Source organism: Pipistrellus kuhlii, unplaced genomic scaffold (assembly GCF_014108245.1).
Source record: "Pipistrellus kuhlii isolate mPipKuh1 unplaced genomic scaffold, mPipKuh1.p scaffold_m20_p_3, whole genome shotgun sequence".
Taxonomy (NCBI): Eukaryota; Metazoa; Chordata; class Mammalia; order Chiroptera; family Vespertilionidae; genus Pipistrellus; species Pipistrellus kuhlii.
Genome location: NW_023425529.1, coordinates 165047433 through 165118953, shown reverse-complemented (window position 1 = coordinate 165118953; position 71521 = coordinate 165047433). Strand labels below are relative to the sequence as shown.

Below are 71521 nucleotides of genomic sequence, written 5' to 3'. Positions count from 1 at the left end.
TCTCTTCTTCTGTAAGTTCACTATTGGTATATAGAAATGCAAAAGATTTCTTGGCATTACTTTTGTATCCTGATACATTGCTGAATTTATTTATTAAGTCTAATAATTTTTTGATGGAGTCTTTAGGGTTTTCTATGTACAGTATCATGTCATCTGCAAATAATGACAGTTTTACATCTTCTTTTCTAATTTGAATACCTTTTATTTCTTCTTTTTGTCTTATTGCTGTGGCTAGAACTTCTAGAACTATGTCGAACAGAAGGGGTGAAAGAGGGCATCCCCTGTCTCATTTCTGTTCTTAGGTGAAATGGTTTTATATTTTTGCCCATTGAGTATGATGTTGGCCGTAGGTTTCTCATATAAGGCTTTTATTATGTTGAGGTATGAATTAAGGTGACCAGACATCCCGCTTTTGGTGGGACAGTTCCGATTTTTAACAATTTGTCCCGCGTCCCGCGGCGTTTTAAAAAAGTCCAAAAGATTTTGCCTCGCCATACCAGTAGACAGCAGCTGCGTGTTGCTGCAGGATGCCCAGGACCAAACCAGAGACGGTCAGATCTGCATCACTACCATTTGTCTACCAACCAGATCTGAAATATCATGGCTTACTTGTACACATAAGGAACTCTTTGACATTAAAATTGGGACTCAAAAGAACTGTTGGCCCAGAAAGGAACTCACTATAGACTGATTCATTTGCCTCTCAGCATAACCATTATGGCTTGTCTCAGTTTCGGTTCTTACAAGGGTATTTCTTGGATCACATGATCTCATACATCTAGAGGAAATAATTAGCAACATAAACTGATAAGCAAGGGCAGACCCAGAGAAAGAGAAGCAGCGATCAGACTCTCAAACCTCAGAGGGAAAGTAGGGGAGGGTGGGGGTGAGGGGAAGAGATCAACCAAAGGACTCGTGTACATGCATATGGGCCTAGCCAGTGGCCATGGACAACAAGGGGGTGGGGGCATATGTGGGAAGGGGTTAGGGATGGGAATGGAGGGATGAGGACAATTATGTGATACCATAATCAATTAAAAAAAATTTAAAGTCCAAAAGATTTAAAAGAATCTTTTCAAAAATCAGAACTTTTTTAAAACACCATGGGATGCAGGACAAATTGTTAAAAATTGGAACTGTCCTGCCAAAAGCGGGGCATCTGGTCACCTTATATCCCTCTATTCTCATTTTACTGAAAGTTTTTATCAAGAAAGGGTGCTGGATTTTGTCAAATGCTTTTTCTGCATCAATTGATATGATTGTGTGATTTTTATCTCTCAATTTGTTTATGTGATGTATCACATTTATTGATTTGTGGATATGGTACTATTCTTGCAGGATAAATCCTACTTGGTCATGGTGTATGATCTTTGTGATGCTCTACTGGAGCCGATTTGCTAGAATTTTGTTGAGAATTTTGGCATCTATGTTCATGAGGGATATTGGCCTGTAATTCTCTTTCATTGTGTTGTCTTTATCTGGTCTTTATAAAATGAGCTTGGAAGTGTTTCCTCCTCTTGAATTTTTTGAAATAATCTGAGGAGGATAGGTTTTAGTTCTTTGAATGTTGATAAAACTCCCCTGTGAAGCCATCTGGCCTCAGGCTTTTGTTCACTAGCTTTTTGATGCCTGCTTGAATTTCTTCCATAGTTATCTATTGAGATTTTTAGAATCTTTCTGATTGAGTTTTGGAAGGTTGTATTTTTCTAGGAATATGTCCATTTCCTCCAGGTTGTCTAGTTTGTTGGAATATAGCTGTTCATAGTATTTTTTAACAATCCTTTGTATTTCGGTGGGGTCTGTTGTCATTTTGCCTCTTTCATTTCTGATTTTATTTGAGTCCTCTCTCTCTTTGCTTCTTGGTGAGCCTGGCTAGGGGTTCATTAATCTTATTTATCTTTTCAAAGAAACAGCTCTTGCTTTCATTATCTTTTGTATTTGGCGGGGAGAGGGGTTGTTATTGTTGTTGTTTTGGTCTCTATGTCATTTATTTATGCTCTGATCTTTATTATCTCCTTCCTTCTGCTGACTCTAGGCTTTTCTTGTTGCTCTCTTTCTAATTCTTTAAGTTGTAGAGTTAGATGATTTACTACCATTTTTTCTTGTTTTTTAAGGTAAGCCTGTAGAGCTATAAACTTCCCTCTCAGACTGCTTTAATTGTGTCCCAAATATTTTGTATTGTTGTGTTTTCATTGTCATTCATTTCCAGGATGTTTTTAATTTCTTATTTGATCTCTTTGGTAACCCAATCATTGTTTAATAGCATGCTATCCAGCTTCCAAGTGTTTGAATTGTTTTTATTGTAGTTTATTTCTAATACTATGCCATTGTGTTATACATATAAAACATGTGAATATATCAATAGTTTATGGGAAAGAGATGGGACTCCTGAGGTTCAGACAAAGCAGGTTGCTGCTGGGCCTCTCCTGGGTCCACACGGGTGGTCTTTCCTATAGACCAATGGCAGGGCTTCAGTCCAGATCTGCCTCACCACCCATGAGCGTCCACCATGGGGAGGGGTCCAAAATGTCAGCGCTGCTCCTACAGACACCTTAGAGCTGCATCCCTGCTCCTCCTAGTGGAACTCCCACACAGATATGCAGATATGGCACATGCTATCTGTGGTCCCCATGGACAGGGAACTGATGAGGTGTCTGACCTCAGATGGACCTCAGCAAACCCTGTGAGGTTCAAATACGTGTCATTGACAGAATGGAGCCTGTTCCAGGAAGAATGGCAGGGATAAGCTAGGAGGGTGCTACCAAAACTCTCTGACATGAAAAACTACTGTAGGTGTTTTTTCTTTCTTTCTTTCTTTCTTTCTTTCTTTCTTTCTTTCTTTCTTTCTTTCTTTCTTTTTTTCTTCCTTCCTTCCTTCCTTCCTTCCTTCCTTTCTTCTTTCTGATCTGTCACAAAACTACTGTATTTTGTAAAATACAATGAAAGCAAATTATTAGAAAAATATTGAATAAAAGCAAAGCATGCAACAAGCTCAAAACTTGTGTTATTAGATTTGACTGACAAAATTACTCCATTGCAATTTCTGCACTTATTTCATTTTGTATCAGTGGTAGCCAGTCTGTAGATCATGTCTGAGGAGCACGAGCTGGGGTCAATTAGTGGCAGCCACTGCACTTTCAAAGTAGCCAGTGGTTAAAACCCACAGGCATTTAAGACCCAGGCTGTGGTCCCTGCTGGTCTTCTGGAAGCAAGTTCTGATTCAGTTGGTTTCCCAAACATCCACCTTCAGTGGGTCCCAGCACCAGCTCTGAATTCCCTAGGCGCTCCTGCCATTCCCTTGGCCTGGGATGCCCTCTCCCTGACTCGGCATATCCAGGCCTAACCTTTCTCTGAGACCCAACTGCAGTGCCAGCTGCCCCACTCTTTGATCATCCTGGAAGTATGATGATTCCCAAGAGGTCTCCCACCTGCAATCTTCCCGGGACCTCTCAGGAGCCATCATACGTCTCCTCTTGCACACCTCACTCCCTGCCTGGTGGTCACTGATGCCTGTGTTTTACCTTCCATGTGATATTCTAAAGTACTTGGGGCGGGTTTATTATATTTCCATTTGTTCTTTGCAGCCTTCATAACAACTGGCACATGCTGCCCAGTAAAGCTGACTTTTCTCAATGCTGAAAAACAGCAGAACCCACTCCCTGAGTCTGCATAGAGCAGGCTGGGCAGAGGTAAACAGCTATTTGTCTGCTCTTCCTAACTCAGGTGCCAGGAAGGTGAAGGCCCTGATGGACCAGGGAAATCCCAAGCGCAGGAAGGGAAAATGGTTGGTTGCTAAGTGGTCCCTTTTGAAGGGCTCTGTGTCACTCCTTCTTGTCTCTGTCAGGCAGGACAGTTCCCTTCAACCCTTGTACTGCCCAGTGATCCAGAGAGAAAGAAGAAGGGAGGAAGAGAGGGAAGGAGGAAAGGAGGGAAGGAGGGAGGGAGGGAGGGAGGGGGGGAAAGAGAGAGAGAGAGAGAGAGAGAGAGAGAGAGAGAGAGAGAGAGAGAGAGAGAGAGAGAGAGAGAGAGAGAAATGAGGAGCTTGCCTGCTGGTGTTGGAAAATCTTGCCACTGCAAGAGTGCTGATCACTTTGGATTGGGTGTAGCTGTTTTCCCCTCATGCTCCTCAGTGTGGTGAGCTTAAGGGGGTGGAAAAAACACTCTATGAGGGTTTTTTTCCATTTAAGGGGCCTAAGCTGCAGAAGTAATTCAGAAATGAGGGTCTGCTGCTCACAGAGCTTCCAACTCACATCTTCCTGAACTTTGGAAAACCTCTTCTGTCCCAGAAATGCCCAGGATAAAAGGGACAGTATTTATAATCATGGTAAATAGACAAAACAAAATTTACCATCTTAACTATTTTTAAGTGCACAGCTGTGCAACCGATCTCTCGTTCTTTTTTCGTCTTCCAACCTTGAAACTATAACCTTTAAGCATTTCTCCACTCCCCCTGCTTGAGCTCCTGGCAGCCACCACTCTACTTTATGTCTCTATAAATTTGACTACTCTAGGTACCTCCTATAATCATACCATGTTTATCTTTTTGTTACTGGCTTATTTCACTTTGTATAATGTCCTCAGGTTTCATCCATGTTGTAACATGTGACAGGATTTCCTTCTTTTTTTAAGGCTGAGTAGCGTTCTATTTTATGAATAGACTATGCTTTGTTTATCTACTCATCTAGCTTTTGTTTATTGTTGGGGGGAAAATGCTAGGAACATGGGTGTGCAAACAGCTCTTTGAGATCTTGCCTTCACTTTTTTTTTTTTTTTTTTTTTTTGGTTTTTTAGTATATACTTAGAAGTGGACTTGCTGGATCAGATGGAAATTCTATTTTTAATTTCTGAGGAACTATCATATTATTTCCCATACCAGCTGTACTATTTTACATTCCCACCAATAGTGCACAGGGCTTTCAATTTCTCCACATCTTTGCCAGCGATTACTGCTTTCTGGGGGTCTTTTTTGGTGGGTGTTGTTTTGTTTCAGGGGGTATTTTTACAGGAGCCAACCTAATGGGTGTAAGGTGGTATCTCACTGTAGTTTTGATTTGTATTTCCCTTATGATGACTGATGTTGAGCATCTTTTCATGTGCTTCATGGCCATTGCTGTATCTTCTTTGGATTAATGTCTATTCAAGTCCTTTGCCCACTTTCTAATAGGGTTGTTCGTTTCTGGGTGGGTTTTTGTGGGGGGTTTTTTTCAGTTGTAGGGGCTCTTTATACATTCTGGATATGAATCCCTTATCAAATACATGATTTGTAAATTCCACTTCATGTGTTGCCTTTCAGCTCTGTTGATTGCATTCTTTGATGCACAGAAGTTTTTCATTTTGATGTGGTCTAATTTATCTTTTTTTTTTTTCTTATGGTTCCTGAAAGGAACAGTATTTTAAGCCAATGTCAGTACTATGGTCCTTCTCCAAATACCATTAAGTGATAGTTAAAACTCCATACCAGTGAATACAATGTGCATCCCAGTATCACAGACCAGCCCTGGGAACAGGCATGGGACAGCTTAAACAAACCCTTTCTTTCTGTTGCTTTCTGTGTCCAAGTTTATGTATGAGGTTATCAGAAATCCTTTCTTTGCAGGCCCATGTTAAATTTAGGATTTTTTGTTAGTCCTCACCCAAGGATATCTTTTCCATTGATTTTTAGAGAGACTGAAAGGCAGGGAGGGAAGGGGAGAGAGAAACATTGATGTGAGGACACATTGATTGGTTGCCTCCCATATACTCCTTGACCAGGACGGGAGAAGGAACCTGCAACCTAGGTAATGCCCTTGACCGGTAATTGAACTTAAGATTCTTTGGTGCACAGGCCGATGCTCTAACCATTGAGCACACCAGCCAGGGCAGGATTTTATTTTTAGCTTCATTGTTCTGTTGGTGCTGGTTGGGTTTTGTTTTGATGCTGGTGGTGTTTTTTTCCCCCAGCCTTCTGAGTATGTTTTTTTCAAGTCCTACCCAAGGAAACTTGAAGAGTTAAGAACCACATAAAAGAACCAAAATGAACCGCTTATTTAGGAGAAAATGTCCCAGATTTTTCTGGCCAGCTCAGATCTTTACTACTTGTACCAGAAGGGATCATTCTAAAAAGTCAATAAATGGTCCCGAGGGGAGTGAGCCAAATGCAGACATTTAACTATTCAGAAAGATAAGACTTGAAAGCATCTGATGAGAAAGCACTCAGCATTCGGGTCCTGGCTCTGGGCTTTATGAGCCCTTGTTCTGATCCACTGTCAGTTGCTGGGTCCTCTGCCAGACAAACACTGGAAAACCAGCTTTTCCCTAATTTTGCTGCTATGTCAGCAGCTGTGAAGTCAGACCAACATTTAACACATTTGAATCTGATGGCACGAATTCACCATTTTCCTCTCATTATGGAAAAAAAAAAAAAAAAAAAAAAAAAGATTGTTTCATTGATCAACCCAACAGTACCAATAGGAGGTGAGGAAGGGGCATCCTGGCAGGGACAGCCAAGCTACAGGAATGCTGCCCAACCTCTTCACCCTTCAGAGTAACTTTCCTTTCCCCCAGAGGGCCTTCCAGAGGCTCTGGTAGGCAAGACTTTGAAGTCCAACTGTTCCCACCCTCCCCTTTCTGAACACCAGTTACTCAGGTACAAGCCCTGTGCAAGGCACAATGCTGAGGGCAATGGCAGTGGTGACGGGGCGACACATGGAACTGGCAGTACACAGGTATAATATTAGCATGAGGTATTCTTTTTTTTTTAATGTGCCTATTCTTTTATTTAAATATAGTTTTGTTGATTTCAGAGAGAGGAAGGGAGAGGGGGAGAGAGATAGAAACATTAATGATGAGAGAGAATCCATTGACTGGCTGCCTCCTGCATGCCCCCCATAGGGGATCGAGCCTACATCCTGGGCATATGCCCTTCACCAGAATTGAACCTGCAACCCTTCAGTCCACAGGCCAATGATCTATCCACTTAGCCAAACAGCTAGGGCTAACATAAGGTATTCTAATGTATGATGTATCTCACAGTGTCTACAAACAGGCTGAAGTGATTAAAGCATCCCAGAAACAAGAGTGACCCACACAAGACAGACTTGGCACCACACAATTTAACATTTTAACATCCCACTGTACATCACATATGGTGGGTGCTTGCAGAAGAGGGGCCTGATTTTGGAGCCTAATTACACACACAGATAATGACACAAACTCCAGCGCACACACACCAATACCAACATGCTGACCTTGATGTACACCCACACCCTGGAAAGAGATGTGCTCGTGGCATACAAGTCCAGGGATACATTTTTTTTTTTAAGTTTCTCTCCTGAAAGAAATAAGAAATGGGCAAAAGCCCAGAGCTTCCTAAAAATGTTTGGTGGCCCATAAAGGCACTTATGACTGAATTTATAGTATGTCATCATCCTTTTGCCTGATTCCAAACAGGTTTTACATGCAGCCCCTAAGAAAATGCATGCACCCCAAGTTCCTGGAAAGGCTGATTTTTTGAAAGAGTAACAGTGTCCATGGGAGGCAGTCCCTGGAACTTCGGGTGAAGGCAACATGGGGTGTTTATCCCAGAATTCCAAGAGCTCTCCGTAGACACACGTTTATTCCTGTAAACAGACGATGGTCTTTCTTTTTATGTCCTCTGGCTCATTTTCAGCACAGGTCAAGTTCAAATGCTTTGTGCTGCCTGGAAAGTGACTGGGCCGTGAGGAAGTCCAGGTGGTTCTGATTAGGTCTAGAAGCACATGACTCTGTCCAATATAGAGCCCAATTGATTCCAAAGGTCTGTGCTCTCGTCCTCTCGGTCCAAGTTTTATTCCTGACGGAATGCAACTCCCCAGTTCAAAGGCAAAAATCATTGACTTCTTTTTCTTCCCAACTACCCTCCTCACAAACAGGCCCTAAGAAAGAAGAAGAAGAAGAAGAAGAAGAAGAAGAAGAAGAAGAAGAAGAAGAAGAAGAAGAAGAAGAAGAAGAAGAAGGAGAAAGGCTGGCTCCGGATAGAGGCCCTGGAGGACTGTTTGGACATCACTCACCCTTTGTAAATCAACATTTTTAGTGAGCTGAGTGCACATGAATCAGAAACACAAGGGTCACATTTCCTCTGGAATACTTGGACTGGGGATGCGAAATGCACTCCGTGTTCAGCCTAATCTGAAATCAGGAGGCAGGCCAGGCCTTTGTCAAGTCTCCCTTGTCCTGATACTTGGCCCAGCCACCAGGAACCCCAGCTGGTCAGGCCGGAGCTGCGGCTCACAGCCCCGGATTCCTGCGGCTGGCTCCCGACAGCCCAGCCGCCCCGAGGGCCCGCCTGCGAGGGGAACCTGCACCGGGCCCCCTAATCGATACCAACCGTGCCAGAGGCACGGTGAGGGGCCTTCCCTGGCAGGCAGAGTATGAGGCAATAATGAGATAATGAGAACAATGAGAGGGTCTGACATGGAAAGTTCAGTAGGAAACAAGCAATTACATGAGAGCAAACATGCCCCACGCCACTCACAATCATCTGAACACAGAACAGCGATTGTGAAGACGGAGAGTAGCCAGGGCTGACCCCGAGAGAGACATCTGCACTTTGGCCAAAGAGTCCTCCTGGGGCGGAGCTCTGACCCTCCCTGGACACGCAGGTGACCTTGTGTGCACGCACGCACGCACACACACGCGTGTCTGTGCCTTGTGAGACACATGCATTTCATTTGACTTGATGGAAAGCTGGATCCCTTTCCCCAGCAGTTGAAACCACTTCTCCTGAACAAACACATTTCCATCCACTAGGCGGGGAGGAAACAGTGAGTCAGAAGGGAGGAGAGGATTTTCTCTGGACCTGCTGAAGGTTCGGTGTGAGGCTTGCTGGGAAGCGTCCAGACTAGGAGAGAACAGTCCCCAGCGGCCTTCGGTGCTCTCCAGCTCAGTTGCAGGTGTGCTAGGAGGCACATTGTGTGGGACACACCAGCTGTTCTGTCCCACCGTCAAGGTGCACAGCATGGTCAGGCCAGTTCTGAGGGTTTGAAAGGGGAGCTCTTTCTTGCCAGCTCATGGGTAGAAATACATGCTAGTCTGGGTTCTGGTGCATATCTACGCAGTGCCTCCCTCGACTCCACACCGAAATGCCTGCATCATCAGTCCAGGCAAGTTCTCATGTCACAGGAGCTGGCAGTCCTGGCACTGCAATGAGGAGGCAACTGGAGAGAATTGTGAGAGGACGCAGAGCTTACACGAGCTGGCTGGCAAGTCTGGGGCAGAGATAGGAAGGATTCATGCTGACATTCATTGCAGTTTACAGGCTGGTGCTCATTTTTCCTCCAGCCGTCCACAAGCTGCCTCCTCCTCCTCCTTCCTCTCCTCTACATCCTCTCTTCTTCTCCCTCTCCTCTGCGGGGGCCCAGGGGCCTGGCCCAGGCCTGGCCCAAGTCAGGACCAGCTTTGCCATGCTGGAGGGATATCCTGCTGCTGGAAGTCACTGCTTCACTGGCCAAGGCCAGCGGCCAAGTTCAAGTTCCAGATGGCCCGAGCTGCCAGCCTTGAGAGGTCGTGCTGACCCCAGAGGAATCCAGTTAATTCTGAGGAACCCACCCCGGCTGTCCCGGGACCACATTGTGAAATAGGCACTTGGGTTTCGGCCCGTTATGCCTTTATTCCTTCAGATTATGGGCTTCCTCTTCTAGGCAAAGAGTCAAAATTGCCATGATCTGCAGGAACTCTCCAGAGAACTAGACAGCGAAAGGAGAAACGGAGGCCCTGAAACCACCTCCCACCACCAGCCCATCCACAGGGCCAAACAGTGACAGGCAATTCTGGTGAAAATTAGTAAACAGTGCCACAGAGATGGGATCATGTCCCACACATTTCAACAGCAAATCCTTGTCCTTTTTTTTTCTTTTCTTTTCTTTTAAACCTAATGTGAGGTTCTGGGTTTCAACTGCTTTTTTTCAAGTCTTAACATCTATGAAACCTCAAAGAAGAGCTGGCCCAGGACCCCACCTGGCTAGCCAAGGAACAGGCCTCCTGAGTGTGCATAGTCTGAGAGCCCAGGACGCAGGCACACCCAGGAAGGGAAGTAAGAACCAGTAGGAACCTTTTCTTGGAGCTCACAGATGCCCACAGCAGAGCCACGCTGAGCCCCACGGACAGAACCTGAGAATTCCGAATCCTTCACCCCGGCTCCTGCCCACAAATTCTGGCATCCAGGTGATAGGCAAGTCATCCTAATTAAAACCACGTGGTGGGCTTTCAGCCGTGGAAAATTGCTGGGTCCTTTCTCCTTCCTCCCACCTCCTCTTTCTCTCCTCTTAAGCACACACGTGCAACTTTCCCTCCCTTTATTTAAGCAAACAACTCCCTCCATGATTAAGCACAGCCCCTGCTTATCTAAATAGTCCACAGATGTATAAAGACACGGGAGCTTTCTGCTCCTAGTTGGAGCCGATTCTGGTACCCATCTTCCCCAAGCCTACAAAAGGCAGCCTTCCCCACCTTCGCTGACAGAAATTCCTGACGCCTGTTCCCCTGCTAAATCAGCCTTGCTTGGCAGGCTGTCCTCAATTTATCAAAGAGGTGGGATTTCCCCTCCAAATACTTCGGCTCCCCACCCCCCTTGTCTTGGCCTCTCCCATAACCTGAGCTTGAAACTGCCCAGATGTGAACAAATGGAACATGAAAAGTCCCAATTCTCTTGTCAAAAGTCTGATATTGCTTTAGCGGTCGAGGTAAAAACCACCAGTAGGTTAACACCAAGGATCAGTTGGTGGTCCAGGACAGGGGGCTGGAGGGAGTTTGGTAAAGGGCACAGACCTGATTCTAAAGGGAAGAGATCTGTGAGTTTCCAACATAAATGGAGGGAAAAGAACCAGCCCTTCTGGCAGTGAACAAAAGTGATATCAAATGGGTGGGTTGAGACAATGAACCGAGCTTTGGGTTTCTAACCAGGACTCTTCTGTAATGGGCAGTTAGAGACACATGAGCAGAGCAACAACCAATGCAGACGCTCACCAATACCGAAAGCCCCGGGTGCCAAGCAAGGGGCAAAACTGGGACAATAAGGATGTTGCTTCCAGGGTGAGCCCCATCCTTAGCTTAAAGCTGGTTATGCGGTTTAAGGTTTCCTTACCTTTCATGCTGCTGGTCATTCAGTTTGGACTTCCTAACCTTTTCGTCCCTAAAGATAATATCTAGGCCTCAGTTGTATTTCAGCTCCAGGCCCAGAAAAGCAACAAAACCAAACAAGTGATGCAGTGGCTACCTCAGGACCAGCCGCACTGACTAATAATCCCGTGCCCTGACTCTAACCAATCAGCGAGACCACAACCCTGAAAGAACACACCTGGAGAGCTAATGAATAGTCTATTGCACATGTGTCAAACACAAGGCCCGCGTGCCAAATCCGTCCCACCAGGCCTTGCAATGTGGCCCGCACCGCGCTGTCATCACTGCACTCCGCTGTGTTTCCATCACAATGACAGTTTATGACTGTTCAGTAAACCATTCGGCCCGCGATTTAGGCTGGATTTTAGATTTTGGCCCCTTCTCTGATTGAGTTCGACACCCCTAGTCTATTGAGAACCTCCCCCAAGAGTCCCACCTGCAGGAGAGAGATAAATACCCTCAAAGCAAAGGATCCAGCGCACGTTGTCCCCACTGGGGAGCACACTGGGCCATTTCCTTTCCCCATTTTTCCCCTCTGAGGGTCCCAGAGAGACTTGTAACCAGGGGAGCAATGGGCAGCGGCAGCTTGTCCCAGGCTAACCCACTGACCCTGATCCCAAGGCCCTCTTCCTCTGACCTCCTAGTGAGCCAAAGCAGCCCAGCCTAGGCTCTCATGTTGCTTCTCTGTGCTAAGCCCTTTCTTGTTTTACTCTCCTCAGCTTGTTGGCCAATAAGTTCTTGCTTGTTTTGCTGCACTTTGTCTCTTAATTGAAATATTGCCTTCAAGAAGAACCAAGGTCTTATCTCTCCAGCAACCCTTCCACAGTTTGGTTTTCTTTCCAACCCAAAACATGGTTAATATTTTTATTCCTTAGGAGATGGGCCCTATGTGGGCATTCCAAAAAATGGCTTTATTATAACAGGAGGGAGCAAAGACACTACTGAGCCTTGGCAGCCCTTCTTGCTTGCCCCTTAGAGCCTGTTACTCAGTGTGCTCTTCAAATGTACCCGATGAGGTCAGCCTCTCCCCACAGCAAGAGCCCATCCAAAATGCAGAACTCCAGCCTGGCTGGCATGGCTCAGTGGTTGAGCATCGACCTTTGAACCAAGAGGTCACAGTTCAATTCCTGATCAGGGCACATGCCAAGGTTGTGGGCTCTATCCCCAGTGGGGGTCGTGCAGGAGGCAGCCAATCAATTATTTTTTTCTCATCATTAATGTTTCTCTCTCTCTCTCCCTCTCCCTTCTTCTCTGAAATCAATTTAAAATAGATATATATATATATATATATATATATATATATATATATATATATATATATTTTTTTTTTTTTTTTTTTTTTTTTTTTTAAGGAAGAAATCCAGAACTCCAGCCCCACCTCAGGCCTATGGAGCGGAATCTGCATTGTACCCAGGTCTCCAGAGGACTCACGTGCATATTAAACTTTTTGAACACTCATTGGAGAACTAGATGTACCCAGTGATAAAGGAGTTAGGCTCAATCTCTCCCTCCTGAATCTGACTTCTATTAACTGATACTTAGTAAGAGTAGCTCAGAACACTTCAGAAAGGGCTGCACTAATATGAAGTGTATGGATAGAGAAAAAGAAAATGCCCTCCAAAAATCTGTCATCTCCAGCCACTTATGTCCTACTTGCATGTTTTACAAAGTAAGACCCAGTGGAGTTCAGGCACCTGGATAACCTAGAGTGCTAGTTCTAAGTGCAGAGTCCAGGGCCCCATGGCACACCTAGATAGAATCCAAACATCTGGAGGGTGGGAGCCAGAAATTGCATGTTAGCAAGTTCCCCTCAATGATACTAAGATTTAAGAATGATTCTCCCTACGTCCTTTGATTACTATTGGATGATGGATACTGATTTCCCTTTCTCGGGAACAAACATAAAATGTTGGCACCTCTGGATTCATGATAGGGTGGTGGCATTAGAAGAGAGACCAGCCTAAGTTGGATAACATAGTGATTGGCCCTTCACCTCTTTTTGCCCCTAAGTAGGTGAGCACCAGTGTGATTCCTTGAAGAGAGGTAGTGCTATAGAGATTGAAGGCAAGGTTATTGTTTGGGTGGGACCAGCATCTTAGACATAAGGTTCCAGCACCCCTTGCACACCCCAAACTCCTGGGCAACTTCACTCTTTTGCTGATTTATTTTACAAAAATGCAAACGGCATTGGGAAACCATGGGCCATCCACACCCAGCCTACAAGACCTTTTTCTTCTTATTAATCACAGGGGAACTGAAAGGAAATGCTAGTATTTGCCTTGGCTGGGTTAGCGTATCACTAGTTCACCAGTCAGGTACACTAGATGAGAAAATCTTTCCATACTGGAGTGCAACGTCAGTGGAATTTTTACAATCCCCAGACCCATGCCTAGAAAATGGCGTCTCTGTGTTTAGGTGTGGTTTTGTGTGATGGAGCATTTGCTCACTTGTAGGTAAAACTGCCAGCAGCCTGAGGTTTGGAAATGCCTTGTTCATCAGGGATGACATCAACTGAAGCTGTCACTGTAATTGCTTACAGAGTAAGAAGTTGCACTGAACAACTCCTTAGGCAAGAAGCATATAACTTAATGGGAAACAGCCTGGGCCTGGTCAGGGCCACACTGTGCGTCCAAAGGGGAAGTTCAGTGCTAAGTCAAGCATTGTCCCCACAAACTAGCCCTTGGGAGTCCTGGGTTCTAATTCCAGCAACACCCAAACTCTTACCATGTCTCATTTTAGCTTCTCCATCTGTACATTAAAATGGTCCCTCTAAGGTCTCAGTGTCTGAGGGGCAAGAGCATCTGAAACCAGAAAAGAACTCAGGCAGGGTTGAAAAATACATTCTTGTAGAGCAAGTATTTGACCTTCTCTCTGATCTGAAACACACACAACCAGGAGAAACACACCTGGGAGTCATTCATGGGAGCAGATGGTAAACGGGAGGTGGGGGTGAGGGCGGCCTGTGGTGCCCCCAGGAGCTTCTCCAGCCCACCCACACCCAGCTACTCCTTGCAAGTCATGACACTGAGGTCAGAAAACATCACTAAGAAAATCAGGAGTGGGGTAAGAATGCCATGGGAGAGGATGAGTGCTGTACTATCGGGGGGAAAAAGTCACAGCTCACATGATCATTGATAATTGAGTGATTTTAGTCAAGTGAATATTGATACATGGCAGGAAAAGCATGAAAATAAAATGAACACATACGGGAATTACTATTAACACAAGTGATAACATCAAAACATCTGGTAAAAATGCAGTTTAAAAAAACACAACACAAATTAAATGGAATGTAAAACATTTTCACAGTATTCAAAGCTTTTATAAAAGATTTAGACTCTAAAAGAGGAGTGCTACGGGAAGGAACTAGAGGAAACAAATTTCATCTGTGTCCTATGTATCTGCAGGTGACAGGTCGGGATGGCCAGTACCTTATGCTGTGGGCGTGACCGAAGGTGTGCTTCTCAACAGATCGTCTGATACCACCACATCTGTACAGTTACAACAGGGCAGCTAGTTACCAGGAGTCTGAGGAGAAACACAGCCTCTGGGTTTGGGAAAAGGGGTTTCTGTAATTTATAGATGCAAATGAAACCGAGCTCTGATTGGATTCCACCTTGTTGCTAATTCAGTGTCCTACTGGATATTGTAAAAGTAAAACGTTCCTGGAATTCTCACCTCCCTTCCTATCTTCTAAGATAATTACTAATGTTTCCCAAAGATTGAGCTGAGTACTGCCAATGACCTCACAGGATTCTATCAAGAATGATTATCTGAATCTTGTACAAACAGGACTTTTGCACTGGCAATAATTGCCAAATCACACACACTCCTCTTTTGGGAACCGATGACCAAGCCAATGAGTCTGCACATTGGCTTTGTTATGGCCTTTCTTGAGCAAATCAAAGGTTTAGGATAATACGGATTTGGGCCTACAGCCCTTTTACGTCCTGAAATCAGTGTTGTACAGAGGTGGGGGCGGTCTCAAATCCACAGTAAACCTCAAAGTCCTAGGACACTGTGGTTGGGGTGAATCCAGCTGCAATTCATATTTCCAATTTACTTTGGACTTTTTCTAAAAATGTCACCTTCTACCTGAGAATTCCCATTTAAAGGGTTGCACAGCATGGCCACCTATTTTTCTCCCATAATCTCCCTGCTGTAACTGCAAATACCCCACACAGACCCCTCACCCAAGGCCGCTGCCTTGGAATGAGGGTCCTTTTGCACTATGCTGTCGAAACGAGCAGACACAACAGATACATATGTTCCGTGAACTCTTGAGCTAATCAACCAAACCTAAGACCCAGATCCAAACACTCATGAAATTGTGCTGAATTTCAGTTGACAATAGGAAAGTAGAATATTTCTAATTAACTAATACACACACACACACACACACACACACACATTTTTCAAAACTATTCAAAATTACAGGCAAATCATTTAAGATTCCCCCAATACTTTACGATTAAAGTTTGGAGAAAACCAAAAAAAAAAGGTATTAAAATGATGGGATCCCTAATTGTGAGAGGTTAATGACATCAGGATAACCCTCAGGTAGGTAACGAGGTTGGCAGGCAGATTTTTCATTCGGAGTCTTCGGACGTTAACAGCATGTCCCACTGTTTCTGTGTTGGGCCAGGATGGCGTGGGCAACACTGGCCGGCCTCTCTGCAGCACCACATTGGGGTAACCACTCGCCCAGAGGGACAATTGCTCAGGTCCTCGAGGTGTTACAGAGAATCAAGAATCAGGCTCGGGGAAGAAATTAGCATTGATTGTTTAGAACTGCTTCCTATACACTGAACCAGAGGAATGACATTGCTTAAGTGAACAGGTTTACGCACATTGTTTATTAAACAGAAGGTTTTGAGAAATGCCTAGGGATGTCAGAAAAAAACTGCAGAGGTAGGTTGCCTTTGAAATTCTCTCCTTGAGTGAGGAGACACTTGTGGCTTAACTTTCCCTCTGCAGAAATAAAAATAAAAATTGTTAATGCAGGAGCACAGGCAGCCTGGCCGTTCTGAATGTCTTTGACCTGTTGAAAGGAATCCATTTCTTCACAGGAAAGAAAGGGACGGGAAGCACTGTGAGTTTTGAAGAGCGTTGTGTCGGGGCCGGAGCAATCCAGGACTGGCTATCCACCAGCTACATCCACCTCCCGCCCAAAATGCCGAGCGATAGCACCGCTCCACCAGAAAGCTGCCTCAGATGCATAAGAGACCCTGGTCTTAGCACTCCTTTCAAATGCTCAGTGTAGACTTAAAAAAAAAAAAAAAAAAAAAAAATCTTTGAAAAGCAACTGGGTTTTTTCAGTTGTCCTTCTTTAAGAAAATGTGAAATGAACAGATGACATTAGAACACTAATCTCTTCACCCAATTACAGTTCACCAGGACTAACCATTTGCTAGACTGTTCTAAATTTTTCTTTTCTTCTCTTATCTATGCTTTTTAAAAACCACTAGCCAAGGCCTCTGGGTCTGAATATAGTCATCTCTCTCAGGCATGGGCTGGGTGCCACGGTGTTTCCCTTCCTCACACAAAGACCAGCCCGTGCTGCCCTCCCCGTGTGTGGGGGTTCGATCCTGACGGAGGCGATGTCAGCTGTCACTCCCATGGCATCTGAGACTGGCCGATTCGTAGCAAAAGGCAATCCCCGGGGAAGCAGGGCAGACATGGCTCCGTTTGTTTTCACTGCTACACACTGTGCTGTGCTTTTCTTCCCTGCACCTCCTGCTCCCTGGAACGATCTGAAGTTATAAGTGTGGTGGGTGTCTGTGTCTGCCTAAAGCAGACAGGAAATTACCCTGGAACCAAAAGCAACATGTCTTCCCAGGAGTTAGAATTTCCTAGTTCCAAAGGAATCGATCAGCTCATCGACCCACAAGCAATTTGTAATGACACAAAGGAAGTCATGGGCCTTAGTGCTTGCTGCTGTCTCTTACGTTTTGCCTAATCCCTTTTTTGGTGTGGAACATTTTTTATGTTTTTTTAGTGAGTGTGTCTCTGGTGGACTGTGTCTCTGGTTGAATGGTTTTGCACCTCCTTCTACTCAGTGACATGCGGCTCCAGACTGGAGATCAGACAAGACTTCCTAATCTAACAGGGTTTCCCTACCTGGGTGTGCGGCTTTAAATACTGGCTATACTGGGGCTGGAGGGGGGTGTGGAGGGGAGAGGAGGGATGCTGCAAGAGGAAAGCCAATGGGATTACAACGTCCTCTACCCACAGAAGCAGTGAGTTTCGGCGTTGTCTGCTCAGTCCCACCCCTCACCCCAACCAGGGGCTCCCGCCCCAACCCGCCCTGCCCATGAGCGTCACTTAAAGACCGACTGGAAAGTGGGACACTCGTGGTTTTTCATCTTCTTCATGAAGTTTTTGAATTCCTTGTTTTTCTTGTCCCACTTGTGGATGGCCGTCAGCAGGTACTGGCTCTTCACCTTGCGGCCCATGATGAGGAAGTGGGGGCTCAGGTTGTCCAGCTGGTGGCAGGGGCAGTCGGCCCCGTTCTTCAGGTACAGGACAAGCTTCTTCAGCTCCTTCTTCTTGATGGGCCCCAACTTCAGGGGCTTCTTCTTCTTGGGGATGATCTTTTTGTCACCGTTCTCTTTCTTGACTTCTTTTATTTTCATCCTCAGTGCTAGGGTGGGTGAGGGCAGGGAGGGGAGGGAAAGAAAGGGGAGAGAGAATGTTAGAACACAGCTTTTCATGTAAACAATAACCCAAACCTATGGCTGAAGAGGAGGGTGGAATGAAAGGCAAACAGCAGGCAAAAGGAGACAGTTTTATAAAAAAGTACCAATGGCTCAGTTAACAGATTCTGTCCCCCTGGTTTTGTGGTGCCTACCAGTTGCTGCAAGGTGCTAGGAGTCTCAAATACAATTTCAAAACCAAAACACATTTCTCTTTCTTAAAACTCAGTGACTCAGAATATCACACAATGCTTTGAGAGAGGGAAGGGATCGTATAATCAAATATAATCCATATAATCTAATGCTTTAGACTCCGGAGTTAAAGAGAAACCCTGAGGGTTGTGTTGTTTTTATGTTATTGGTTTAGTTTTTTTGTGTGTTTTTTTAACATCCAAGGGTCATAAAATTCCTCGAATGTTATGTCCTCTGAGTAAGACAAACAGAATCTATGTGTGTAGATTTTCCAACAAGGGAAAGTGCTTCAAACTGTTATGCTCAAGTGCATTAGACATCAATGTCCAACTGCAGCATTGGGGAAATCAGGGCCCCCACCACAGCCTTTTAAGAAGTTTTGACAGCAGGTACCACTGAGGTTTTGTCAATCACTGATCAACTTCCAGCGGCTGCCACGAATGTTCATTCAATCTATTGAGTAGACCCACACGGAACCAAACTTCCTGGTAGATTAGAGCAAGTCCTGATAGATAAATCGAAGTCTAATCGAGTACATGGGCTGCTTCTGTTCTCAGCACATCCCTCTGCAGGAAGGGAAAGTCCATCAACTTGGCCTTCTCTCTTCTTTGTCATTATAGACCCCGAGTTAACATTATTTTAATGCTAACGTGTGGACCAGATACTTTAGTGATGGCTACAAAGGGTATCTGGATGAAGATAAATCAGTGTGACGGCATTCTCTAAGCGGTCAGTGTGGTAACACAGCATGTCTGTTACAGTCCACTCCGCTCTGAGGCCAGCCAGCCCCGGTATTCCCAAAAGAGTTGGAAATCATTTTCTAGATGCTAGTCACCAGACTATTTGTACATCCTCTGAATTCTTCTGAGTTCAAAATTACTCAGCCCCCTCTTTTTAATAACACAAAGCTCCCACCCACCAGCCATGAGGAATGACTTGAATCTGAACTAAGTAACAAGAGCTAACAATTATAAAAGCATAGGGCATGCCTACAAATGTGCTGAGCCTTTCCATGCATTCCCTCAATTAAACCTAACAACTCTATAAGGAAGGTGCCATTATTTCCCCCAACTAACAGATGAGGGGGAAAAATGAGGCACAGGGGTTACCTTGCTCAAAGTCACTAATCCTAAATTGAAACTCGTGTCTGAATATGCACTTTTAATCACTGTGCTGCCTGCCCAGGCTGACTCTCTGATTGCAAAATTCTTTTTTTTTTTAAATATTTTTTATTGACTTTTTTTTTTTACAGAAAGGAAGAGAGAAGGATATAGAGTTAGAAACATCGATGAGAGAGAAACATCAATCAGCTGCCTCCTGCACACCTCCTACTGGGGATGTGCCCACAACCAAGGTACATGTCCTTGACTGGAATCGAACCTGGGACCAACCCTTCAGTCCACAGGCCGATGCTCTATCCACTGAGCCAAACCAGTTAGGGCTCAAAATTCTTCATAATGAACCTGAAACTTAGAGAACTGATGAAATGGACTAAGAAAATAAGGAGAAGGAACTCAAACTCCTTTCCCAGTTTCACCCACATTTCAAAATGACCTACTTAAGAAATGGTAAGAGTTCCTCCCGGTTGAAAGAGACTGTTGTGGCAAAGGAAACACTGCATTCGTGGCGGCTTTATAAAGTTAATATTTAGTTGATTAAAAAGCATACCCTTGGCCTAACCCAAGAATAAGGAGGAGAGAAGAAAATGTCCTAGGGACAAGCTTTAATGAATGAGTCAAAGTCATGGCCCCACTGCTTTCTTTCCCTTACAAAAGGATTCCAGACCTTGCAGCCTGCTTAGCCCCATGGAATAGCCTAGACTGGGTGTCGCTTATGAAATGCCTCACTTCGGAGGGTGGCAGAAGGTTCAGGATCTGGGCACCCGGCAGCAGAATGCTCTCTCGCTGAGGATCAGCACTGACCTCCCAGGCTGGTCCAGGCTTCCCCACACACATGGGAGGAAGTTCCTTCCTTTAGCTCTCCCCGCAGCCTGAACCAGCCAGGCCCAGTGCCACCGACTAAGCGTGGCTCCCACCCCCACTGTGAACAGTGTAGTGGGACCAGCAGGGGGGAGCGGCAGAAACACCCACCCCACCCCCAGAACCTCCCTTCAGACATGCTCAAATAGGCACCCACCTGGATAAGCTTCCCTTGTAGGCTTCCAGCCCTCGTACCTGGGGCTCACGTGAGAAAAGACCTCGACTGTTCTAGTCTGTGGCTTGCTAAATAAGAAATGTTCTGCCGAAACCGGTTTGGCTCAGTGGATAGAGCATCGGCCTGCGGACTGAAACGTCCCAGGTTCTATTCCGGTCAAGGGCATATACCTTAGTTGCGGGCACATCCCCAGTAGCGGGTGTGCAGGAGGCAGCTGGTCGATGTTTCTCCCTCATTGATGTTTCTAGCTCTCTATCCCTCTCTCTTCCTCTCTGTAAAAAATCAATAAAATATTTAAGAAAGAAAGAAAGGGAGGGAGGGAGGGAAGGAGGGAGGGAGGGAAGGAGGAAGAAAGAGAGGAAAGGAAAGGAAAGGAAAGGAAAGGAAAGGAAAGGAAAGGAAAGGAAAGGAAAGGAAAGGAAAGGAAAGGAAAGGAAAGGAAAGGAAAGGAAAGGAAAGGAAAGGAAAGAAAGGACAGGAAGGAGAAAGGAAGGAAAGGAAAGGAAAGGAAAGGAAAGGAAAGGAAAGGAAGAAAGAAAGGAAGAAAGAAAGAAAGAAAGAAAGAAAGAAAGAAAGAAAGAAAGAAAGAAAGAAAATGTTCTCAGCGGGGTTGAGTGAGGAACCAGCCCGAGGAGACTCACTACTCAGGCCCCAACAGAGTAAATGGGATAGGAGAAACCACACAAAAAGGCAGCAAAGAACACTGCAGGAAGGCAAGGCAGTCAGAACAATTCTCCTTTCACAAGACCCTCCAAAAGGTAGCCCCACGTGTGAGATGAGTCTCCAGCTACTTCCCAATGTCGAAGGCTGGAAACCAAGCATTGCCCTCTGAGTGAGTGAGCAATTCCATCCCCAGGAGAGGTGGGGGCACGCCCCTCTGGCAATGCAGGTGCCTTCTTTTTTCTACAGGGACATGAGCCACCCTTTCTTAAGTTCTCACCCTATGGCGCTCTGTGAGCACAGGACAGGTGCTATCGGTGAGGCTCCCGGCTTAGTGCTCACAGCATCCATGTGTAGAATCTGCATTATTATTTCCTACAGTCAGGGAGAGGACTCCAGTTAAGTAATAAAACACGCGGCCCCCACTGATGAGAGAGAGAGAGACTCAGAAGTAGAATCCAGCCTAACCCCAAAGACCTCCGCTCTTTCCTACTATACCGTGACTGGGTTTCAAATGACATTGCTTCGGTGGAAATTATCTCACTCTTTTGACTGTATTGCCTTTAATCACGACTCAAATCAAAAATTAATGGTCCTTTGCCATGACCGTGTAAAGGAATTCAGTTTACATAAGTGGGGGGAAGGCACGGGGAGAGGGGAAATCAGAGGATGGAAATCTGTTCTGCATTAGGCTCTTTCTTCCCTGCCATTTGGCTCACTTTCCTTTTTTGAGGTGGGGAAAGTAGGGAAGGAGGAGGCACATCTGGCCAGAAATTACTAACATCTTTCCATCTTTCCAGGGTTTATTTTAGGGATGCAGATTACTAGCAATGTTTGGATAGGCGATTAGCCGTCCGCGGTTGATTTCCCTGTGCCTGTGGTTACGTGGGCAACCCCCCACCATGCCTCATCAGGGGCTGCGGGGACAGGGGTGGATGCTGGCCCAGGAGCCGTTTGGGACCGATCCCGTCTTCCTCCCCGCCCAGGCCCCCAATGCTGACAGTGCTTGGCCCCCCGGGAGCTACGCCCCTGGACTGTGTCCTCAGTTTGCAATGCACCTGGTGGTGGCAAGCAGGGAGGAGGCGGCCCAGGAGGCAGCAGCTGGTGTGATGGAGTCTTGGGTGCTGGGTTTTAACTGTGTGACCACAAAAATTTGTTTTCAGTCTTTCTGAGTGTCTGTTCTCCATCTACAAAGCGTGGAGTGAAGTCTGCAGGCCTAGCAGCACTACCATCCGGAGGCACCATGCTGGGAATACTGGGGGGAGGGGGGAGAAAGGAGTAGTAGCCAGCAAAGCTCATCTCCAGCATCCCCACACTGCTTTCTTCTCTGCCCTCCGGGTGAGCCCACTCACCTGGGGAAGAATGCTACAAAGGTCTCAGGCCCTTGACCTCAGCTACCTGCAACAGCTGGACTCCAAACTAAAACAAAATGAAACACTTCTCTGGCATTTTGTTGTTGTTTATTTGTAGCAACAACTTAGCATCTTTCAAGAGTAAACTATGACTCCACCTTTCAGCTCACCAGTCACTGCGAGCAAGAATCCAGACACCTAGAAACTGAGAAAACCCCAAATTTAAGGCTACCATTAGGGGCTTCCTCAGAAATGTTAAAATAAATAATTTTTTCTATTCAGGTAGGCTATTAAAGCTTCATTCCACTTCAGTCACCCAAGCCATGTTTTTTCTCCCCCAAATCACACTTCCTTGGTATGCTTCCCATGAGGCTTGGCCATATTTCTGAGGCTGAAGTAAGAGTAGGAAACTCATTACACTCTAGGCAAACCCACCTTCAAAACCATCTCTTCCTCCTGATCTGCTTATACCAAGGGTGCCCCTATTCTTCCAACTACCTAGACAGGGCACTTGGATATAGGGCAACTTTTAGCCAAGGGTTAGCTAGTCCTTTACACAACAAATGAGGTGGAATTACTGCCAAAATATAAGGAAAATCTGATGGGAAAGGTGGGGGTGGGCTGTTAGGAATCAGATCTGTGACTCATCTGGTTGCAGACAGTAGTTACAGTGAGGAGTAAAGGACAGAAAAGAGATCGGGGGAACTCCTGAAAACACCTTCTCAGGAAGAGAGGAAGAAGGGTTATTACAAAAGTCACCGCAGGCAGATGGGAAACCAGGCAGCCCGGTGTCTCAGAAAGCACCAGGGGAAGGTGTTTTGAAGGGAGAAAGGGCTCCTTGACCCAAAGGCTGCAGAGTTAAAGAACGAGTGTGAGACTCCATCCCGCGCCTTGGCAATCAGGCTGTCCCTGAGGGCCTGTGGGAGACCAGAATCCCAAGGGGCGAGGGTGAATTCCAGAGAGCTAAGCACCAGTGGGAAGTGGAAAGGGAAGGTATGCTGCACTGACAACCACCACGCTTCTGGAATGTTTGTGTGGATTTACCACTGGCCACTGCTAGCCAAACACATCAGACCGAGCACACGCAATCATTTCCACTCCTCTCCGAAGTCAGTTTAAAATTATAGTGAAAAAAAAGTTATAAACACATGGAGGAAAACGATAAAGGAAGCAAGAACATATCACCATTTAGTGTAATAGAAAGCAAATGGATGGTGGAACCTGGCTTAACAGGGAGAGGGAACACTGAAACCTCACTGCCAGTCAAGGAACAAGTCGATCCTCACTGCAGGACCCAGAAACCCTTAGGAATCGGGGCCACTGGGTGCTTCTGCACCCCATTACAGAGGCTGTGTTAAACAGGGGAACTGGTAAAAAGTCTGTATAAGGACACTCAGATCTATGAATCTGGGCCATAAAGCCAGGTGACTGGCCTTCACTGGCAGCAGCCAAGAGCTTGTTTCTTGCCAGAAAGTCTGAACCAGAACAGTGGCCGTGGCTACACCAGACAGGAGGACAGGGTAGTGAGATGCTGCATGGGGAGTAGTGAGACTCTCAGGTCTTAGAACATTATATTTATATCCCCCAGTCAGGGAACTGAAGGGTTTCCATCTAAAAAAGCTAGAAGCCCACAAGGAAAGACCTACAGCTCCCACAGTAAACCAAAATGAGGTCCCACAAAGAGCTTCCAATTTAGTGCTTCACTCTTAAATGCAAATGGCCAGCCAAGGATCCAAGGACATTGAAGGAAACCTCTAAATGTGAACTACGGAAGACCAAAACATACAAAACAAATCAGGAAAAATAAATAAATCAGAGATAACATAGACAATGTAGGGAGCATTAAAAAAAAAAAAAAATCCTTGTACAAAGATAATATTAGATAAGATATTGTAGTCATAAAACCAAAACAGAAAGCTATTAAAAGACATGTTTAGAGAACAGAAAGAGTACTTGGAAGCTTAAAATGTAAGAGCAGAAGTAAAGAATGCAATATAAGTACTTTAAGGTCAGGCTGGAAAAATTTCCTAGAAAGCTAAACAAAATGACACCGAAATGGAAAACAAAAGAAATATAAGACAGAGGGTCAATCTAAGAGTTAACATCTGAATAGAAGGCATTATAGAGAGAACCAAGAATATGAATGGGAGAAAATATCAAAGAAATAATACAAGAAAACTTTCCAGAAATGAGGAACGGAGAAAAAGAGAGTCTATGTCTAATACAAAAGAACAGGGATCAGAATGGCATTGGATTTATCAATAGCAACACTAGAAGCTAGAAGATAATGGATCAATGTCTTTAAAATCCCCATATTATATATGGAGCCTATCAATCATGATGTAAGAGTAGAATAAAGACATCTTCAGACATTCAATGATTAAAGAAAAATTATCTCCCACATGTGTTCTCTCAGGAAACCACTCCCTGGTGTACTCTGTAGAAAATGCAGAACAAGAAGACACAGAATTCAGAAAACCAAAGATCTAACTTAAAATAAAAGCAATAGATGTCAGAATGGTTTTTCCAGAACGACTATGTGCAGGCCTAAAGCTCAGCCAGTCCAGACTGAAACAGGAGGAAAGAGACCTGCAGAAAAGTTTGGAGCTGGATTCATAATACAAACCTTAGAACTGGGAAAATGAAATGAGGCAATTAGCAACTCAAGAGAAAACACAAAGGTGTACAGGACTTATAAATGCAGTACGCTACATGGCTCAGCTGCAGATAATAGTAAAATAATTAGAATGAATTAAACATTCAATATGATCTTAACCAACATTTCTATATAATAAAAGGCTAATATGCAAATCGACTTAATGACAGAAAGACTGGTCGCTATGATGTGCTCTGACCACCAGGGGGCAGATGTTCAATACAGGAGCCACAGGGGGAGTGCTGCTCAGCCAGAAGCTCGCCTCATGGCTGGCCAGCCTCTCCTGCCTCTGCATCAGTACTAAGGATGTCCATGGGGAGCAGGCCTAAGCTGTCAGTCAGACATCCTCCGAGGGCTCCTGGACTGTGAGAGGGTTCAGGCCAGGCTGAGGGGGAACCCCCCTCCTGCCCCAGAGTGCACGAATTTCATGCACCAGGCCTCTAGTGTAATATAATTATATTCAGGAGAAGTGGAGAGACACTATAAAACAGATAAATTTTTAACTTCAATAACAGGAGATAAATAATGTCTAAAAATTAAAATTAAGAAAAACCATGTTAAATATCACAAAAAAATTACTAAAATTTTACCTCTAGATTGTGAGAATTAGTAGTAGAAGTCCTGGGGCAAAGGACTGCAGTTTGTTTTTTTATTACTATTTGACTTTTATAACTGCATTTATTATAAAGCAAAAACCTTAAAATTGTAAAAAAAAAAAAATGTATAGTCTCTAAATAACTTAAAATATACATGAATCATAAAATGTGAGATCTTAAAAGAAACACAAAGATTACATTTCCAGGTCCTCCACTGTCCCTTCAACTAGAGAAGCTTGGCAGTAGCTAGGGCTTAAGATTTGTGTTTGAATGAGAATCCTGCTTTTTCAAGTACTTTTGGGCGAAAGGGGCTGACCCTAATCAATCTAATCAATCCCCATCATTTTTCAGATAAAAAACCTACTAGGGCCCTAGTTCAGTTGATAGAGAGTCAGCCTGCAGACTAGAAGGTCCCAGGTTTTATTCCAGTCAAGGGTACATGCCCTGGTTGCAGGCTTGATTGCAGCAGATCAGTGGTTCTCTTTCACCATTGATGTTTCTATCTCTCCCTCCCCTTCCTCTCTGAAATCAATAAAAAATAAAAAAAATAAAAATTAGGTTAGAATCCGAATTATTTCCTTAGAACTGGAAGGGATGTTAACCCTAGTTCAACTGATGCTCCAAGTAACTTGCCCAAGATCATACTGATGGGGGTTCCCGTAGCTCTGTGAGAACCTGCTCCCGGCCTCTCCAGCAGAGCTCCTCCCTATGTTCCATCGTTCCTCCAAGCAGAAAAGCAAGAGGGGATGAAGGAGTCCAGGAAGATCCTGGGGACACCTCTAGTGGCTGCTCATGAAAAGCCCTCCCACAGCAGATAACAGCACACACCCCGATTCCTAGTGACTTGCTTTTTTCCTCAATTGCTTTCTCTGGCAGAGAGGGCTGACATCCCCAAATAGATGATTTGAGAAGCAGGTGGGTAAGACTGGCAGACTCTGTATGAAGTGGCCTGTTACCAGCCCCTTGGACCGGGAGAAGCCCACAGATGGGCACACGGGCATCAGCACACGGCCTTGGCTCATGCTCCTTATCCCACATAGAGCCTCTGGAATAAAAGGCCTGTTCAGATAACAGGACCTCTCTGAGCCTTAAAACAGAGAGGGCCTGATTTTCTGCTTCCTGTCCCATTTTCACAAATCTCTTGGTGGGCGTCCCTGAGTCAGAAAGTGCCATGGTCCTCAAACCAAACTGAGCCTGTGAGATTGGGTAACAGCTGGGTAGAGACTGGGCTGTGACAAACTGCAGCCTCCTTCCAACCCCCAGCAGAGGGTCTGGGCACCATGGCGATGGCTTTGAGGCATTAGGGCCAAATGAGTCTTGCTGACAAAGGCCCCGCAATGGAGGCTTAACAGACCTCTCTGTGCCCAGCAGGAGCCAATGTTTGGCACCATTAACTCGTTTAGTAAAGAAAAGAGCTCTCACTCAGTCACAATAACTCGGCCTCTCTCCCCTGACCACAAACCACACGCTGCATACTTACATGCATTTACTGACTGCAGGACATGCATTACAAAAAACAAAACAAAAACAACAAAAAAAAGAAAGAAAAGAAAGCAAAAACAAACCCCACCCCCAAAAGACTGAAAGCAGCTTACTTTTCCTCTCATTTACAAAAACAGCAGATGTAAAAATAAATAAATAAATAAATAAATAAATAAATAAATAAAATGCTCCTTGAGTACTTACATGGGGCAAATTATTGATTTTCTGTTTTCTGGACCCCCGACATCTTAGGGAGGTGGCGAGGGGGGGGGGGGGGCGGGGGGTAGGAAAGTGGAATTTGCAATTTTATAGGCTCCTCCCTAACACACACACTCAACACAGCGGCACTGAGGTCAGCCAGCCAGGATGCCGCTGCCTAATTGCATGATTTCATTGACTGCGTTAAGTCCCCGCTGGTTTAAGCTAATGGTGCAAAACGAAAACCCCCACTTTAAGAGCAAAGAGTTCCTGGAGTGGTTTTATTTGGGAAGACGTGTGCACTGGCAGCCCTGGCAGCAGGGGCCTGGTCCGCAGAGTGGAACGAACAAAGAAGAGTCTCGGGCCCCTCCTTCCTGTAAGCTCCTATCCCTCCTCCCCACCTCCTCAAGCAGAAGGCAGAGGAGAATGGGAGAATCGCTTAAATAAAGTCAATCACTAGGATTGATTGAATCTTGGCTCCAGGTCTGGGCGAACCTGCCAAGGCAAACAGTTTTCCTGCCGCGGGGTCACTGTTTTCCATTCCTCTCCATTCCACCCCCTACTGTTCACACAAATGGCAAGGTGGAGTGTGGGAAGGCCTCTTGGAAGGAAAAATGTGGGGAGAGGGCTTTGCAACCAATGAAGAGGAAAAGCCAGCAGCGACCCTGGCTCTGAGAGATGCTTGCTGTTGGGAGGGGTCCTCAGACTTCAGTGTCATCAGGATCACCTGGGGGCTTGTTTGTAGGTGACACTTGTTACATGATGAGCCACCCCGAGAGCTCTGATTGGCAACAATGAGATGGGGCCCAAAAATTAGCATTTCTACCCTGATCAGTTTGGCTCAGTGGATAGAGCGTCAGCCTGTGAGCTCAAGGGTCTGGGGTTTGATTCTAGTAAAAGGCATGTGCCTTGGTTGCACACTCCAGTGGGAGTGGGGGGTGCAGGAAGCAGCTGATTGATATTTCTCTCTCGTCGATGTTTCTGGCTTTCTCTCCCTCTCCTTTCCTCTCAGTGAAAAATCAATAAAATATATTGGGGGGAAATAAAAGAATTAGCATTTCTAACAAGTTCCCAAGTGATAGTGATGCAGCTGATCTGGGGACCACACTTGAGAACCACTGGTTCAGAGTTTGAGGGGTGGGGATATGGTGGGCTTTCTGATTTGTCACCGGGGCTATTCACAGTGGTCCAACCTGAGGGCTCTGTCGGAATGTGTATAAACATGCTGGCAGCCCAGGACAGCCCTCCAAACTCACAGAAACTCGGGGTGAGTTCAGCAAGGCCAACATGGGCATGTCCAAGGACCAGCGAACTTCGCGCGAGCTGTCTAGCACTGTTCTCAGAATGGCAGGTCTACAGGGCCCCTAAACCTCAGTGGTGGATTCACAAAGTTGGGAAAACAAAAGCTTTGACAGCAAAGACGTGCACATTTCAGAGGAAAGGACTCAAGTCCAGAGTCAGCAGAATTGGGTTTTTTTGTGCAGACCGGGGTAAATCGTTTTACTTCCCTGGGTCTCTGTGTAGCCATTTGGAACACTTAATCTCAATTTCCATCCCAGCCTTGGCAACCTTCCTAAATCTTCCTATTTCCTTTCTGTCTTGACATTCACACAATGGAAAAGCACCCCCCACCTCAGGTTGTAACTGCTACCCCAGTCTTCTCACACCACCCGGGAACCTTGCTCACATGGAGCCTTGCCCAGGACTAGAGTGAGCACACTTGTACAAGAGTCCAGTCTTAAGCTGTGAAACTGTCTAAAATCAAAGACAGCTCCACCCCCACCCCAAAAATCATGTGACACACTCCAAGCTCGACAGAGTGCCAGGTGTGCTCCCATTGGACAGATGGGAGAAGAGGCCTGGGGTGAGCCCTGACCCCTTGGCCAGAGTGGGACAACACTCCTCCAAACAACTGAGCCATACTGGCCACGGCTCTTCCCCCTTTTTTACGTCTTAGTTGATCCTTCTGAAGGCAGAGGGTACTTCCGACTACACTTATACTTTTCCTGCCCACCCTTCCAGCCAAGCCACAGACCACCTTCCCCTTGGAACCTCCCTTGCCTGGTCCAGCAATGGCCAGGGGAAAGGGCACTCTGGAATAACAGGATTCAGAGAACGTCTCGTCCCTCTGAGCCATCACGGACTTCTGGAAAGTACCAAGCTAAGGACACAAAAAAAAAGATATGTCCCAAATCCTTCATTCCACCCCTGTCAGGATTCTCTCTGCAGCAGAAACAGGTTTCACCATAGGCCTTGCCTCACCCACCCGATATTACAGTTCTTCCTACTGATCCATGTTTCCGACTCTACGTATCTACCAACTTTCTGCACTTTCATTTTCTGTTTCATGTTTCAGTCTTTCAAGGCTTTGTGTAAACAGCAGGGAGACTCAGAAGACCCAGTCGCCCAGGCGGCCTGCCCGTCTCTGGGGCTTGGCAGGCACTGAGGTTCAGAGGGAGCCTGAGCCACAACAAACACCCACCACCTCCAGGACATGATTACAAAGTTCCAGGAAGGTGTGACAGAGCACATCCGGTTCTCCTATCTCTCCTATCTCCAAGCCCTGCTGGAAGAGTTTTGCATCTGGTTGGATTACAACAGACACCAAACAGGGTGGAGGGGAGGCTGGTCTCTCGATGGTGACATCTGTCTTGGCCTGGGGTAGGTTTGGTTGAAGCCAAAAATCTAAAAAGTGAATGGGAGTCAGCCCCTAGTCCCAACTCAGAGCTGGTCGCCTCTTTACTTCTTGGGGTTAGCACCTCTACCAAGCTCAGCAGGCACTTGCTCAGGGTGGCCGCTCAGGGTGTTGGGCAGCAGCAGCCTAAGGCTGGATGTCCTGGCTTCTGCTTCCAGGTCCTCTGACCTCCACTGACCTTGTCTTTCTCTCCACCCATTTGGAGCCTCACACACAAGTAACAGGCAGAGGTCCCAGGAACTAAGGGGACAGTGGGTGCAAGGGAAGTAAAGGCAATGGGAACACATACGCTCCCACTCTGTGCTCTTCCTTCTCAGGAAAGCCACTTAAGAAGTGACAAAAACAAACATTAGTCAATGAACAAATCAACTTCCCCTTGGCTCTGGAGGCCATGGTGACCCAGGAGGAGGAACAAACAGCCCCAGGCCCAGAGGGGAGTCACATCAAGTCTGAAGGATGAACAAAGACTCAGAGTACCACCGAGACAGACCTTAGCAGGAAGCAGGTGTCCTGCCCCCAACTCCTACCATGCAGGTGACAAATGCTTTCTGTGTGTTTCCCCAACTCCTGACTCCAGAGCTGGCAGGTCTCCTTAATGCCCCGTTACAATCCCAGGAGACACAGTCCCGGGCAATGGCTTGGAGCTCCATGGTCCAGTCCTGTCAGCGCCCAGCTCCCCAGCAGGTGTGTCCATTTCTCACATCGCACATCCCCCCAGGTCCTTTCCCCAGGGCCATCTGCTAAGCGCTCCTACACCTTGTGAATGGGCTTCTGCCCCACTCAGGGAGCAAGGGGTGCCCCTCCTCCTGCAGCCTCAGGTATTGCCAGAGGACACTCATCACACCTCCCCACACAAGCCTCACCAGCAAGCTTCACCCTAGTACCAATCTGAAGAAGTCCCAGAGGTTGGGCAGGTCCTTCCTGGGTTTGCTAAAGACATGGAGTCCCGGCATCCCTCACTGTCTCAGCCTAGGGGGGCTGATGTGACAGCCGCAGACAGGGGACGGTGGAAGATGAATGTCACCTTGACCACAGTAGAGCAGCAGCACAGTCACTTCAGAACACCAAATGCCTGAGCTCATGGCTACCATCTGAGGGTTTCAGAGAAGCTGCAAAGCCGGGAGGCATCTTGTCAACGGGCACGTGCTTTGCAAGCGTTGGTACCAGTTTAGGTCTTTCGTAGACAGATGTGCCTAGAGAGGCACCGGATAAAGAACAGCCATAGTGCCGATTTGTCATAAATGGAGGGTTTGCTGGGAAACCACCCCTAGTACAGCATACAATTTGTGGCTTATTGTGACAGGTAGCCTGCGGGGCTGTGTGCAATGTTCGGAGGAAACTGGTGCACCTCTGGTCTGAAGCAACAAGCAGCTCCCCAACTCCAACCTGGGTTTCTTTCTCAGGAACCCAGAAGGCAAGGCAGGGGCCCAGAGAGTTTTCCGCTGGCTCAGACCAGATTCAGCTCGCACGCATACCAACTCCTGAAGAGCATCGGGGCAGGGGACCTTATGGGACAATGCGGGAAAGAAAGGACAAGTGTTGAGCTCTTTGTTGGGTTTGTCTGTTCCTCACTTGAGTAATCATTCATACAAGGAAATCTGCCAGGAGACACATTAAGTCTATAAGAAAAGAAGGCTGCAGGCGAAGAGCTGTCAGTCATGTAGAAAAATCAACAGCACAATCTATTGATTCTTCTCCTCTTCCAGTGAAGGAGCAGCTTCATATTCAGCATTCTCACCGCCCTCCCCCATCACACATAGTTATACAACTGTGAAGGCAAAAAGGGTTGTGTGTGTTTTTTTTTTTTTAAGTCACCAAGAAAACTGATACCAGGGAGTGGGGGGTAGACAAAATGCTCTTGCTTGTATGAAGGAAAAGGCAGAACGGGGAAGCAGAAGGAGGAGGCCAGCCTGCAGGCCACACCTCATTCCATGCCCGTGGGACTTCCTCTCTGGCAACTGAAGGACCACTCCCCAAGAGTCATGCCCACCAGAATGCTCCGAGCCACCTGGTCTTCATCGCCAAGACATGCAATTAGGAATGAATTCTAGGTCCTGTTCTTGCACACCCAGGAGCTGGCCTTTTCCTGGCTGAAGCGTGGGTCTTACATGAGATTGGAAGTGAACAGAAACACATTTCAGAGGTGGCATTCCAAGCTGCCGGGTGATCTAGTGAGCTGGGGGCCCCAGGTTATTCCTCAACCTTCCTCAGGAAAATACTCCGATATCCTCGTGAGAAGGAAGGTTCACCCACGAACACAGCCACCTCCCGGGTGGAAAGCAGACGGCAGGTGCTCCATAAATCAGTGCGCAGTGGAATCTGCAGGGTCGGAAAGGACCACAGGGCCGTGCTTTCTGGCTTCCTGTCAAATGTGGGCCTGTCGGGTATCGCAGGCAAGAGCCCACCCAGCCTTTGAATAGCTCCTGTGGTGGAGACCCTACTCCTTTGTTGCTCAAGGTTTCATTTCCTCAGCAAGCCAGTCCTACCGGAACCAAGCAGAGCAAGTCTTCCCTTTGCTGGGTAGACAGTCTCAGTGCTGTCCGCCCAACACTCGTAGCCGTGGGAGGCAGACAGCTTCTGACACAGAGACTTATCCATTTGAGGGAAGATATGGGAGCATCGCCAGGCCCCTTGGAAAATGGGAAACATTCATCCCGGCTGTGCAAGATGTAGGTCTAGGAACGATAGTTGGCAGCTGTTTCTGACACCTCACAGCTCCTGTACACAAAACACCTGCCATCGGCCACCATAGGCCAAAGGGAGGCTGACCACTCATTTTACCACCGTACCAGTGGCAGTGGAGGCACCAGGTCACTCCCAGATGTGACAAACCTATACCAGGACCTGTCATGGCCGCGGTCCCCTCTTTGAAGACCCGGCTGGCACAAAGATGCAGGCCTCTCCGACCCCATAGTTTTGATTTTCCCGGTTTTCTCTCCTACCCATGGTTTTGGACCTCAGTCTTCAGGCAATATGTGCTCCCTGTGAGCCTGGAGATGCTTAGGAGTTACATCAGCCTGTATTTGAATAACCTGTGAAACTTTTTTTTCCCATCACTGTTTACTCCCTCTATGAAACTCTTTGTAAGCTCCTCTGAGAAAAGCATTGCTATTACGACTCTGGTTCAGATTTAGTATATCTGTAAAACTTTTATTATTCCTTTTTTAAAGAAAATATAAGTGTGTGCTTAAGCTATAAATGCTTTGGGAGGCATGCTGACAGCTTCTGCTTACACAGAAAGCCTTTCCTGGGAGACGCAAAGCAAAGCTGGAAGGTGGCATGTGTGACCGGCTGCCACAGGGTCACTTGTTAGATGTGCATTTGCACGTTGTCATTTCCGGAACACTTCAATAGGATTTTGTGGGGTCTACACACCAGTTCTGGGGAGTACACACCATTATCCTTACTTGGCAGGTGAGAAAACTGAGGCTCAGAGAACCAAACTTGGCCGAACTCTCATGGTTGGTAAATTGTGGAGCTAGAATTAAAATCTAGCTGTGAGGTTTAGAGAGTGCTCCTCAGAAGTCATTTGCTCCATGCTTCCAAACTGTCTCCCCATCAGGCCATACCTCCCCACCCATGCAGGCAGAGTCTATGCCCTCCATCCCTGGGTTTCTCAGTAAACACAGGGAAGAGCTGGAACCTGAGACAAGGTGAGTAGAAGGACCCCAAATGTGGAACCAGTCCAAGGAGCAGAGATGTAGGAATGATGGTTGTGCAGGATGTCCATACCCCCAGGCACTGTAGGCGAATGCTCATCTACAATTGCATTGTAACCCAACTCCTTTGCCCCGCACACTGAGACAATGACTTCTCCTCCACAGGTGCCTGCGACAAAGGCCAAAGGGTCCCAGGTGAACACTCTGGGAAACAGGGAGAGGCCCACAAAGATATTCTATCAAGGAACCACGTCACAGAATTTTTGTGGAACAAAACCATATAACTTCAGGTCTGGAAGGAGCCTTAGAGCTCCCGTAGGGTGACCCCTTAATGTGCTTAAAGAAACGGGCTCAGAGATGTTAACACTGGCCAGAGTCACAAAGCTGTTCAGTGGCCGTGCTGAAATCGGATCCCGGGACTCCAGAATCTGTATTTTTGTCCATCACATCACATCTCCTTGCCCGGAAGATTTTTGCCTTTGTTTTTTGACAGGTGGGTAACTGAGTCTTGGAGAAGCTAAGTGGCTTGCCTGAGCTGACACAGCAGATGGTTGAACCAGGCCTTGATTTTAGGTCCACGTGACTCCTGACCCATGCATGTTCTTTCCACTCTGCTTTATAAATCCATGGGATTACAGCATGCCCTTTATGGCAATCCCTGCAACCACTGGAATCTGCTAAGGAAGTGACTCCTGCCCAGAGAACCAGCCATTCTAAATGGACTTGCTGCAAACACTAAACAAAATAGGCCACGTCGGTATCTGGAGTAATAAACAAAGCACCAAGGCCGTAGCAGTGTCCCCAGACTGACGAGAAGGTTTTGGATAAAGACATGCTGCAGAAAAATCTTTATGAGCTTCTCTAATCGGGGCCATGTTCAGAGGGCCTCTCTCTGAAGCCATGGGGGGAGGAGCAAGCCTCTGACCCCACCAGGGGAGACTTAGCACCTGTGAGGCCAGGGCAGCTGTAAGAGGCGCGCTCCCATTCGCTGTGCAAGCAGCTGGCTGCCATGGTTGTGCTTAGCCGGCAGATGTGCCGTGAGCACACAGATAATCACACGGCTACACCCACAGCTCAGACCTCCCCATTACACAGACATAAACACACACACACAAACCACATATGTACCCCGACGGAGGCCTCTCCTCTCCTCCTTTACTGTAGCCACAGCCTCTCTTGGCTCCCGCCTCCAGAAAACCCCTAACACCTGAGCTGATCCAGCCCCTCGGGGGCCCTGACTAATGCCATTACCAGGCCCGCGATTACAGGGCTGGCTAGAGAAGCGCTGTGCTTGCTGCCCGCCTGGCCCACTAACAAGGTCTGGGGAGAAACGTCAGGGCCGTTTATGACGGCCCCTAATGGCGACCGCTCTTGGTAATGACCAGCTCTGCGGTGACCCAACTCAGAGCTGATTACAAGCTCTGGCTCCTGCTCAAAACGCCCAGAACAAAGGTTTCTCGAGGCCCCTACCGCAGCAGATGGGCCCCTTCCCTGGCCGCGTGCTGACCTCATCAGGCCCCCGTTCAGGAGCTCCTTTAAGTGGGTGGGCAGCGCTGGCCCACCCCTGGCCGAGCACTGCCTTGAGCCCTGAAGGGATGTGACTGTATTGTAGCCACAGCCTCTTAAAAGAAGCCCTTGGGTGGGGAGCAGGAGGACACCTGAAAGAGAAGGTGCTCTCATCCTGGGATGACGTGCTAACAGCAGAACTTCAGGCTGCAGGGGTGAGATGTTTGGGGCAGGAGAGACGTTTGGGTGAGGGTGAGGGTGAGGGTGAGGCTGAGGGTGAGGCTGAGGGTGAGGCTGAGGGTGAGGGTGAGGGTGAGGGTGAGGGTGAGGGTGAGGGTGAGGCTGAGGCTGAGGGTGAGGGTGAGGCTGAGGGTGAGGGTGAGGCTGAGGCTGAGGCTGAGGGTGAGGCTGAGGGTGAGGGTGAGGGTAAGGGTGAGGGTGAGGGTGAGGCTGAGGATGAGGACAATTGTGTACAGATAAGATCCATCTTCTGGCCAACTATGGTCTTACCTTCCTTGCCAAGGACTCAACTCAGGGTTCAGAGCACCACCTAGAGGGAGGAGGTGGCTGCTCTCTTTGGCTTAGACTAGGGACGGCCCTCTTCCCCCCTAGACCCTGGGGAGAAGGATACAAGCATTCCAGTCCACACACTGGCAGCTCTTTGGGTGCTGATCGCAAAGTCAGCATCTCAAGTGTAAAGAATAAGCAGGGCCATGTACTCAGTAGAAGCCCAACGATCATCTGTTGAATTAAATCTGTGCAAGAATGCGCACCTCTTGCAGATAAGATTTTTAACAGAAAATGCATGCACACACACACACACACACATTATACACCTGTTTTAAGTGAATACGTGCTTAAGAGTGAAGAAGCTGTAACCCGAGAGGCTGAGTGGCTGGCATTTGGCACCTTGCACCTCTGAATCTCAGAACAAAGAGTGTAGCTCTCCTGTTAGCCCTGCTCCCTGTGGGTGGAGGGGGCTGCGGGTTCTCTGGGGGTTGGAGGCCGCCCTCATCGGCCCTGTGTCACCCTTCCACTTCCCAGCACCTTGCCCAAAGCAGACAATTCTTATTGACAGAACCCTTCCCTCCTGCAGCCCTGCCTGGCCAGGTGGTCTCTCTGACTCAGGCCCGTGGACACAGTACATGGGTAACCACACCTGCTCATTCCAACTGCTGCCCATTCATAGGAAGGGGTCCCAGTGCCAGCGGGGTACACAGACAATGGTGTGAGTCAGAAGACCAACTTTTCTTCTTCACACCTCAAGTCAGCCTTCGAGACCCTGCATTTCTGGCTGGGACTGGCCCTTACACAGGACGCTGAGTCGGTAGTCAGAAAGGACATGTGACTTTCTTTCCTGCATTTATTTAGCTGCATTAAGTTTTGTCACTTTAAGAATTATTATCTGTTTTGAATCTTCACGCTCTTTTCCAATGCCCGTCTCCTGACACCAGAAATGCTTTTCTTTACTCTCTCCATTAACCTTGAGCCTGAGTTAGGTTACTTTTCTCCTCGAGGAAACGTGTTTGAATTTCTCCAGCCCCCACCCCAAAAGCAAAAAAAACCCTTCCTTCTTCAGGCCAGGGAGTTGGGACCACGCACTAACGCAAAAGTCGCCAACCTTTCATGGACCTCACCTCACGGACCACCAGTGGTCCACGGACCACCGGTTAGCAACCGCTGCACTAGAGCATCTGAAGTCACCAGGAACAGAGACAAAGGAGCATGGCCAAGGCAGGCCTCATCCACCGGATTCTTAAATTCTGGCAGGACAGGTCCCTCCGCTCGGTGATGAGAACTCAGGAAGCCTGGAAGCGGGGCCACCTCTGCCATAGACCAAGTGCCTGAATCCAAGGCCCAAGTATTCATGGCAGCTGGCACTGCTGCCCCCTGTAGAGGGCATGTGAGGGGACTCTCCCGGGTGCCAGCTGTTCTGTAGGTCTAAAGTGCTTCTTCCAGGCCCCCGTTCCTAGCTCCACTGCCAGGCACAGATTTCGGGGTCACCTGCAGCCCCAAAGCCATTCCCAGGAGCTGAGTGGATCTGCTGTGGAAGACACACCAGTGCGAACTAAGTTTCAAAGAGCTCACACAGGAGAACACATCGGAGGTAGAGGAAGTGTCCTGGGGAGATGCTGATGGAAGGGCTAGAAAAAAAAAGAACAAGGCAGGCAAAACCCTGCTCAGAATCCTGCCAGGCAGAGCCAGAACACGGCTCAGGGCGCTGGCCCCCAATGCCTCCCCGTTGCCAAAGCACATTGTGGGCATTTCTGTACAACGCACAGACATCCTTTCAGAATGTGTAAATGATTTCCCTCATGCCTGCCCTGCAGAAAGCGCTCCTTTATTCCCCTGAATATCTGCAAGCCAGGAAGCCCTGTTACCTGCACATCAATCTCTGAGCGCTGCCAGGCAGCCTGGCCTCGCACCCCAAACCTGGAAAGGCCGTTTATTCTCGGGACTCAAATCCTGAGCACAGATGCCCTGCACACGAGCCCAACCTGAAAAGTCCTCATCAGACAGACACGAATGTCCAGGGTCCTGGTTCCTCTCCCTGACCCAGCATGAAGGTTGGCATGGCAGGGGCCCAGGGTGGCGCCTGAGTGATGTCGGGTACCCACAAACACCAGGAAACTCGGTCCTGACGAGGAACAGTCTTCTGAAAGCTCCAGCCTCTGAGACTCAGAAGAAGCGGTTTATAACTCGGCGGCCACTCCCTAGAGCACATGTGTCAAACACAAGGCCCGCGGGCCAAATCCGTCCCGCCAGGCCTTGCAATGTGGCCCGCACCACGCTGTCATCACTGCACTCCGCTGCGTTTCCATCACAATGACAGTTTATGACTGTTCAGTAAACCATTCGGCCCGCGATTTAGGCTGGATTTTAGATTTTGGCCCCTTCTCTGATTGAGTTCGACACCCCTACCCTAGAGAGTCACTATGAACAATGACTCCCACAGCTTCCATTCACAGATGGAGAAGGCTTGTTTCCTCTTTTCTCCATCATCCCCTCCTGTTTGTTCATTCACTCATCACTCAGATGGTCCCGGGCACTCGCCACAGCACCCACAGGGCAGGACCCGCACTCTTGACTCCCAAGTGGCTCTCTCACGACCACCACCAGCGAGCAAAGCAGGGAGGGCCTGGGGAAGCCCCTCGGCTGGCCCTTCTAGCACTAGCATTCCAGCTCAGCAGAATTCACAAGGATCTCCCCCTCCCACCGTGCCCTGGCCCCGGCTCCCAAATCACTCAGCACGCCCCGGTCCCCTGCCAATTTGGTTCAACAAATGTCTATTTTCAAAGAAACCTAAGCCGGCCGCTTCTGGTTCAGGTCCCTCATAACTCATCACCGGCGGCTGTGTGTGCGATGCTGAGGGACGCCGTCTGAGGCTGGTCCCCTCCGAGCCAGGAAGTCCCCAGTGCCAGCACTAAGTGGCACTCGGGCCCGGGGAGGCCCGCGCAGTAGGGCTGGCTCCCACGCACACAGGCGCTGCCAGGTGTCCAGGCTGCTGCACCGCCAGGTCCTCTCGGAGAGTGACAGCGCTGGTGACAGGCCCGTCCTCTTACCCGGCAAAGCTGTAGCTCAAATATTTATTGTATGTGTCTGGCTTTCACACGGAACCTGCAACCTGCCAGTTAGCGGTGTTTACCTTGGTAGAAATGCACGGGAAATCTTAGCCCGAACAGGCCCGGAGTTTATTTTACTGCCACATAAACAACTTTCTTTGATAAATCATCCATGTGACAGTGTTCCTGAAAGACTAAACAAAGATTTCGAGCGCAATCTATAGGCCTTTGAGAGGCCTTTCAAAGCCAGTGCATGTTTAATTGGCCGCTCCGAGCAGGCTGAGGCAGGGCAAGGGCCTGACATTTCTGTGGCCATTTGTTCTCCTTAAAAAAAAATACAGACTGGAGTTTCTGGCTCATTTCTGCAAAATTAAGATAACATTTACCAATATTTAAATGTTCAGTTGCTTCTCCACATAGCCTGTTTTTCAGTCCAAAGGAGTGCCTATCAAGCATCGCAAGGCAGTTGTTGGAAAAGAAATTAAAAGCTGCCCTGAAGATACTGCTTGAGAAAAAGGGAGGGCGGAGGGAAGTTCAACACGCAAGGTCTGTCCCTCTTAAACAGGCCCCAATAAATTAAGAGTAGAAGAGCTCATATGAGGAATAAGATTTCTAAGTAACACACAAAAACGCAAAGAAAAAACATAGGTCAGCATGTCCTAAAACTGGTCTACCCTCAGCCCAAGCTCCCTGCGTTCTGCAGGCCTGCCTGTCTGAGGACATCCAGTTTTACGATGATGTAAGGGTGGCACCTGACTAAAACTGCTGGTCGGCAGGGTTTGTGTGTGTGTTTTTGTCTGCTTTGGTTTGGTTTTGCTTTTTTAACTACAGCACCTTGAAGTTGCATAAAACTTTTAAAGCTTTTCCAAATGCGCTTTTTAAAAGGCTTCTTCAGCATAATCCACTTTTAACCAGAGAATTAACCGGGACATTCCATTCCGTGTCCTAACTTTTTTTTTTTTTTTTTTTTTTTTTGCCAACCAGATGATTTCATTAGTGCCAGGCTCTTCCTATGTGGGCTAATTTCCGTCCTGAAACAATCTTGTTGAGTAAGAAGAGAACATTACTGGGGACGGAGCAGCCATCATATCCCAGGAACTATACACTCTTGATTAATTCAGTTCTCCCCACAGTGACACCGGAGTCGTCATCCATGTTTAATTAGTGAGAAAATGGGCTCGGGGAGGTTGAGAGACTTCCTCAAGGTTGCTCAGTTTATGGGTTGGGATTTAATCCAAGCCCGACAGGCCCAAGGCATGTGTTCTTTATATCCTACTGTACTACCTGCTTCTCTCCACAAAGGAAGAAATCAACGACTGCTGAGCCCTTACTATGTGTTAGGCACAGACATCAGCCCATGTATATCCCACAAGCTCTGAAGCTATGAAGGAACACCCTGCCCTCCCTTCCCAGGGAGCTTCCTCTGCCATTCCTGGCAGGATGGAAATGTGACGGGCGTGAGAGAACATGAAGGAGGAAGGGCATGGAATCTGGACTGGCTACCCAGCTACGTGCTGATGGGAACAAAACCTGTAAGGGATGCCAGGCAGGGCAACGTGGCCTTGGGCAATCAACTGGCCAACTCCTCTATCAGAGCCTTCTTTTCCGCAGCCTTTAGGTACGAGCCCTGCACTGGCTGATCTTGAGGCACCATCACGCTCAGCAGCTCTAATGACAACTGGGTACCTACGAGCAAGACGATGCTCAAAGAAATGGGCCACTTGTGTGGGTTACGAACAGCCCCTCTATCCGAGCTCATCCTTTACCCCTCTTCCTCCAGCCAGTCTCAGAGAAACTTCAGATAGCAGGGGTGAATTGGAGGGCAAATCCTCCTTTCCCCCCTTCTCCCTGATAGTTTGTGTATACATCAGATGACAGAGAGGACATTTGTTAAGTGAAATAAGCCAGACACAAAAGAATAAATACTGTAGGATTCCACTTATATTCGGTACCTAGAAAAGTCAAAGTCATCGAGACAGAAAGTAGAATGGGGGTTTCTGGGAGTGAGGGGAGAGAAGAATGGGGAGTTAGTGTTTGGGTAGAGTTTCAATTTGGGATGATGAAGAATAACCAAAGTGAATGGGGGTGACGACTGACAACAATGGGAATGTACTCGATGCCACTAAACTGTATACTTAAAAATAGTAAACTTGCCGAAACCAGTTTGGCTCAGTGGATATAGTGTCAGCATGCGGACTGAAAGGTCCCAGGTTCAATTCCAGTCAAGGGCACATACCTTGGTTGTGAGCACATCCCCAGTAAGGGGCGTGCTGGTCGATGTTACTAATTATCTCTCTCCCTTCCTCTCTGTAAAAAATCAATAAAATATTTTTTTAATGGTAAACTTTATATTATTTACATTTCACCACAATAAATCTTTTTAAAGTTGAGGGCTGGGCAATTGGGCAGGGTTACTCACACCCGGAGAATTATAGGATCACAGGTTGGAGAGTACATTACCATTTGGCAGGTCAGACTCAGAATTCACCACAAAGAGGGGCAAGTCCCGTGTCAGCCAATCCTGAACCAACGAAGCCCCTGCCTCGCTATGTCTTAGTACAAAGAAAAGCCACCATTTCAGCACGGTGCAAAGACGAGGAAAGGCTGGAACCAGAATTCAGTTCAGGAAAGATTTCGATAAATAAGCCGACAGCAGAGCTTCTGAGATGCACCTCTCACTCCTCTGGTGAGAGTCGGGAAGGGAGGCATCCAATGCCAGGGACAGGTTGCTGGGCTACTGCTGTCCCTGTGGAGAGCCCCACAGTTAATGTTCAGTGAGTCCAACCCGTGTGCCGGGCCCAGCACTGGGTTCCTTACCCACCAGCTCATCTGCGCCTTACCAAAACCTACCCCTGGCTATCAGTTGTCACTTCTTCGAGGGAGCCTGAGAGCTGGAGAGGTTGAGAGATATGCCCAGTGTTGCAGAGTATTCATCTAGGGGTAGAGGGAGGGCTGAACTCAGTTCCAGAGAACGCCATGCCCACCCATGGGCCCTGGCTTTCTGTGTACTTTCTCACCCTTAACCACGCTTTCACAGGTTCAAAGATGCTAAAAGAGAAGTGCTTCTTGTTGAAGTTTGCTTTATCTAACGGTCCTCTTGCGACAGGTACAGATAAGGAATGAGAGGGGATGGGATGCATCACCCTCACCCGGGGGGAACGAGGGCTCTTTCCCCAGCTTTTCCTCCGATCCTCAACGGGACTTCCGAGTGCAAGGTGCTCCCAGTCTGACCTCAGTCCAAACTGCTCAAGACCTGCTTCGTCTGGCCAGGACCCCAGGGCTGGCACCTATTCAGGAACTCTCCTATCCGAGACTGTGGGTGAGCCAGGAATGACATCACAACTCGCCCGGCCAGCTCAGAGGCTTGGAAGGCTCCTGGCTCAGCGAGGTCTGTGCACTGTCCAGCCCGCCTCATGCCCGGGAAGACTAGACTGGTCTCGGGCCATCAGCTGGGCATTACACTTCCAGGCACTTAAAGTGCCCAACCCCGTCTCTTCTCGCACAAGAGATGCCACAACTCCTTCTGACTACAGATGGATTATGTCTTTTAGAGATTGTCAGCTCCCCTTGCCCCCACCTCCAGCCACTCTCTCTGGCTTCTCCAGTTTCTGCAAACACCCTTAAGCCTTTGTTTCCCTTCTCTCACGTCTATTTAATTTTGCTTTGACTGAACTAGATGTCTGAGTGCTGGGGCTTCTTTTTCTTTTCCATATACACTCAGTCACCCCAAACAAGGCATGTGGTTTTCCTTGGACTTAATAAACAAGTGGCACACAGTCACTTGGAAAGGAGCCTTCGTCCTTTTATTAAAAAAGGAAGTCCAGTTCCCAAACCCCTGCCATCCCGTGTCACTCATATTCCCATCGGACAAACATTTACTTGTGCCCCCATGTCTAAGACACCGTGCCAGGGGCTCTAAGTACAAGCAGGCCTTGTTCTGTCCATTCTAAGGCGCAGATTATCATTCCATTTGGACACAAGCTATGTTTCTCTTTGCTCGTGGTACCAAACCAATAGTGCATCCCACAATTAACGGGCATCTTATATTAAGTAAAATACGGTACAAGATGCAGATCCTGCTCTCAAGCAGCTTACAGATGTTGCAATTACTTTGCTGGCAGCCCCTTTTCCTCCTCTGTGGGAGGAAACTCCAGGCTCAGTTTGGAAAGGCTGGACCCACTCTTGCAAGAGATCAAACAGCCCTCCCGCGGAAAACACTGTGTCTCCGAACGGCAGCACGGCCAAGACACCTTGGAAAAGGAGTGAGAACAGATTTGCGAAGGTGCAGGGAACCTTTAAACATCCTTCTTCTAGGAAACATTCCCAAACACTACACTGAGAGCTTGATTTTTTTTTGCTTTCCTCTTTGACTCATTTTTTAGAGTTGCAAAAGTATGGTTTTACTCTTTATGAGGAAACATATAAATGAAGGGGGTGGAGGAGATCCTTCCAGAAAGCAAGGAAAATTTCTGGGGGCAAAGAAATCTTTTTCCACAGTGAGAAAATACCGGGCTAAAGAAGTTGTCAACTGCCGAAACTGGTTTGGCTCAGTGGATAGAGCGTGGGCCTGCAGACTGAAGGGTCCCAGGTTCGATTCCGGTCAAGGGCATGTACCTTGGCTACGGGCACATCCCCGGTAGGGGTGTGCAAAAGGCAGCTGATCAATGTTTCTCTCTCATCGATGTTTCTAACTCTCTATCCCTCTCCCTTCCTCTCTGTAAAAAAATCAATAACATATATACATATATATATTTAAAAAAATAAGTTGTCAACTAAGCTCACAAGCTCAAGAAAACTGTGGAAGCCGGTAAAAGAAAGCTCTGAACTATCTCATCATCATAAACCTTTCTAGCAGGAAAGCTGAAGGGTGTTTGCAGATTCTGGAGAAGCTAGAGTGAGTGGCCAGAGGTGGGGTTCTAACCTGGCAGCAATTATAAGTCAGACCCTCACATCCCTGGGACATGCTGACCTGGAGACGGCCATGGACCTTGGGTTACTAACAGCAGGATCATTAGTGTGGCCACTTGCAATACCACAACGGCCTGCATAACAGGAGGGAGCAGCACCCTGCGGTCATGCAGCTGGAAAACCAGAGAGGACAAGAAGCAGACCAGGACATCCTACACCGAGCACCGCACGCAGGCTGGCCACCAACTTGAATTCAGAAACGGCACCACCTAATGTTTGGCTCTCCCCCATCTGTTGCTTGATCCAGGCTGATCCAGCTGCATTCCTGAGCATCAGCACACAGGTGTTTCTACTGATGCTTTTCCCTGTTGGGGGGAGAAAAAATGTGTTCTGGACCAAGGGGGTCCAGCGCAGGGGTGGAGAGACCGGTGGCCAAGCACACCAGGCAGTGAAGCATGCGCTGCCTGAGGAGGGGGAGGGGTGGCAGGCTATGCGGGAGTATGAATGTGTTGGCAGGAGGGCAAGTGTGCGTGCTGACCCAGAAGGAATGCACCCCTTGTTCCTGGAGCTCACAGAGAGCCTTCCAACCACCTGATGTCTTCCCATCCGGATGTCAGGGCCACTCACTGCAAAGTTTGATCCCTGGGGTAGGGAGTGAAATGTTCTTTTTCTTTTCTGTTGTGTGTCAGCTGACATTGCCGAATGTCTTTGTTTCCTAATTGGATCCCATCAGTGTAAGCGAACTGCCTCACTTCCTTGAAATGAACTCAGCTTAGAACAAGTTCCCCGCAGGCTGCATTCTCCGGGGTGCTGAGAAGGGCAGAGCTAGGCTCAGACCCTGCAGAGAGGAGGGGGGAAGCCTACTTATTGTCTTAGAAGAACATCACCAAAAAAAAAAAAAAAAAAAAAAAAACCTAAAAGTCTCTCTGCATCCAAATCAAAGAGGCCTGGCATATACCACACCCATGCTGGAGAGATAAAAGTCTCTATGGCCAAGTCCAGCGGCCATTCGTCTTTTCTTAAAAGGGAAGGCAACTCCAGTTGAGAAAGTCAGATTCCTTATTTATGAAATAAGTGAACTTGATAAGGTGACCTGTACGTTCGGGAGAAAGTCAAAAGTTCTATGAACCCAAGAAGAAAATAATCTCAGAGCTAGTAGAACACAGTCTCAAACAGCTAATCACTCAGATTCACCAAGACCTGATTGGTTATTAACATAAGATAGAGAACCCTCTTTCCTGGAAGCCGTGAGCAGGTGCTTGCTGACTTAGTAGGCATCTACCATATTAGGGAAAAGATGTCCATCCCCAGGTGAGTTACCTGAGCACCAGACTCTTACCCTACAGGGCTTACACCATCAATTAGTTCCCAAGGCTTGACTCTTCAGCTCCCCTCTAGGGAATGTCTCCAGTGTCACTAATTGCCACAAAGCCCCCGCCCCCTCCCCATTACCAGAATGTTGACGGGTAATTGGGGGAGATTAGAGGAGGCCTGATGACAAGTTCAAGTTGGTATGGGGCATAAGCATGGATCTCTTCTCAGACCACCTTGGCATTAACTTTGGCCTTGAGTCCCCACAGCCCTTCTCTTCAGCTGGTGCGTTATAAAATGACTCCATAGTGTCTAAAAAATCATTGATTAGTGTTTGGTCGGGATTTAAAATTTCTTAAAGTTAAATTTTAATTTATCCTAGGTAAGTATTTTTCATATGGCATCTAGCACAGAGCTTTGCACTCAAGAAACATTTAATGTATAGACACGTGAATCAGTGAATAATCAGGTGCACTGGATTTGAGCTCCATACCAGGAAGACACCCCTTGCCAGTCACCTCCACACTCAGTTCCAGGGTTTTCCATCACTCTTCCCTCAGGAGCTGAGCCTGATAAAAGTCACATGAGCATTCACATCAGCTAATATATTACCTTTCAGAGTTTAATATGATTCCCTGGATTTGCTGAAATGCCAGGGGGCCAATTTCTGAAAGTAAGTGTGGTGATTTACAATAGCTGAAGAGGATCAATGAAATCTGAAAGAGTGGCCCCTTCATCATCTGTCCTAAGGATCCTTCAGGAACACAGCCATACGTGAGCAGATTCTTCCGGCCCCAACCATGTAGCAAAAGGCTTCTGTTCATCAGGATTTCTGAGTGATTTTATGTCCTTTTTCTCCATATCCAAAGGCGTCTTTGGGAAGAAATCCCAATCCCATATGTGAATGAAAAGCTTGTTGCTAAGGCAGTGAGGGGCTGCACACCCACAGGCTTTATCACAGGAGACCCGCCAGGCTCAGCCTGGCATTGAACACCTCCTGACAACGCAAGAGTGTGGCCATCAAGAAGCAAATGTCACTACGGTCAGATGGCAGAGTAATCAGAGCCCTCTATAACAATTTCTTTTGAGTACGTTTAAGATGACAACAAGGAAAAGTGTGCGATAAACACACACAGCAAAATGCAGAATAGACCAAATCTTTGAGGTCCTGCTGTCCTCCCCAAGGATGAAGGAGGCAGACAGAGACACCTAGTGTAGAAATGAAGCATGCAGCCATGGCCAGTTTAGCTCAGTGGATAACGCATCAGCCTACAAACTGAAGGATCCTAGGTTCAATCCTGGTCAAGGGCACACGCGTGGGGCATACAGGAGGCAGCCAATCGATGATTTTCTCTCATCATTAATGTTTTCTATCTCTCCCTTTCTAAAATCAATAAAAATATGTTTTAAAAAAGAAATGAAGTATGCAAAACACATCCCTTCTCAAGAAGCTCTCCATGGCAAAGGGTCTCAATTCCCCAAAGTGTCTTCAGTCACCATGGCAAATACCCTGAGGGCACATCTGTCATATGTACAATGTCCTTTTAACTTGTGTGTGCACGCACATACGTGTGCAGCTCATTCAGACGTGGCACTCTGCCAGTACGAGGCCCTTTCGTGTACTTGATGATGTTTGGTTAATGAAACACAGGGTAGGTGGTTCTGGAAGGGCACACTCGCGTTACCTACCGTTCTGCTTTTCCTGGTAAGAATTCTGTACAAAATCCAGCCTCAGGGATACAGTGCAGGCATCATGAGAAACCCCCTGTTCGCGTTCAAATGGATGCAGTGAACATTTATTTCTCCCCGAGGAGGGTCGCCAAGGTGTCTGAAGCACAGGTCTTCCACCACATCCCCACCAGGGCCCATCCCTGAAAGGCCACCTGAGATCAGCTGCCCAGGACACATCAAGCCCTTCTCCTGGGCTCTAAGTGCTGATTCGAAATTCCCTTTTAACCCAGAGTGATTTGGGGGAAATGAAGCTAAATCCCAATACGGTGGGGTGTCAACTTTCTTTGCCTGGAAGGATCTCATAGGGTCCCCTTCTCTGAATGCCCTGACAGTGGACTCACCTCCCTAGGAAGGCACCCAGCCACCAGCCATTTTAGATCCTGGGTAGAGTGATGCTGACACCTAGGGGTGGATGGAGAAAGAGCCGGTGCGGAGAGAAGACCAGCCCTAGCTGCCCGCTCTACCTCCTGGTAGTGTCCAAGGAGTGGTGTTTCCCCCTAGTTCCTGTTCACTTGTCCCCAAGTCTACCTCCCTCGCTCCTAGAGAGGTGGCCAAAAACCTGTCCAGGGACCTCCCACATAGGATAGAAGCAAAGTTTGACTTTAATAACAACCACCCGGGTCCTCACCCTGTCTAGTCTTCCATCTGCCTGAGAGAAGTAGCCACAAGAGAGGTAGAGAACATAACGCCCCCCAAAAGATGGATCAACAGGCTCTGCTCAGCAGGGACACAGGCCAGGAGGAAGCAGGGAATGCCAAACCTCCCCAAGGCAGCCAGGGATGCTTTCTTACCAAACTCGCTCGCACAGAGATGCTCAATGATGGCTTCAGATTTCAACTCGTTGTCACACGGAGGACACACAGTTGTGCCTAGGAAGGGAGAGGAGGAGAAAAGGGAGCTGTGAGTGATGGGGTTAATGGGTGCAGAGTGAAGCCTTCCCTGGGAAAGAGATCAGCCCACGACCAGGATGAAAGTAGTTAAAGGTCTTCTGGAATTTCTGAAGGGCAACCTGAAAATCAAAAAGAAGACTCCTAAAGCCCACAACCTAAAGCTATAAGCAGACATAGGGCTTCTTGAAAATTTCGGGGCTAGAACTGTTGAATATGGCACACCTATTTACAGCAACAATATCTGGGGCTGGGTGGAGCCAGACCTGTAACTTGTGGCTTAATGGGGTATGGTGGGTCTCTGGGGAAAGTTGACTTATAAACCAAACACATCTATTCCGGTTGTTGGTTTCCTGTTCTTCCACCCCCCCCCCCCCCCCCCCCATCCTCACCCTCCTTTTAAATATCCCCCATCCAATTCCCACCCTCTGCCCATTCCCAAACTCCCAACAAGAAGCAGGTCAATCTGACCGGCTCTTTAGGAGCCAAGAAATAAAAACTCAGTCAGCACATGAACCCTAACCCCAGGCCCAGAACATCCCTCTCTAAAAAGGCAACTGCTAGCAAGAGCTGCCAAATGGGAGGAGAGAGCTGGATGGGAGAGACTGCCTGGAGGTACTTTCACAGCACTGAGAAGGGCTTTGAAGAGATGTGTGTATGGCCGACCTGAGGGCCACTGGTAGGTGGCTAAGCTCCAGGGGAAGAGGCATCTGAGGCCAGGGCTAGCGGCCTCCTCCAAGCCAAAATGCTGCTGATGCTAGAGGAATCCTGGGGAGATAAATTGTCTCTGTGGAAGGGCAGGGAGAAGGAGATACAGTGGAATCCTCAGAAGGGCAGAGTGGCTTATCATCACCATCACCATCACCATCCTCACCACCATCACCACCACCACCACCACCACCACCACCACCACCATCACCACCACCATTACCACCACAATCATCATCACTACCACTACCATCCTCACCTTCACTGTCACCTTTCTTTCAAACCACATGTTTTATCTATGATCTAGGAAGAAAGCATTAGCATGTTCCAAGGGCACTCCATCCTTGGCACAGCATTAGAGGCCATGCCAGGCTGGAGCTAAGGAGCAAAGGAAAGATACCTCAAGGAAGGATGTGGTCTGAGTGACCTCTGCTCAAATATAAGGCTCTTCATCCTGTTTCCTCCTGTCCCTCTCCATGGCCTTCTGAGATAGCATCTCCTCTTCAGGGAGCTCCCCAATGGCTCAGTGAAATGATGGGGGGTAGGTAGGGAGCTGCACAGCTCTCCCAGATCAAGGCTGCTCCCAGGACACAACTGGCCAAGAGCTGGCCGCCCACCCCCCAATTTCCCAGGGGGTCCCTGTATGGCCTAGCAGAGACCACATGCCCTGGTCTTTGTACCCAGAGCCAAACACCATCCAGATTCTCAGTGCAGCAGGAGCCATAGCCGCACTCCAAGCACAAGACTGCCTGACTGTCTGTTGGCCCAGATGTTGGAAATTTGCTTTTCACACAAAATCAAATTTGAAACTGGTAGTGTTTCTAACCAAGGGAAAAACTTAGCCAGCGTCTTACATATGGTTCTTGCTTCCCTGGGGAGAAAAACAGGGAAAGGAAGTCCCGCAATATGGGAAGGCACGTTGTTACTTATAGTGGGAGCATCAACTTTGCTGTGGGATTTTCCTTGTTTCCTTATTTTTTTAAAAAGTGGAAACGATCACATTGCAAGGTTCTATGAAAACAACCTTGACTAAACAAGTAGTGGGACCAGGGCCATCAGAATGTAAACACCAGGTCTCCATCTGCTCCACACACTCGCGTCACGTGGTGTAGACACACTGCGTTCCCCACAGGGGCACTTCCCTCCGTGCCATCAGTGACCTTTGGCCGGCAGCGTCGCTCAGGGCTGCAGGATCTTGCTGAGGTGAGTTCAGCTTGGCTTCCCCCCATCTTGCTTTCCTTATAGCCAACTCCGGAGCAGCAGCAGACTCTGCAGCACCAGCAGCTCAGTCCAGAGAAGGTGGAATGTGTAATGCAATATTAATCTGTGCCCCTCCTACTGTCCTTAGGGCCCCGCAGGCGGCCTCAGCAGGAGAAATCCACCCAGTCATCTATCTGAGAGGTGGAACAAAACCCCTTTTAAAGTGGATTTAAAGTAACGTTTAAAGCAAAGAAAACAAAACCTAAAACGTTTGTGTTTTATTGATAGATAAAGAAGAGCAAGTCCCAAGGTGGAATCGGGATTAAGTGAATTTTTTAAAAATCAACGCACACACATGCACCTCGCACATTCTCTACCCCCCTCCCTCTCAAACATAGCATAGCCCCCCTTCTATCTCTCCGTCCCCCCCCCCCCCCCCCCACATACACACACACAGCAGTTCTCCCCAGCAGCTCCTGGATACATGGGGAAGGGCTCTGTAGAAGCTCACACTGTGGCCTCTGTGATCTGTGACTAGAACAGCCAGGCTGATTTACTGCACAACATGCCTAAACAACAACAAGACCAAACTAAAAGTATTTGCTCATTGTCATCTCAGCCTGTTCCAACACACACACACACACACACACACACACACACACACAACTTCAATCAGTAAAACCTGGCAGGGAAGGGGGAGGAGTTAGCAGAGTGCACGGGTCTAATGTAAGTGCAAGACTTAGAAATGACTTTCCTGGGGAAAGAGCCATCGCCTCTCCCATAACAAACGCTTGATGAGGCTCAGGCCATGGCCTTTGGGAAGTGGGGGGAGGGGGCATGTATTTTGCCTCATTTCTCATAACTAAGTTTATCTTTAATAACACATGTCCACAAAGGGAGGCCCAATACCCCAAAGTATGTAAACAGAAATCAGCTAAATCATGCAGAGATCTGATGATGCTTTGAAAACTCTTGTTTTAATTTTTAAGAATAAAACAATAAAATAGTGCATATATACTTACTGCCATCCAAAAGCACCAGTTCTTATTCGGGAGCTACCAGCCATAAGGTTAGAACGACCAGTAGTGCGGTCATCTCGGCCTGTCCCAATACACACACACACACACACACACACACACACACACACACCACACACGTACACACACATGCATATGCACACACACACAGCCTTTCCACCTCCAGTGGCCATCCTGCCTCAGAGAAGCCTGTGGGGCTCCCACCGAGTGGCTGTAGTGCTCAGGAGGACCAGCTTCCTTCTCAAAGCAGAGGCTCTCACCAAAAATGCTGAAGGAGAACCAGTTCCCTGGTCCCACGCCTGACTGGACTTCTCACAGCCTCTCTGTTCAGCAGCTGGTCTTGGGAAGGTGACTACTTGGGATGGAGGAAGCAAAGAGGAAGCAGACAAGTGGAACAGCAGCCAAAGAGTAAACGGCTTCAAGAAGACACCCAGCCTTTTGGAGTTCGGCTGGGAGGATTCTTTCCTCTTCCTAAGTAGGCTTCCCGGCCAGCCTTCCCATCTCCCCCCAGAAAGTGTTCCCCCCAAGGTCTCCATGTCCACCAACTAGCTGTCCCAGAAAGATGAGCTGGCCCCAGCCGCCCGGGCAAGGCTGGGCTGGGCTAATCCCCCAGTGGCTGGCGGCGGAGGAAGGAAAGAAGGAAAATGCTGTGGGCTGCAGGGGAAGGCTCCACAGAAGAACACAACGTGCTTTGTTTGCTCTAGGTAATTGCTCAGCTCTCGGGGTTGCACTTCCCAAAGGTTAACCCTGTGCAGACAGACACCCAGGAAGCGGAGAGCAAGAGGTGCCCAGACTTTGCCACTGCAGGCAGGCTGCTGCCTTTCCAACCAGCCGGGACCCATGCCACCCAGCATCAAGTACCTCAGCCTGATCTCCCTCCCTTCCCAAAATAAGTGAGTGCATTCAAAGTTCAGAGTGCCCCTTTCTCCATACCTACCCCCATCCCCACTCTGGGGGAACATCTCTTTATGGCATCACATGAGGATGGGTGAAATCAGCAAGCAGCCAGCCTCACACCTGAAAAGCCCTCCAGACACCAGCTCGTGTGCTAAGCACACCTGGGTATGGCTCCCCATCTCAGACTATCTCCACATCCTTAAATCTCAACTCTGCTTCCAAAGAATTCAGGGTTGAATTCACTCCTATAAAAGTCAGGCCACCAAGTTGGGGGTTTTGCTGGTTTGTTTTGTTTTGTTGCCTCTCGGAGATCTCCCCCCTCCACACACACACACACACACACACACACACACCACCCACCACCCCCGACACTGAAGAACTGCCCTTTAAGTGTCAGGGACTTCTAGGAACCTCGGGTGGTCCCTGAGACAGTTAAGCAAGACTCAGAAATCCCACTCCCCAAGGAGAGGTGAACAATGAACTAATTACATTTTTATCTTTCTATTGATAATTACCTGAGGGTTGGTGTAAATGAGAGAAGCAGGGGGTATGCAAGAATGAGAAAGAAGAGACTTTTTCCATCCCCCCCCCCTCCCCCAACCCTCCCCAAAGTGTTACCTGGAAAGGGGTGGGGAAACAGAAATGCCGGGTTTCTAAAACTTTCTTCCTCAGCCAGAACTGCAGCTTGTGCTCCTGGGCTGAAGGATTAGCTAAGGGAAAAGTTGTTTGTGTGTGTGTGTTTGTTTGAATCCTCATGGAACCTACGAAAATAAAGCTGCTCCTTGGCATGCTCTCGGCCTTCCTGGGCTTTCTACAGTATCGGGCTTTTCCCTCCTGGCACATCCTGTCTGGGGTGTTAAACACTGCGACGGGGACTCGTTCTCTCCCGGAGGAGAGACGGGCTCTCCTTTCATTCGGAGCTTAAGGCTTTGTCTCAGGTATGGAAAAGAGAGACTGGACCCCGAGAAGAGCGGCTCCAGAAGCGGGACCCCGTTTAAGGGAGGGGGGAGGCTCAGCCGTCGCAGCAGGATGAGCCCCGAGGTCCTTGCACCTGGACCGCTAGGCAAACACCTCGGAAGGGCTGGAAGCGGTGAGAAATCACTCTGCACAGCCTAAGAGCAATCTCTAGGGCGCACGACCAAACTCCGGGGTGCAGCGGCGGCCGGGGGATGCGGGTGGCGGGGAAAGGCGTTCCCGCATCCTCCGCTGCAGCCCGGCGAATCCCGGGCTCCCAAGCCGCCCGGGGAATCGGGGCGGGAGGGCTTACCTTGAGGTTTGGAGGCTTCGGTGGCGTTGGGCGGGGTCATGGCGATGCAAACGTCCCCCTCGGGGAACTTGTCGCACTTGAGCATCTCGGGCCAGTAGAAGCCGAAGAACTGCATGACCGGCTCGCAGGAGTCCCGCACGGCCTCGCAGAGCCAGCGGCACGGGAAGATGGGCCGGTCCAGGCAGACGGGCGCGAAGAGCGAGCAGAGGAAGACCTGGGTGCCCATGTGGCAGTTCTTGTTGAGCAGGGGCACCCAGCTGCTGGCCTGCTGCTTCACCTCGGCCATGGTCTCGTGCTCCAGCAGGTTGGGCAGCACCATCTTCTTGTAGCCCACGTTGTGGCACAGCCGCAGGTCGGCCGGGATGTCCACGCACTGCGGCGCCTTGGTGTAGAAGCGCCCGTTCTGGTAGGAGCCGCCGATGTCCGACTGGAAGCTCACGTAGTCGTACTCGCTGGCCGAGCCCGCGGCCAGCAGCCCGGCGGCGGCCAGCGCCAGCAGCACGCCCCCGGCCGCCCCCCGGCTGCCCATGCTGGCTCCGCGCACCCGCTCCCGCGGCGTCGGGGCTCTGGCTCGGCCGGTCTCCCCGCGCGCGCGCGTCCCGCCGCGAACTTCCAGGGAGTCCCCTCCGGCGACCAAAGGCGCCGTCCCCACCCGGACCCCCGGCTCCGCGGCGCGCTCCGGCCCGGTCCCCGGCGGGGGCGGCCCTCGGCCTGCTGCGGGGAGGGGAGCGCGCGGCCTGAGTGCTGCCCGGGCTCCCGGGAGCGCGGCACCGACTCCCGAGGCTGCAGGACCCGAGTGCCCGGTGCGCCCGCCGCGCCCGCCGCGGAGCCTCCGAGCCTCCCGCGCAGCCAATCAGCGCGCGGCTGCGGCGGGCCGCTCTCCGGGAGCACGTCCGTCACCCGCGCCATCAGCCAATCGCTTCCCTGGCAGCGGGGTTCGGGTTTCCTAGAACTATACGCAGGTCAACACCCCTTCAAAAACAAATTTTATTTTGCTTTATTTTATTTTATTTTATTTTATTTTATTTAACACAAAAAATTTTTCTAAATAAGCAAATAAAAGAAGGGGAACAAAGAGAGAGAGAAAAGGAAAATAAAAGGGAGGGGAAATAGAAGTGCAGCGTGGATAAAGAGAAGGTGGAACGCTGTTATTAACTTGCGTGGGATCCCAGAGAAGCGAGGGATTGAACTGTATTTGCAAACTCAGGAGATCATGAAGATTTTTTTTTTTTTTTTACACCTTTTCCTCATTTCAAACAACAGCCTCCCAGGCAAGCAGCTCACCTCTTCGGTGTTGGGTTCTCTGTAGTTGCCATTCAAAAGGCAAGTTGTGTTTCCCCTGGACAAACCCGGGCTGGGAAGGCAGAAGCCACGGAAGTCTGCTTTTCAATTCCCAGCGGACCGGGCTGGGGGCTCCCCGCAAAGACCCGAGGAAGGTGCGTGGTTGGAGCTGTTTGATGGTTTTAAAACGCAGGACTTTTCTGGGAGGGACAACCGGATGGTGGTCCTCCAAGAACCCCGGAGGCATTAAGTAACTGTTGTTCAGTGTGGTGGGAAATATTGCTTGCATAGGTGTTAGCTTTGGGAGGGCGGTTTAAAAAGAAAAAGAAAAGAAAAGGAAGAAAAAGAAAAAAAGAGAAAAACTACTCAAGTTCCAGCCTGACAGCATGTCTGTGTGTGCAGGCATATCCACATTGACATGTTTGTGGTGTAGAAAGCCAAAACATTAAAAACACATGTGCACTTATCAGGGTGGTGTGTGTAAATATCGAATCCATCACTCAGGCACACATGCTACATTCAGAGTTGGCCCAGGAACGAACCTCAAGTCAAAATCAAGGGTCCCCGTCACAGCAGACAGCAAGGGGAGAGTATTAGCAGAAACACAGCCGGGCCTTCTCACCTGGCCCCCCAGGAACAGAAGTCTCCTTGCCACCCTCCGCCTCGGAGTTCCTGGGAATTCTGAGTGTGGCTATGACGGACTCCGGGGACAAGAGACATCAGCGAGCGGCTTAGGAAGTTTGCGGGTCTGAACTGCATGTGCCCTGAAGTGGGGGTGAAAGGAGGCACTGGATGCTGGAAACCCTGCTTCTGAGGGGCAAATGGGCCGCAGATCCTCCTATTGCTTAAGGCAGACACTGTAGGAGGTGCTGCCTTGCCAGCCAGCTTGTTTGTAAGGCTCCAGGGGATCTGGCTTTGGACGCTGCAGACCAAATTTTTGGATGGACAGATTCCAAGGAAAGCTACTTGAGTTTGTGAAGAAGCGAGACTATTTTCTTAAAGCACTCGTTCCCATACGGAGATTGTGATTCCACCATGCATGCAAAACGCATCTGCAGATGCAACTTCTCGTCATTTTTAGGCTAGTGAAAGGTGCACCGGGTGCAGATGGAGGGACGGAGACAGAGAGAGATAAAGCTAGAGTTTGGATGGCAAAGGGTTAATCCCTAAACAATTGGTAGAGCTCAGCGGAGAAGCTGGGGAAGACATTCCTCACCGAAAACAGACTGCAGGAGACCAGGCAACTGTGTCTCAATTCAAGGGGCATTCAGAGAAAAATGCTGTGAGGTAGGGGGTCCTTTCCCCTCCAGCCAGGCCCTCAGTCCCACGCCAAATGTGTCTGTTTACTCCTCCTTGGAAAGAGTTGTGTTAGGAAATAACATCCTCTCACCTCTGCCTCCAGGCTTGGCTGACCTCTCACTCATGTTTGCACAGTTTCCCCAAATGGTGGGAGAACTTGGGTCTGTCCACCATTATATCCAAGCCACTGCACCTCCACCAGAACTGGAGTCTCAAGTCAGGAGTAAATCTCACAAACCCATTCATGGGACTCCCTAGCCTATGTCTGGTTGACACCCCCCCCCCCCCCAATTGACTTTGATCACCACAATCCCCAACTCCCCATCCCATGCCCACATGGTCTTACTACCTCAGAGAGAAGCCTCGTAGGCCATGCTGGTGACACAACTGTCTCAAGGACAGACAGGGAGTGTGGGTGTAAATAAGACCCCAGAACCCTAAACCCAGTTTCTGGCTCCTTCCAAGGCCCAGCTGGAAAGGCAGGACCTGGTCTCAATCCCACTGACAGACTTTATCCCACACCTGCACTTTCGGAGGATAACCACCAGTCAGTTCACATACTGTGCAAAGGCAGCAGGCAGAAGAGCCTGAAAATTTTGTATTTTCTAAAAATATATTTTGATTGGTTTCAGAGAGGAATGGAGAGGGAAGAGAGAGAGAGAGAAACATCAATGAAAGAGAGAACCATTGATCAGCTGCCTCCTGCACACCCCACACTTGAAATTGAGCCTGCAACCTGGGCATATGCCCTGACTGGGAATCAAACTGTGACCTCCTGCGTCATAGTCGATGCTCAACCACTGAGCCACGGCGGACTGAAAAAGATTTGTATATTAGCACTGCATGGAGTTGTGTGTGTGTGCATGTGTGTGTGTGTGTGTGTGTGTGTGTGTGTGTTATGGGGAGGGGGGCGAGAGATGTCCTTTTTCATATTGCCAAACCTTTGCACATCAAAGCCCAGTCTCCTTTTTGCTAATGGCAAATACATGTGTGTCTAGAGGAGAAAATTCTAGAACAATGGCTCTTTAAACATGCTATTGATGTGACAGAGCTCCTAGAAACCAGGGTGCTTGAATATGAGAACAGGGGCAAAATACAACTTGCAACTTGTGTTTTTCATTGCAAAAGGGTTCTGATTTCCCCACACTGCCAGATGCCCGCATGTGTGTGCTGCCTGTTGCTTCATAGCATCAGCTCAAGGAGGCATTCTTCATTCTCCCTGCCACCCAGAGCTGACTATCAGGCCGGGCAGGGTCACTGAAGGACCTCCCAGGTGCCTACCTGGTGGCCTCCTCCCACCCACAAAGCTCCTTCCTGCCCTCTCTTAGGAAAACTGGGGGGAAGGAGGAGCCTTTCCACCCGGATCCTTGTAATCTGTTCCATTATCACATCACCAGTGATATGATGACACTCTCAGAATCCTCTCCATCAGGAGTTGTACAGAGAGGTCTCCTGCCTATGGCTAGGTGGTGGCGGATTTGGTGCAACGCAAATAACAGAATTCTGGCCCAGGTCAGCATATATGAAGTGTGGCCTCGGCTCTGCTTACAGGCTAGGTGACTCGCACTTCCTCCCTCTGGCCTTAGCATTCTCACCTGTAAGTCAGAGCTATAATGCCCACCCTGCTACCTCACGTAATAAAATACATGAGTTATCAATAGCTAGTGTCAGGGAGGCACATAGGGTTTTAGGAAAATGTGAAATGTTTGAAGTGATATTCCATATGTGACATCATGGAGCACAGGACTGTACTTGCTTGGACTGGCTTATTTTCCACTCAGACTCTGTGGAGGTGCAAATATCATGCCCATCTTATTGATCCCGACCCACCCCCTGACTCAAGAACTGGCCTGACCTGCTGTCTGGGGTTTGGACAATTCATAAAAATTCAGAGTTGATTTGGCACCCAGAGCACCTTCATTACAGCACTTGCCTCAATGTTTTGTAACCGCTTGCTTTGGGGCATCTGCTACATGACTGTGAGCTCTTGGAGGGCCAGTATCTTGTCTTCCTTGTCTCATTTGTCCCTACATCCAGCATCTAGCATGGTGCTAGGCATACAGTGGGTGCTCAATAGGGCCCTCCATCCTCTCCCCCCCCAAAAATGCATAAACATGCAGTAGAGGGAGGAGATATGTGAAATATCCGGCTAAGAGAGACAATACACTTGAACATTGATTTTGCACTAATTTCCTGAGAACCAAGGCAGTAAGCACAAATCACTCACATAGTTCTTTTGTCTGCAGGAAAGGAAAATCCCACCTAGGAGAGCTGATCACTGGAGCCTTTTACAAAGACAGAGGGAGTCTGCGACTTTTGTGTTGGCTCTCCTCCCATCCCAGAGCCCACCTGTGGACAGATGCCACATCCAACTCCCTGTCTCCCCAGGGCTTGCACCAGTAGGCTGCTCAGTGAAGAATGGGTTGCTGAATGTAGTGGCCAATTCCAAAAGGAGAATGGAACTTCCAATAAATCGTACATGACACTGACCCCGGACCCTGATGCAATCCTACATAAAAAACAGGGGCTGGGGTCTAGAGACTGGGGGTTCTGGGAGCCTCTGACAGCACCTGGGATTGAAGTGGGGGCCGGAGAAGCCATCCCGGTTTCAGAGCTTGAGGCTTCGCTGGAATCCCACAGAGCAGGAGCCCTCACCCTGGTGATCTGGGAGTGAAGGTGAAGCTGCACATGCTTCGGTGACAGGAGGCCTGTAAATCTGCTGAGATTGCTGCGGGAGGGGAGGGGGGCAGCGGTGGCAGCAGACACATTCCCCCAGGAGCCATGTGCTTATTTACCTAACCCTTCGTGGCAGGCGAGCCAGACGGCTCTGCCGCCTTCCTCAAGGGTTGGAGCTGAGAACAAACTCGGATATTAATGAGGTGTTGGGGGGAGAAGTGGAAGAGGGCCCATCATCACAGTCCTTGGCCCTTCAGGAGAACCTTTCCTTCCCGCTCTGGGTCTGGTGACCTCACACCCCACCCCCCTACCACCCCCTCCCCACCCCCGGTCTCCATCTGGGCCCAGTCTCCCTCTGCCTGCATAACACAGTCCCCATCCGCAAGGCCCTGCTCCGAGGGGCTGAGGCACAGTGCCCCGGGGAAGGGGAAGCCACCTTCCTGCAGCCTTTTGCAGTTTGCACGCCATGTGCATTACCACCTCGGAGCTGGGAGCAACATTATTCCCATTTCACAGGAGAACACACAGAGGCTCGGAGTGCTGGGACACAGTCCAGCCGTAACAGTGCTCTGAGGCGGGACAGACTCAGCCAAGAACACCGAGCTTTGGATTCCAGTCCTGTGGACTCTGCATGAGGGTAAATGCCCACGAACTAGGGAGGAGGAACAGAGAAACAGAAAGAAACTTGGGTCTTGAGGAATGACATGAGCAGCCTACCCTGGAATTCTTGTTAGGTGAGAACTACAATCTCTCTCCCTCGTTTGCTTAAACCCAAAGTCATTTGAGTTTTTTTCTTTCAAACAGCTAGAAACAAGCCTAACTGATGCGGGTCTATAGTGTAGGGACCCCCAAGGCAGAAAAGAAACTCAAAGGTTGAGAGTTCTAATTCTTACCGCCTCCTGGCACTATTTAAAGCGTGATCATCCCAGCAGCGTCCCTATCTCCTGAGAATTTGTCAGAATGCAGACTTTCAGGTCCCACCCAGGTCAATTTACATATTACAAGATTCCAATGTGAATTCTTTGCGTATTGGTCACCAAGAAGCAATATTCTAAGAAGCTCTTCCATGTGTCTATAAGTTTGTCTATCTTCCTTCGGTTTCCATTCCTATGGTTGTGAAACACCCTATTTCTACGTGTCAGTGGATTTGTCACACACGTGCACCTGCATTGCTCGTATCACCCGACTGAGCATTCCACTGGAAGGGTCTTATGAACCCCCACTTTTCAGAAGAGGAAACTGAGTCAGGGAGGTTCCTCAGGTATCCCACGTTCAGGGCATTCAGAAAATCCTTTAGCAATGAAATCAAGTTCTCAGGCAGAAAGGGTGGACAGGCAACTGTTAAGGAAGCAATGCTGTGGAGTGTTACAAAGGATGGGCAGTGTTACAAGGGGTGGGCAGCAAAGAAGCCCTGCCCTCTTAGTCCCTTGGAGGCTGGCTGCAGCAGCCAGGAGCCCACAGACCCTGCTTTCTTCCCCACAGGCTGTGTCATAAGCAACGGTATGTATAGCTGGAAGCTTCTATAATCTCCCAGCCATTTCACACTCTATCATATTTAATATCTGCCGCTGTGCAAACATTGCCTTTTCTCAAATCCTTCTAACACTTAGAGTGTGACAAGTCTCCCCCACCCCAAGGAAAGCATAATTTGTCTATCAAACCCTTTTGTTCTTTCTTTATTTGTAACTGGAGTCTAGACCACCAAATTGCTTAATACACATTATAAAGCTCCATAAATAACAGCTTCCCCGAGCACAGCCACTCAGCCTCAGAGCGCTTTCCAAGTTCCGCATTAACTCCTCGTGTGAAGGGGTTTGCAGCCATCTCGGTCCATAAATATGTAACCGGCTGCTTCCTAAATGGTCATAATAATCCTTACCGCCATCACTTATGTTTTCTTTTATTACCATTATCCTTGGCGCCTTGACAGAAGAATAAAATACTCTTTCTGGAGGATAAAATGCTTTACATCCTGTGTGATTTCAACTCACCCAAGTTCCTCGATTTTTTTGTTTTATTTCCATCCCCACCCCCAAGGACAAGGCCTCCTCACAATTAGGGGGGATTTCAGATTGGAATTTAATTCTATCCTCTCTTTTCTCCTGACACAACCTTTGTCTCGGCTGGGTCATGTGGGAAAGAGGCTATCTAAGACGGATTCCCAAAACCCTAAAATCACAGAGGTGGGGAAGAAAGATACCCCTGGAGGTGACCGAGGGGGCAGCGTGTACAGAGGGAAGGGTTGGGGACAGTGGATGTGGAAAGGACTGGGGCTGAGATGCCAGTTAGTCAGGACACCGGGATTCCTCTTCAAGCATCCATCTGCCCACCCGCTGTCCACCACTCTGAGAAACCACCAGACAGGCGAGGCACACAGCCCCAGAACAAGGCCACCAGAACCCCGCCTCACTCCCGTCACTGCATCAGGCACACACACATCCTGTATTCCTCAGATCAAACAATTCTGTCAGATTGAGGGACAGCTCGCTCCGTCTCCCTATCACTTTGCCCACCCCCGGCTCCCCCAAACTATGCTAAGAAGTAGGCCCTCAGCCTTCTGATAGCTCTCCCAAAGGTTGTGTAGTTGTCAAAAAAAAAAAAGAAGAAGAAGAAAAGAAAGAAAAACCACAACTTTAATCAATAAAAGGGGGTGGTTGGGAGGAAAAACAAAAAACAAACAAACAAACAAAAAACAGGGACTAATGAAGTGCAAAAGGGAGAGAAACCTCTGCAGTGTGAGCGCACCGAGCCCCGGGGATGGGAAGTCACATTTCCAAACTTCTGTCTAGTTAGGGAAGACAGCTACGGCCTGGCCACACTGTCCCCTCTCCTTCCTGTCCTGGCCCAGCTTCCCTGAGGTGCTCCAAGACAAGAGGAAGTTTTGGGTGGAGGTCTAGCTTGTCAAACACAAGAATCAGAGGTAGTGACCCAGGACTCACACAAACCCCTTCTTTGTGCTTAAAAGGGCCTCCATGATAAATGTGTGCGACCAGGCTCTCTGTCTCCGAACCCCTCTCCCCTTATCTTTCACACATCATATTTCTCTTGGTGCAGGCACCGCTGACCCTGGAGCGAGAGGTCTGTAGGCTGCTCAAATCAAATCCCGTGACCCTTCTTGTCCTCCGGAGGAGGAACGTTCCTGGTGGGAAATGGCTCACAGAGGGGAAGGGGCGGCAGACACGCATTGCATGATTGGCGAATGCGCCCTGCAGAGTGGAGCTGTGGAGGTGTAAGGGAGGCAGGGCAGGAGCAGGGTGCCCGGTTCCACAGACTATCCCCACGGACTCCTGCCCCTCCCAGTAGCTAATGTTGCCTCTCCGTGTCCATTCCTGGCTCCCTCACTGGACCCTCAGCCACTCTCAACACCATTTCTTCAAATCCAAGGGTTCCAGTTGGGGTGCCTTCCCCACAGCTGATTGCAAAGGCTCTTCCTGGGAGGTGAGACACCCATTGGCCCTGTGCTGGCTGGACAGCTCCTTTCTGGGGCCCAGGGTGGGCAGAGCTGGAGAGTGAGTATGGGGGAGGGAGGCCTGTGGGATGCAGCCCTCTCCCCAACACTCAGAGGCCAGCCTGAGGGGCATAATAGAATACATTAGTCTCACAGCCCATTCAGCTCTGCCTCTTTAAGAACAATGGTGGCAACTGAGCTGATTTTTGCCAAATGACTGGCTTCGGTCCACTGGGAGAGAAATGGAGCCCGTGAGACAAAGTCCATATTCAGAGCCTCGGGAGGGGCTGGTTAATGGGCACAGGAGTACCAACACCAGGCTACTTCCTGGAACCCACACTCAAAGAATGCCAGTGCCAAGAGGCTGACACCAAACCACCTGCCCATCCCTAGACAGAACCCACACAGATCCTGAGGAAGGTGAAGAAGTTACTGCTCCAAAAAAAGGCAAGACAGGTGTTGTTGTTAATTTGAGAAACCTGGTACCAGTAATTGACTGCAGAACAATTTTTATTGTTTGGAATTTTACGTGGGAAAAACCAGGTTGGCTGCTGAAAGGGAATGATGCTGTGATTACAACCTGTGTGAGACACCACTGCTGTGCATGCAGCACTAAACTTAGTATAGTTTTCCAAGCTGAGCTAACTAAGTGGCATTCCCAATCTCCTTACCTCTCTGAGCCTCAGTCCTCAACTATGAGGAAGTTGGACCAGAGAGACTCTAGACTCTTTCAAACTTTGAAATTTTATACAAATTGGAAACTCTGGCCACCCTTTCTTTACTTTACCACCCCATTCTGTATCAAGAACTCCAAAAACACCAGGACTTGGAAAATTGAAAAGCCCAGTGCAAATGTTGGTGAAAATTATAACCTTTGACAAAGATCAGTTGGAACAGAGCAAAGCCTACATGTGAAATTGAGCTGTTCTAATGGGATTTTTTTAGTCCTATGATGCAGTATGCTAATGTAAAAAGATGAGAGAGCTAGCACATTGGTGTAGCTGTGACCAGCAAGTACTTGCAGTATCACTTTCGACGCACCCTGCCTTCCTCCAACTCATTCTCTGTTCTGCCATGGACACACTGTGATCACTCTGAATAAAAGACCCAGGACTTGGTCATAAACTTTCAGCACTTTTCTTTGCATTTTTCTTCTCATTTATTGCATTATTAATATGGCTGATACATGAATTTGCCTACAGAAAGTGCCCTTGAGAAAGTCATTCTAAGCACCAGAAGATTGGATACTGGAAATGAAGTATTTTAGGATAGAATATTGCCCTGCCAGTTGGGACTCAGACATCACCTACTTGGTGAGATCTTTCCTATTTAAAATTGTATGCAGACCTCTCCACCACTTGCTATATCTGGCTACTTTATTTTCCTACCTACATCTTATGATCTCCTAACACACTACATATTTTGTTCATTTATTTTACCTTCTGTCACCCTATCACCACCACAACCAAAATGTAAGCTTCCCAAGGGTAGAGATTTGTATGAGTTTCATTCACAACTATACCTCAAAGTACGGTGCCCAGGTACACTTTCAAGCACTCAATAACTAAAGGCTTGCTGAATGAATAAGTGAATGAATAAATGAGTGGCATATGAAGAAAATAGAATACAAACATATATAATGTGATTCAACTTTTGCAGAAAGAAGGAGAAAGGAGAGAGAGAAGGAAAGGAAGAAGGAAAAAGGTTTAAAAAAATATCTGCAAATAAGTACACTGAAATGTTAAGTATCTCTGGTTGTTTAGTATCATCTTCATTTTCTAAAATCTTTACAATGGCCACATAGCTCTTTTAAAAAAGAAGATAAAAGTCTAACTATTAATTTTTAAAGAAAGTAGATGGGCAAATCAAACAGCATAAAGGTTTTTCTCAGGAGGAAGGAACAGGATGAGTCTCCAATCTTTGCCTCGATTACATAGGATCTTAAAAATCCTGCTTCATTTGAAATGTCAGGTAATTATTGCAAAAGATTGAGTGTGGGAGGAGGGGTGAGCGATGGCTCATATTTTCTGGATAATTGCCCCCATTGTCCAGGTCATGCTGCCTGTGGAATCATCCTCTACATCTTCCTTCCAGACCACACTGAAGTGAAATATGGAGAGAGAGCCCGTAGGCCAGCAATCAGTCAACAAATCCTTAATGAGTTCCTACTACGTGCAAGGTTTTGTACAGGATGGGTGTCCTCACTCTCCCTCACACACACGCCCTCCTCAGCTGCTCCCCATTACTTCTCACCACCCCAGTGTGCTTTGTCCGGGCCTCCTGCCCTCTCCAGGAGATCACAGGCCCAGTCTTTTCATTACATTACATCATGCATCCCCCGAAGAGAAGAGATTCTGAGCTGTTTCCACCAAGAAGCAGAGAGAGAAGGGTTTGAGACAGACTCAGAGAAGTTGAACGGCCTGCTCAAGGTCCCACTGTAGGTCATTGGTGGACACCAGGCTCCTAACACCCTGAACGCACACTGACCTCTGACCCCTCCAGCCTCCTGGCCACATTGGGCATAGAACAAACGCTTCCTGAGGTAATCCATCCAGAATATGGCCATGCCAACAGGGCAAATTTGGAAGGTCATATACCTGTTGTACCAGGAGAGTTCTTGGCAGCCACACTTTCGGGGCTGCAGGAATCCATCATGTAATAACTTGCCACACAAAACACACCTTTCCTCTATGGACTGACCCTGTCCCAGGATGGGAGAGAGGGTGAAAATGCTTGCGCGAGCACCACAGAGAGCACCTGAGTTCCTGCACAGGCCTGGGGATGTTGGCTCTGAGGAAACGTTGGACAAGCTGTGTCATCCCCGAGAGAGCTTAGCGGTTCAGACATCTGGGAGTGTGTCTGGGCATGTGCAGGATCCAGCAGAGCTTGCAAGGATTTCCCGCCAAACTGATGAGGATCCTGGCAGAGTGCAGCGATCACTGGCAGAAATCCTTCCTCTAATTGGGATCTAGGTTTGGCCCCCGGAGGGCATCAGCTTGTGAGTGCTGAGCATTGTCTTCCACCTCTGCATCAGCATCTGGCCTCTTAGTCCTTCATTCAGTTACTCTGCGCTGGGCCCCGTGCTGGGCCAGGGGAATCAAAGTGAACCTCAGACAGATCCACAGTCAAAATACCCCCGCCTCCCAAAGAAGACCTCACCGCCTGTCCAGCTGAAATAAGGTTCAGGCTCTGATTCGATTAAGGTTTACTACTGAACGCCTTCCTGTGTCAGACACTTGGGTAATTGTTTGTCCATGATTAGCACAATATAATCTTATCAGCGACTCTGGAAGGTAAGTTCGTTCTGAAGAAACTGAAGGTAACCCATTAAGGGATTTGCTCACAGCTCACAAATAGAAGAACACAGATCCAGGGCTCAAATTTTAACATAACATGAAGGTGGGGAGGGGGTGGGGGTGAAGGAGAGGAGCTTTAATTGAAAAGTTAACAAATCATTTGGAGCCCTCACTTAACTAATCAGACTAAGCTGTAGAGCAAACTTCCCACTTAGATCCTTAGACTGGGCCTCATTTAACTAATCAAACTAAGCTAGAATCAAACTAAGCTGTAGAAATCTTCATGTTTACACTGAGCCACACTGCACTCAGGGCTCAATCTCTTGCTAGGATGGGTACCACCTCCCCCACCACTTGCCATAGAAGTTGCCCCCCCTCCCTGCATGATCCCACCCCCACCTCCCACTCCCCGGGGGCCAGCAAAGGACCATGCACTCTCTGCATTTCTCAAACAACTGTGGTTTGCAGATCAGGGTGACACCTTCCTCAAGGGGCAGGGGTGGATGGTTTAGAACCGCTTTCCAGTCTGTGTTGCTTTTTCTTTTCTATGTGTCTCTCTTTCTTTCCTCCTTTTGAAAAAGAAAGCAAGGTCTCTATTGTATCCTATTGTGTGCTGGCTGCCTGGCGGCTGGTTTTTTTCCGCCTTGTCTCGTTAAGATGGATGGGGCTGCTGCCTTATTAATAATTGGGAAGGTTGCTCTTTGTTCCCCTTTCCTCTCCTAATGATGCCTGTTCCACTGGTTCCATAAAGAGGCTTGCAGCCCCCAGGGCACGCTGGAACACCTCCCCTGCATGCAGGGCATCGGCTGCCAAGGCAGGTCCATTGGCCAAGCCAGGGAGTCCCTAATGCTCCCACCTCCAGAGCTCTGGAATCCTAGGAGGAAGGGCCTGGAGAGTCACACAGCCTCAGGGAGACTGGTCCACCTGCCCAGAGTCACCCACCAGGTGGAGTTAAGAACCCCAAACCCTAATTCCGGGCCTGCCTCTGGCCCTTCCTGCACTGCTCCATCCTTTGCTCTCCTCACAGTGCTGGGTGCTGCTGTTCGCTTTTTCTAACCCACCAGCAAATAGGCATTGGTTAGTATGTAGAGGGGAAGAGGGTTCATTCATTCATCAGTTTATTCAACACATTTTTTTGAGGGTTTACAATGTGCCAGGCAGTGTTTCAGCCATGGAGCCACCATATGGAACATGCAGGCACATTCTCTGCCTGCTCACTTTCTAATGGAGTGAGATAAGAAAACACACACACATAAGCGAGGTGTTAGTAAAGTGGGAATTGCTACAGACAAAAATCAAACAAATGCTTCTATCTGGAGGGCTTCCATCAGGGAAGGATTGTGAACAGAGAAGGACTGTGAAGAAGTGGCATTTCCCTTGAGATCTGAATTGTGTAGGACAGTGGCAACTCCCCAACAAGAGGGCAAGGCCCTCATAGGCCAGGACGACCACCAGAGAAACCATTAGCTGGAGGTTTCAGGAAGAAGGCAGAGCCCAAGTTGAGTGACATCTGGGCTAGCTGGGGAAGAGACTGCTGGGTACTCCAGGTTGGGGAAGGCTGGAGTTGGGGCAAGGAGCAGAATGGATGTGGCCTGCTCTTGAGACAGTGCGGGGTGCAGCTATGAGGTGTGAAGACACTGTCTCTTTTTTCTTTCTTTATTGATTAAGGTATTACATATGTGTCCTTATCCCCTCATTGCTCCCCCACCCCACCCTTTCACTCATTCCCTCACCCCACTAATGTATGTTTCCAGTGGTTAGGCTTATATGCATGCATACAAGTCCTTTGGTTGATCTCTCTCCCTTGCCTCCACCCTCCCCTGCCTTCCTTCTGAGGTTTGACAACCTGATAGATGCTTCTCTATCTTTGGATCTATTTTTGTTCATCAGTTTACGTTGTTCATTATATTTCGCAGATGAGTGAGATCATGTGATATTTATCTTTCTCTGATTTCGCTTAGCATAATGCTCTCTAGGTCTATCCATGCTATTGCAAATGGTAGGAGAGCCTTCCTTTTTACAGCAGTGTAGTATTCCATTGTGTAGATATAACACAGTTTTCTAATCCACTCGTCTGCTGATGGGCACTTAGGCTGTTTCTAAATCTTAGCTATCGTGAATTGTGTTCCTATGAGCAGAGGGGTGCAGGTCAAGAAGATTAATGCTCTTTTTCCAACCTGGAAATGAGAGGCTGGGTTGTCAACAGGAAAGAAAGAAAGCCCCCATGTTTGCAAGGGAGCAACAGAGCTTGGCTGTGTGCACACGTGCACACGTGCACACGTGCACACACATGTGCATACACATCCTCCCAGGCCCTACCAGGGGAGGCTTTTATTCTCAACCTAGTGTGAGAGCTGCTTCACAATGTAGCTTGGCATCTGAGAGAAGGAACGAGGTCAATCCTCTCCTATATGTGAGGGACGGCAGGCCCATCTGGGAGGTGACCTGGGCTCAGTGTGAGTTAACCCTACAAATGTACCAGGCTCCACAGCTGCTGCTTTGGGTCCTGCTCTCCAAATTCACTCATGAGAAAAGAAGAGCAAATCCAGTGAGTACTGTCTGCCATGGGCCAAGCACTATGCTGGTGTGAGGCTTCTGGGGTGAACAAGTCACAGCCCCTCCCATGGCTAGCCACCCTGCCAGGACCCCCACTCAGGTCTGCCCTGATTCCCATCTGCTTTGCTCTACTGCCTCAGAGTCTGATTCTATTTTCTCCTACTGATCTCACTACCAAGGTAGCAGTTTAGAATGGCCTTTCCACTTCTTAACTGCATAGTTATGATATAAACACTGCACTCAGCCCCTCTCCAACCCCCTTGCATCCGTCTAGACCCACTCTTTCGATTTTTAACACTATTGACATATGTTTTTGAGCGTGTTTGCTCAGCCTAAAGTAGTGATAGTCCTAGTAGCTATCTTATAAGGGTGTATTAATGTCTTTAAATGACATAATGCATTTAAAAGCATACCAATGTCTGCCAAGTAATACTGGGCCCTCATCACCTGCAAAATGGTAGCAATGCTTTTTTCTTCTTTGCTGGATGGCAGGACACTTTCAGTGTCTACAGCACAGTGACTAGGATGTATCCATCTTTATTCCCCCAGCCCCAGCTCCAGCTTAGACCTTTGCACACAATAGATGCTTGCTAACTGTTTAAAAATGCTCTGTATCCTTCCAGTGCTGGGCACTGATCTCTCAGAAGCTAGTATCGTCAGGATTTGCTGACCTAAGGAGTCTACTTGTACTGAGGTGTTAGGGACTCAACAGTTCTCAATGTGTTACTCTTTCCAGAGACAGGATTTACATGCTGGGAGTTTATATTCCCTAAACCAAAAGAATGCTTAACGGTGCCCACTTAAGGCACCGAAGGGGGAGGGATAATTATTGTGGACAAAATTCCTTTCAGCACTCATTATGGTAGCATAAGAAGTAATCTGACCTTTCATTAAAAAGGATAGTCCTGCCCTAGCCAATGTGGCTAAGTGGTTAGAGCATCAGCCTTCTCACTAGCATCAGACTGAACGGTCCCAGGTTTGATTCTGGTCAAGGGCACATGCCTGTTTTTCAGGCTTGATCCCCAGTAGGGGACTTGCAGGAGGCAGCCAATCAATGATTCTCTCTCATCATTGACGTTTCTATCTCTCTCTCCTTCTCCCTTCCTCTCTAAAATCAATTTTAAAAAAAATTTTTTTTAAAAAGGACAGTCCTGAATGGGACCTTTATACTCACCAAGTGGTCCCTCTCATTGTCACTGACAATGTTTAATTGCCTCAAACTCTGCTTCTCAGAGACTTTGAGAGTTCTACTGGCCAGTGTTTTTCTCCCATAAAGGCTATCCATCCCTTAGTCCTATGACCACGCCGGGCAGTACTTTCTCACTAGTTTTCCACCTTAACGTGTGTGGCATGGATTGGCCACTGCCGAAAGATATGGGACAGGAAGAGCAGGATGCCAACAGGTAGGGGAGTGGCTGGCTGGCCTCGCCTGGCCACAGGGGCTCCAGCAAGGATCCCTGGAGGCTCAAGGAGTGAGAGTGGGTGTGGACTCACCCGCTGGGCATCTGAGAAGAGCCATGAAGACGCCCTGGTGATGCCACTGTCTCTGCCAGCTTTGTCATCCCAAAGCACAGCTCTGGGCATGTCACACGCTTACCCAGAAGCCTGGGGTGGATCCTGACTCCTACTGCAGCAAAGCTTAACTCCAGGGCCATCCCTCTAGCCTTACCTACCACTCCCTCCCGCTCCATGGCCAAACCAAACAGCCCACTTTGCCCTGAACAGCCACAGGCTTCCCGCCTTCCACCTTTTAGCCTGCTGTTTCTGTGTCTTGAAAGGCTAATCCTGTTTCCTTAATTATTTCAAAGCCCCTCCCCTGTCCTTCCAGGTCAACTCAATTGCCACCCCCTTCCCGACCCAGATTGGTGAGATCTCGTCTCTGAATGCTTGTGGCAATTTATACTCTGCTTCATGCCCTGCTTTATGTGTGTATTTGTCTCATCCATGTTCCTAGATCACATGTGTCAAACACAAGGCCCGCGGGCCAAATCCGTCCCGCCAGGCCTTGCAATGTGGCCCACACCGCGCTGTCATCACTGCACTCCGCTGCATTTCCATCACAATGACAGTTTATGACTGTTCAGTAAACCATTCGGCCCTCGATTTAGGCTGGATTTTAGATTTTGGCACCTTCTCTGATTGAGTTCGACACCCCTATCCTAGATGAAAGGCTCTTAAAGGGCAGGAACCTCATCTTGTATATTTCCCCCCCAACTCGTGTACAATTTCATACATGGTTGGAGGGAGGGAAGGAGAGAGGGAGAGAGGGAGAGAGAGAAGAAAAGAAGAGGAGGAGGAAGAGGAAAGTGAAAAGAAGGAAGGAAGAAATATAAATGAGTGAATAAACAAAAGATCCTTGGACCTGGATATCTACCAGCATCCTAGTTAGTGCTGAAGGGCCTGGCTCTCTGGAGATGGGATGGTAAAAGTGGAGGCCTCCTCCGAATGGCTTCCTGCTGCCCCTCCCCTCCTGCCTGGGGCCCCCCTACAGCTGCATTCATCACCCAGGCCTGGGCTCACTGAGAAGAAATTTGCAAAGACAGAGCAGGGGTGGCCCTGCCCCGTGAAATCCTCTTCTTCAAGGGCCACAGGAAATCACTGAGGGGCAAACCGACCTGCTGGGCCCCTTTATCCCACGGCCCCGACACCCCGGGAATGAACTGTGACCACACACAGCAGGAGACACACACGATCCCCTCAGCCAGAGAGTCACCGGTTGTCACTCTCGGTGACAAATTCTCCATGCTGTACAGACAAACAAAAGCCCACACCGAGCGACAAGAAAAGCCGCATTCAACAATGACGCCTCGGCTAACCAGAATGCCGTGCGCTGCCATTCTCATCTCACCGAGGTTTTTTGCTGTTTATTTTTATTTTGGGGTTTTTGTTTTGTCTTTTCCATCTTTGTACCCTTCCTGGAGGAAAAAGTGAAGCATGCAAGAAAACACACTGACATCGGAATTGTGGTCAGGGAGAGTTTCTGGGGGAGAGGAGTGAGATGCCTTAGCATCTGCGGTTTCAGCGGCCACATCCGTAAAGGCCGCGGCCCAGGCTCTGCCTACGTCAGGTGGTGCGGCCCCCGCCTGTGTCTGTTAATTGATGAACAAAAGTTACACATCCAGTTCACAAAAGTTTACCTCAAAGCGTCCCAGGAACCTGTCTTATGAGGCTTATTGTCCTGTGCCTCACAACTGCAAGGTCCACAAATAGTGCTGTGACTAAAGGACAAATATGTGATACCTTTATCAATAAAATAAATAAATAAATAAATAAATAAATAAATAAATAGAAGAATAAATAAATAGAATAAATAAATAAATAAAATAATAAAGCCACCCAGAGGCCGTGACTCAGCCATAGGGCCCGGGAAGAGGCTCTTTCTGCTGAGGCGGGCAGAGCGTGAGCTTTGGCGTCCAGCACACAAGTGTCCCATCACCCACTCTCCCAGTGGACCCTGCAAGCAGGGTCCTCAGCTGTAAAGAGGGGACATTTGTTATAATACACCTGGTGTCAGGCCCTGAGGATAAATGGGATCACGTGTATCAAAGTGTCTAGTTCCGTCTTCGCACACAGTAGGAGCCAAACAAAGGCCAAGTTTCCTTTCCTTCCTTCTCATTCCAAACCTCTCTGGCCACCCTTGGCAATCCCTCCTGGGAGCTCTCTGGCAGCCCTGCAGGCTTCAGTGCTCTGGCTCCTACAGCAACATGGTTGGAGCCTTCAGGCCCTGCGACCAGCCTGAGTGACCCCCTGGCGCTGAGGAGCATGGGGCAGGCACCTGCTCTCCCCCAGCAACTCGGGCCCCCTGCAGCCCTGAGCTCTCTGCCTGCAGCCGTTAGCCTATAAAGTCCTTCCCAGCCCCAAAGGCCTGTCCTCTCTGACCTTCCTGCCACCCAGGCACAGTGCCAGCTCTATCACATATCTGAAATACTTCACTTAATCCTTATAACAACCCAGTGACATAGGGACTAGTTCTGTCTCCCGCAGATAAAGGAAGTGGAGCCCAGAAAAGCAACTTTATAAAAGTTACACACCTAGTAAGGGGCGGAACCAGCACTGTAGCCCCACGGGATCTGGCTCCAGACCCAAGACCCGCAGTCCTGCCACCTTGGGGCCCTCTGCGTCGTCACCCCCATGGCTGCAGCCAACAGGAGCCCCCAGAGCACCGCCTTGGGAGACCACAGTGGGCAAACGTTTTCCATATACTCTTTCCAATTCTCACAGCGAGCCTGCAAGGGGAGTATCCCTTTTCCATTTTGCAGATGAAAAATAATGAGGTCCGGAGACATCGGGTCAGACGGTTAAGTCACAGAGCTTAGGAGAGGCCTGGTCAGATTCATTTGGCCACACAGCCTGTGGCCTGTCCACTGCAGCCGATCGGACTGTGTGCTCCCAGAGGTCAGCGACAGACACACAGAGGAAGCTGAGCTGCCACCTCTGTGCCAGTTGGTCTGAGAGGTTCTGAGACCCCATCTGTCTGA

At 48.5% G+C, this 71521-nt stretch overlaps 1 protein-coding gene across 1 annotated transcript; it reads right to left on the bottom strand.

The window, feature by feature from the left end:
- Window positions 1–14261: 14261 nt before the first annotated feature.
- SFRP1 (secreted frizzled related protein 1) lies at window positions 14262–53340 on the bottom strand. The gene is made up of 3 exons (XM_036456894.2): window positions 52488–53340; window positions 47283–47360; window positions 14262–17776 (listed from the first exon to the last, which is right to left on the bottom strand). The coding sequence occupies exons 1-3, from the start codon at window positions 53014–53016 to the stop codon at window positions 17454–17456; spliced, it is 930 nt and encodes a 309-aa protein (XP_036312787.1). The 5' UTR covers window positions 53017–53340; the 3' UTR covers window positions 14262–17453.
- Between the last annotated feature and the right edge of the window lie 18181 nt (window positions 53341–71521).

Excerpts from the sequence above, each read along its gene's own strand:
- SFRP1 (XM_036456894.2), bottom strand. The coding sequence starts at position 53,016 with ATGGGCAGCCGGGGGGCGGCCGGGGGCGTGCTGCTGGCGCTGGCCGCC. Across the intron at positions 47,361-52,487 it reads CGAAGCCTCCAAACCTCAAG|GCACAACTGTGTGTCCTCCG; the intron begins GTAAGCCCTCCC and ends CTCCCTTCCTAG. Across the intron at positions 17,777-47,282 it reads TCTCTGTGCGAGCGAGTTTG|CACTGAGGATGAAAATAAAA; the intron begins GTAAGAAAGCAT and ends CACCCACCCTAG.